Source organism: Oncorhynchus masou, chromosome 15 (assembly GCF_036934945.1).
Source record: "Oncorhynchus masou masou isolate Uvic2021 chromosome 15, UVic_Omas_1.1, whole genome shotgun sequence".
NCBI classification, from domain to species: domain Eukaryota; kingdom Metazoa; phylum Chordata; class Actinopteri; order Salmoniformes; family Salmonidae; genus Oncorhynchus; species Oncorhynchus masou.
Window position 1 is genome coordinate 30655491 of NC_088226.1, and position 72089 is coordinate 30727579.

At 41.8% G+C, this 72089-nt stretch overlaps 3 protein-coding genes across 4 annotated transcripts in view; all 3 read right to left on the reverse strand.

The window, feature by feature from the left end:
* Positions 1-27246: 27246 nt before the first annotated feature.
* On the reverse strand, positions 27247-37185 carry LOC135556140 (prohibitin-2-like). Its single transcript, XM_064989084.1, has 10 exons — positions 37057-37185; positions 34826-34958; positions 34644-34728; positions 34433-34512; positions 34070-34254; positions 30092-30221; positions 29837-29940; positions 29605-29682; positions 29173-29249; positions 27247-28162 (listed from the first exon to the last, which is right to left on the reverse strand). Exons 1-10 carry the CDS (start codon positions 37075-37077, stop codon positions 28141-28143), a joined length of 915 nt encoding a protein of 304 aa, XP_064845156.1. The 5' UTR covers positions 37078-37185; the 3' UTR covers positions 27247-28140.
* Positions 37186-39367: 2182 nt separating this feature from the next.
* On the reverse strand, positions 39368-46041 carry LOC135556141 (retinal rod rhodopsin-sensitive cGMP 3',5'-cyclic phosphodiesterase subunit delta-like). Its single transcript, XM_064989085.1, has 5 exons — positions 45775-46041; positions 41481-41569; positions 40409-40534; positions 40181-40286; positions 39368-39909 (listed from the first exon to the last, which is right to left on the reverse strand). The coding sequence occupies exons 1-5, from the start codon at positions 45840-45842 to the stop codon at positions 39828-39830; spliced, it is 471 nt and encodes a 156-aa protein (XP_064845157.1). The 5' UTR covers positions 45843-46041; the 3' UTR covers positions 39368-39827.
* Positions 46042-65269: 19228 nt separating this feature from the next.
* The window catches only part of LOC135556142 (nuclear receptor subfamily 2 group F member 6-like), an 8352-nt gene continuing 1532 nt past the window's right edge, over positions 65270-72089 (reverse strand). The window contains exons 2-4 of one of the 2 annotated variants that reach the window (XM_064989087.1): positions 71777-71871; positions 67928-68494; positions 65270-67249 (exon numbers count right to left, since the gene is read on the reverse strand). In XM_064989087.1, the coding sequence (XP_064845159.1) occupies positions 66975-67249; positions 67928-68494; positions 71777-71871 (937 nt within the window). In that variant the 3' untranslated portion in view covers positions 65270-66974. Of the gene's footprint in view, positions 67250-67927; positions 68498-71776; positions 71872-72089 lie in introns of both variants that reach the window. The other variant, XM_064989086.1, reaches the window with a different exon arrangement.

Consider the following 72089-nt stretch of genomic DNA (forward strand, 5'->3'; position numbering starts at 1 on the left):
TGTCTAAAGAGATATACCCTCCTTCTCCCTTAAACCCGCAAAGTACAGACAATTAATTCGTTTTACCTACATTTTCAGTCCTAGTTTAACCAAAAACCCATACATTTCATACCATAACATAATAGTATTAAAACTTCATGGTTCTAATAAAAATGTATACATAATTAATCATTTCAACTATAATTTCCTCCAACAGTAGCATTCTCTCAACCAGCTTCACCTGGAATGCTTTTCCAACAGTCTTAAAGGAGATCCCAAATATGCTGTGCACTTGTTGGCTGCTTTTCCTTCACTCTGCAGTCCAACTCATCCCAAACCATCTCAATTAGGTTGAGGTTGGGTGATTGTGGAGGCCAGGTCATCTGATGCAGCACTCCATCACTCTCCTTCTTGGTCAAATAGCCCTTACACAGTCTGGGGGTCTTTTGGGTCCTTGTCCTGTTGAAAAACAAATGATAGTCCCACTAAGAGGGAGACATAAGTCTCCAACTTCAGCCATTTTTGCAATTTGTTCCAGTCATTGGAAGCAGAGAACTGGAAGGAAAGGCGGGCAAATGAGGTGTTGGCTTTGGGGATGACCAGTGAGATATATCTGCTGGAGCACGAGCTACGCGTGGGTGTTGTTATGGTGACCAGTGAGCTGAGATAAGGCAGAGCGTTACCAAGCAAAGACTTATAGATGACCTGGAGCCAGTGGGTCTGGCGACAAATATGTAGCGAGGGTCAGCCGACGAGAGCACACAGGTCGCAGTGGTGGGTAGTATATGGGCTTTGGTGACAAAACAGATGGTACTGTGATAGACTGCATCCAGTTTGCTGAGTAGAGTGTTGGAGGCTATTTTGTAAATTACATTGCCGAAGTGGAGGATCGATAGGATAGTCAATTTTGGTCTAGAGTGTCACCCCCTTTGAAGAGGGGGATGACCGCGGCAGCTTTCCAATCTTTAGGGATCTCGGACAATACGAAAGAGAAGTTGAACAGATGGTAATAGAGGTTACAACAATAGCGGCAGACAATTTTAGAAAGAGAGGGTCCAGATTGTCTAGCCCAGCTGATTTGTAGGGGTCCAGTTTTTGCAGCTCTTTCAGAACATCTGCTATCTGGATTAGGGTGAAGGAGAAGCTGGGGAGGTTTGGGCAAGTAGCTGCGGGGGGTGCGGAGCTGCTGGCCGGTGTTGGGGTAGCCAGAAGGAAAGCATGGCCAGCTGTAGAGAAATGCTTATTGAAATTCTCAATTATCGTGGATTTATCGGTGGTGACAGTGTTTCCTAGCCTCAGTGCAGTGGGCAGCTGGGAGGCGGTGCTCTTATTCTCCAAGGACTTTACAGTGTCCCAAAACTTTTTAGGAGTTAGAGCTACAGGATGCAAATTTCTGTTTGAAAAAGCTAGCCTTTGCTTTCCTAACTGACTGCGTGTATTGGTTCCTGACTTCCCTGAAAAGTTGCATATCGCAGGGGCTATTCGATAGTGCAGTCTGCAACAAAATGTGTTTGTGCTGGTCGAGGGCAGTCAGGTCTGGAGTGAACCAAGGGCTATATCTGTTCTTAGTTCTACATTTTGAAATGCGCATGCATATTTAAGATGGTGAGGAAATTACTTTTAATGAACGACCAGGCATCCTCTACTGATGGGATGAGGTCAATATCCTTCCAGGATACCCAGTCCAGGTTGATTAGAAAGGCCTGCTCGCAGAAGTGTTTTAGGGAGCGTTTGACAGTGACGAGGGGTGGTCGTTTGACCGCGGACCCATAGCGGATGCAGGCAATGAAGCAGTGATCGCTGAGATCCTGAATGAAAACAGCAGAGGTGTATTTGGAGGGCAAGTTGGTCAGGATGATATCTATGAGGGTGCCCATGTTTACGGATTTAGGGTTGTACCTGGTGGGTTCCTTGATCATTTGTGTGAGATTGAGGGCATCTAGATTATATCCCAGTTTAGGTCACCTAAAAGAACAAACTCTGAAGATAGATGGTGGGCAATCAATTCACATATGGTGTCCAGGGCACAGCTGGGAGCTGAGGGGGGTCTATAACAGGCGGCAACAGTGAGAGACTTATTTCTGGAGAGATTCATTTTTTAAATGTTTTAAACTTTGCAGGCTATCTCTGCAGTAGATTGCAACTCCTCCCCCTTTGGCAGTTCTATCTTGATGGAAAATGTTGTTGTTGGGGATGGAAATCTCCGAATTTATGGTGGCCTTCCTAAGCCAGGATTCAAACACGGCAAGGACATCAGGGTTGGCGGAGCTGCTAAAGCAGTGAGTAAAACAAACTGAGGGGGGAGGCTTCTGATGTTAACATGCATTGTCTTTGACAATTTTTAGGGTCTTTCTCTGACACCGCCTGGTATAGAGGTCCTGGATTGCAGAAAGTTTGGCCTCAGTGTTATACTGAGCCATTCGAACTACCCTCTGTAGTGCCTTGCGGTCGGAGGTCGAGCAGTTGCCATACCAGACAGTGATGCAACCAGTCAGGATGCTGTCAATGGTGCAGCTGTAGAGCCTTTTGAGGATCTGAGTACCCATGCCAAATTTTTTCAGTCTCCTGAGGGGGAAGAGGTTTTGTCGTGTCCTCTTCACTACTGTCTTGGCGTGCTTGGACCATGTTAGTTTATTGGTGATGTGGACACCAAGGAACTTGAAGCTCCCAACGTGCTCCACTGCAGCCTCGTCGATGAGAATGGGGGCGTGCTCGGTCCTCTTTTTCCTGCCGTCCACAATCATCTCCTTTGTCTTGATCACGTTGAGGGAGAGGTTGTTGTCCTGGCACCACACGGTCACGTCTCTGACCTCCTCTCTATAGTCTCATTATTGTCGGTGATCAGGCCTACCATTGTTGTGTCATCGGCAAACTTAATGATGGTTTTGGAGTTGTGCCTGGCCATGCAGTCATGAGTGAACAGGGAGTACAGGAGGGGACTGAGCACGCACCCCTAAGGGGCCCCTGTGTTGAGGATCAGCGTGGCGGATATGTTGCTACCTACCCTCACCACCTGGGGGCAGCCCGTCAGGAAGTCCAGAATCCAGTTGCAGAAGGAGGTGTTTAGTCCCAGGGTAAGCTCAATCTCTCACAAGGACCCTGGGACATGCTTTATGAAGTATGCCCTTCCCAGGCTTATTAATAGTCCTGCTAAGTAAAACTATCAAGGTGCTACAGTTGTGTTAAAAATACTCTATGCACTGTCAGGGGTTGAAACCCCATCAGTAGTCATGACAAAGGTGACCTTTACATCTTTATCAACTCTACTGAACAAGAAGGGCAGCTGTTTCACTTGCACACTTACACACAGAATGTTACAGTTCAGCCTACAACCCCAGTACTGGGTAGAGAAAGAGAGACAGAGAGAGAAAGGGGGGGAGATGAAGAGAGAGAGAGAGGGGGACAGAGAGAGAGACAGAGAGAGTGTGTGAGTGACAGAAAGAGAGCGAGAGGGAGTGGGGTGGGAGTGAGAGGAATGTGTGCTGTAGTTTCACTCATGTCCAAACAAGTCTTGTTTTCCTGATAAGAGTAAAACCATGACACTGCTGATTTCCTGTGAAAATGAGCTTACTCTAACATAGAGCGAGGAGAAAAAAGGCTTTCTAAATGGAGAACCGTGACTTATCCACCCGGGGACCGGACGGGGCACAATGAAAGAAAGCATGTGTGTATGTGTGTGTGTGTGTGTGTAGGCCTACTGTATTGTTATGTGATGGAAGCCTTTTGTTTACTCACTTTAGTACAGTTGGTCAACAATAGTTTTATAGTAAGGTAACCCTATTCAAGTGAATGCATCCTACTGTACACACATGTATAGACATTGTTGTGATGTGACGTTAATCTCACGAGGACATATGTAGCTTGTCTATCTCTGTCTCTCATCTACTCCTTCATCTTTTGCCTTCCGCACTCCTCATTTGAGTAAATACTTGTTCTAAAGTTAATTTGGTCACAGGGGCCTACTCCGATACAGCTAGCCTTATTTTCCTCCCCTCCTCCTCCCATCCAGCCTGTATAAGTACTTGACCATACATGGGCCTTTTTGAGAGAGAGAGAGAGAGAGAGAGAGAGAGAGAGAGAGAGAGAGAGAGAGAGAGAGAGAGAGAGAGAGAGAGAGAGAGAGAGAGAGAGAGAGAGAGAGAGAGAGAGAGAGGGAAACTCAATGAGGAAGTGAGAATGGGAGAGAGAGAGAGAGAGCGAGAGAGAGAGAGAGAGAGAGAGAGAGAAGGAAACTCCACAAGGAAGTGAGAAGGAGAGAGAGAGAGAAAAGGAAGGAAGGAAAGAGATAGGAGAGAGGGAGGGATGGGAGACAGATAGGGCTTCTCAGGGTGAGGCCTGTAGGACTGTGTCAACAACACAGAAATTCACAGTTTGAACTTTTGCCACAGAGAGAGAAAGTGTCGGGAAAAGCTTTTTTGTGAGCAGTAAGGGAAGGGCTGCACAAACCCAAGACGGATTAATAACTCATTATTGCACTGTACTATAGCAATAAGAAGTCGACTTCCTGATAATGGCTCAGCTCAGCAATAAAGTGCCAATATCTACTAAATTACACTGTGGCAACACCTGTAGTGAAACAATGACAGATAACAACTGAGGAAAATTGGTGGGGAAAGGTTATTTGTGGGAGGGCTCTACAGCTACACCAATTTTCTAAATGTTCCAATGTGAAAGGTTGAACACTGAACAATAGATTGTGACAGCAACTGTTTGTTTCTAAAGACTCTCTAAATCTGTAAGTGGTTTAAGGTTTCGGGAAATCATACAGTGCATCTAGCCTCAACTTCCTTTTGTAAATAAAAGAAAAAGCCTTTGACCTATGCAGTCATTTTTCACACCCATCCTTCATTGTTTTCATCAATTGAATGGAGATAACACAAAACATCAACACTTGTTATTCCTTTGCAATATGACAGACATTGAGGCCATTTTTTATTTTGCTACCTGCATTGTGATAGACACACGCTAAAAGTTGATCCAGATTGACTGTTTGTAAAGCAAAACAACATAGTTGGGTAAAGGTGACATCAAAGGTTATTTTATTTTCCAACTATATTTTCTCAGGCAGCTGATTAGCTGATGAATCATGTTTGTTTCCTCCACCCTGTAAAGATAAAACCTCAGGAGTTAAACATAACTGACATTTACAAATGGGGTGTAGGGGAGAGTCGAGTACATTGAGCCAAAGGGGTAAGTTGAGCCAGCCTTGTTTCTAGGAAACCATACACATAATGTATGGTTGTAATATATATTTAATAAGAGTCTGTGAAGAAACCACATGGAAAAAGTGGTAAAAGTGGTAAGCAAGTCAGGTAAAGAAACAGATTTTCAAGTGAAATACATTTATTTTGTTAGAAGTTTCATGATTATTGTATTAAAACCAAAGTAGATCATTTTAAGATTGTTATATACATCAGTTGTGGTCTCTATACACTGTAAGCTTTTATTGAGGTCCTAAACCTAGCATGAAACTGCATCCTCGTAGCTGTATGGGCTAATATGGTCAAAATGTTTTTTGGGGAGTAAGTTGAGCTAATTGCCATGAGGTAAAGCTAGGTCAATGGTTGAGCCATTGACAAGAGCAAATTGAAGTGTTTTCTTCCCAGGCGTACTTGGATATGAGGTAAAAGTGATTGTGTTGAGTTGTGTTTGGGAAATAAAGATAAACATGGTTTGAAAAAAGTAGTGGTCATATTTCAGTCAGTACAGAAATTTGTAGGCTGCTTAACTTACCCTATCCCGCGGCTCAATTTATTAAGTTATGCCAAGAGACCACTTGTTTTTGGACAAGCTATCTTTTCAAAACTGTATTGTTTACATCAATTCCGATTATCTCCAGGGATACATAACATTCTGAAATATACAGTGTGTATCTTTGTTAGAAATAATATTATATTTCCCTTGACGGAGCGATGCTGAATGTAAAAATGGCTCAACTTACCCCATTCTCCTCTAAAATTAAAACATACAAAACAATTTTACAAGTAACAGTTTAAAATGTATATTACTTGATGCCCCAAATTGTTTTGTTTTTTGCCATTTAATGTCACTGAAATGGTAATGAAGGGAGTGAAGCTATTGGAGCAGCACACATAGGGCTGCACAGTACAATTAAAGAGGAATGTCAAGGTCTTTCAAAGCCCCCAACCTGAAAACTTCTAATAAAACTATCACTACTCTGGACAGGTCTGCCCTCAGTTCAGGCTCAAAACAAGCACTTGAGAAAGAAACCATGATGCAGTGAAAAGGATGGCATAAGGAGGAGAAAGAAATGCAGCCGAGAGGTTTTGTCAGCTCATCTAAAGCTCCTTTTAGCCTGTCTAATTGACCTGCATTGCCCTTGGCTATTCTGCCTGCGAGGAATATGGTACTGTAGCTATAGTAGCTATACTACTATATGGCAGCAACCAGGGAAAAGCATTGTAACCTTTACTGGAGGCTATTGTGATTGATGGTGCTTATAGCTTATTGGCTGGCTCTGTGATAAATTAATTTAGTACTGATATGAGGAATCACCTCTCGGAGACGCCTCTCTTCCTCCCCTTCTCTCTTTCTCCACCCCTCTCTTCTTTTTGTGTTTTTTTTCTCTTTTTCTTTCACATATGCATACATTACAGTATGTGCAGATTACATTGAATGTATATAAACCTACTGTACAGTACCAGCAATTAAATTCCAGCCTTATCAACATGATTTCTCTCTGTTATTCCTTCTGTATTAGTATGATGACCCACATCCACTCTCATTAATATGTGTCACACAGGGTGTAAATGTGTGTGAGAGAGAGAGAGAGAGAGAGAGAGAGAGAGAGAGAGAGAGAGAGAGAGAGAGAGAGAGAGAGAGAGAGAGAGAGAGAGAGAGAGAGAGAGAGAGAGAGAGAGAGAGAGAGAGAGAGAGAGGGCATGTATTATGCGTATTATGACAACGCAAAGTGTATATGGTTCAACCTGCCATCTCAAATTAGTGCTACAGTGAAATTGGACATTTTTACAAATAATTAAACAATGAAAAGCTGAAATGTCATGAGTCAATAAGTATTCAACCCCTTTGTTACAGCAAGCCTAAATAAATTCAGGAGTAAAACTTGGCTTAACATGTCACATAATAAGTAGCTTGGACTCACTGTGTGCAATAATAGTGTTTAACCAGATTTTTAATGGCTAACTCATCTCTGTAGCCCACACATACAATTATCTTTAAGGTCCCTCAGTTGATCAGTACATTTTAAACACCGATTCAATCACAAAGATTTGGGAGGTTTTCCAATGCCTTGCAAAGAAGGGCACCTATTGGTAGATCAGTAGAAGCAAAAGAAGACATTGAATATCCCTTTCAGCATGGTGTAGTTATTAATTACACTTTGAATGGTGTATCAATACACCCAGTCACCACAAAGGTACAGGTATCCTTCCTTACTCAGTTGCTGGAGAGGAAAGAAACCGCTCAGGGATTTTACCATGAGGCCAATGGTGACTTTAAAATAGTTACAGTGTATAATTGTGATAGGAGAAAACTCCACAATACTAACCTAATTGACAGAGTGAAAAGAAGGAAGCCTGTACAGACTGAAATTATTCCAAAACTTGCATCCTGTTTGCAACAAGGCACTAAAGTAATACTGAAAAAAATGTGGCAAAGCATTTCACTTTTTGTCCTGAATACAAAGTGTTATGTTTGGGGCAAATCCAATATAACACATTACTGAGTATCCCTCTCCATATTTTCAATTATAATGGTGGTTGTATCATGTCATGGGTATGCTTGTAATTGTTAAGGACTAGGTTTTCAGGATAAAAAAAAACAAATGGAATGGAGCCAAGCACAGGCAAAATCCTAGAGAAAAACCTGGTTCAGTCTGCTTTCCACAAGACACTGGGAAAGCAATTCATATTACAGTATGAATATAACCTAAAACAAGAAGCCAAATCTACACTGAAGTTGCTTACCAAGAAGACAGTGAATGCTCGAGTTACAGTTTTGACTTAAATCTATTTGAAAATCTATGGCAAAACCTGAAAATAGTTGTCTAGCAATTATCAACAAAAAATTGGACAGAGCTTGAAGAATTTGTTAAATAATAATGGGCAAATGTTGCACAATCCAGGTGTGGAAAGCTCTTCAAGACATACCCAGAAAGATTCGCTGCCAAAGGTGCTTCTACAAAGTAATGACTCAGGGGTTTGAATACATGCGTAAATTAGATGTTTCTTTATTTAATTTTCAATAAATTAGCAACAAAATATAAAAACATGTTTTCACTTTGTCATTGTGGGGTATCGTGTGTAGATTGGTGAGAGACAAAAACTTGTTAAGAAGGCCGGGGAAGTATGTTCCATGATTAACAACTCATTGTGTAACTGTAACAACATACAGGAACTCAAGTCCTTTTGTTCACCTGCCCTAGAATTCCTCACAATCAAATGCCGACCGTATTATCTCCCAAGAGAACGCTCCTCGGTTATCGTCATGGCCGTGTATATCCCCCCGCAAGCGGATACCAAGACAGCCCTCAAGGAACTTCACTGGACTTTATTCAAACTGGAAAACATATATCCTGCGGCTGCATTTACTGTTGCTGGGGATTTTAACAAAGCAAATTTGAGAACAAGGCTCCCTAAATTCTATCAGTATTTCAATTGCTGTACACGAGCGAGTAACAGACTCAATCATTGCTACTCTAACTTCTCCGATGCATACAAGGCCCTCCTCCGCCCTCCTTTTGGCAAATATGACCATGACTCCATCTTGTTGCTCCCCTCCTATGGGCAGAAACTTAAACAGTAGGTTCCCATGCTTAGATCTATCCAACGCTGGTCTGACCAATCAGATTACACGCTTCAAGATTGCTTCGATCACGTGGACTAGGATATGTTCCAGGTAGCCTCAGATAATAACATTGACGTATATGCTGACTCAGTGAGTGAGTTTATAAGGAAGTGTTTAGGAGATGTTGTACTCACTGTGACTATTAAAACCTTCCCTAACCAGAAACCATGGATTGATGGCAGCATTCGCGCAAAACTGAAAGCACGTTCCACCGCATTTAATCATGGCAAGGCGACTGGAAATATGGCCGAATACAAACCGTCTAGTTATTAAGGCAATCAAACAAGCAAAGTGTCAGTATTGAGGCAAAGTGGAGTCACAATTCAACGGCTCAAACACAAGGCGTATGTGGCAGGGTCTACAGACCATCACGGATTACAAAAAGAAAACCAGCCCCGTCGCAGATATCAACGTCTTGCTTCCAGACAAATTAAACAACTTCTTTGTGCTCTTTGAGGACAATACAGTGCCACCGAATACTAGTCACTTTAATAATGCCACTTTAAGAATGTTTATATATCTCGCATTACTCATCTCATATGTATATAATGTGTACTGTATCCTTCACTATTTATTATTTATTATCTATTGCATCTTAGCCGCTCTGTCACTGCTCATCCATATATTTTATACTTACATCTTCTTATCCCACTCCTTTACTAGATTCTGTGTATTAGGTTTTGTTCTGGAATTGTTAGATATTTCCTGTTAGATACTGCTGCACTGTCGGAAGCATAAGCATTTCAAGTCACTCACAATATCATCTGCTAACCATGTGTATGTGACCAATAACATATGATTTGATTAAACTCTGTTTTAAAGGCACCATTGGCCTAAAGGTGAATTACCTGAGTGGTTTCATTCCTTTCCGGCAACTTAGTTAGGAAGGACTGCAGTATCTTTCTAGTGACTGGGTGTATTGATACACCATCCAAAGTAATTAATTACTACACCATGCTTAAAGGGATATTCAATGTCTACTTTTAAAACATTTACCCATCTAGCAATAGGTGCCTTTCTTTGCGAGATATTGGATAGCCTTCCTGGTCTTTACGATTGATTCTGTGTTTGAAATTCATTGTTCGCCTGAGGGACCTTACAGATAATTGTATGTGTGGGGTAAAAAGATAAGGTAGTTATTCAAAAATCATGTTAAATGCTATTATTGCACGTACTGTAGAGTGACTCGTTTCCCAAGTGGAGTCCAACAGATTTGGTACACCAGTTTTCACCCATCAACATGGCCGGATTAAGAAATCATTGGCTTTCTTTTTGTTATAATAACTTATTATCTGACTTGTTCAGCACATTTTTCTCCTCAACTTATTTAGTCTTGCCATAACAAAGGGGTTGAATACTTGTTGACTCAAGACATTTCAGCTTTTCATTTTGAATTAATTTGTAAAAATGTAAATTGTTCAAAAAAAACCTCCAATTTTGACATTATGAGGTACTGTTTGCAGGCCAGTGAAAAGAAATCTACATAATCCATGTTAAATGCAGGCTAAAACACAACAAAATGTGGAAAAAGTCAAGGGGTGTGAATACTTACTGTTATTGTATGAATATAAAGTCACTGTATGCATATAAAGTATTGTTGAAACAATTGAGTTTCAGGACAAACTTAAAATGTATAATCAAGTAAAACAAAACAAAAGTTATTATATTTCATCAGTATAAAAATGTGTTCAATATGGGGGAAATACTACAGTTCCCATAATGTGTTCATTTAACAATGAAATTGACCCTGAGGGCTTAAAAAGAAGTCTAACAAATGAAACGGTTGGTGGAAATAAGATTGGCTTTTCTAAGCATTAACATTAAGGTTAAAAGAGTATATGAACATTGTTTCCAGAGAAAACATTTCAACTCAGTTTTTCACAATTCCTGAAATGTAATCCTTGTAAGAAATTCCAAGATGTTGCTACAATATATATACATAATTTTCCTTCCTCAAGAAGTCATCTAATTTGTGAAGTGCACCAGTCCCTCAACAGCAAAGCACCCCCACAGCATGATGCTGCCACTCCGTGGGATGGTTTTATTCAGCTTGCAAGCCTCCCCATTTTTCCTCAAAACATAACAATGGTAATTTTTGTTTCATCAGACCAGAGGACATTTCTCCAAAAAGTATGATCTTTGTCCCCATGTGCAATACCCATAATCTGGCATTTTTTATGGCGGTTCTGGAGCAGTGGCTTCTTCCTTGCTGAGCAGCCTTTCAGGTTATGTCGATATTGGACTCGTTTTACTGTGGATATAGATACGTTTGTACCTGTTTCCTCCAGCATCTTCACAAGGTCCTTTGCTGTTGTTCTGGGATTGATCGCGTCTCCTTCCTCAGCGGTATGACGACTGCGTGGTCCATTATGTTTATACTGGCGTACTATTCTTTGTACAGATAAACAAGGTACATTCAGGCGTTTGCTCCCAAGGATGAACCGGGCTTGCCTCCCGGATGGCGCAGTGGTCTAAGGCACTGCATTGCAGTGCAGACTTGTCTACAATTTTTTTCCGGAGGTCTTGGCTGATTTCTTATGATTTTCCCATGATGTCAAGCAAAGAGGCACTGAGTTTGAAGGTAGTCCTTAACATACATCCACAGGTAAACTTCCAATTGACTCAAATTATGTCAATTAGCCTATCAGAAGCGTTTTAAGCCATGACATCATTTACTTGACATTTCCAAGCTGTTTAAAGGCACAGTCAACTTAGTGTATGTAAACTTCTGACCCACTGGAATTGTGATACAGTGAATTATAAGTGAAATAATCTGTCTGTAAACAATTGTTGGAAAAAATACTAGTGTCATGCACAAAGTAGATGTTCTAACTGACTTGCCAAAAGTATAGTTTGTTTTTAACAAGAAATTTGTGGAGTGGTTGAAAAACGAGTTTTAATGACTCCAACCTAAGTGTATGTAAACTTCCGACTTCAACTGTACATATGAGTATGATGGGCAGAATTCTCTGGACTATATATATATATATATATATATATTCCACATTTTGCTATGTTACAGCCTTATTCTACAATGGATTAAATTGTTGTTGTTTTTCTCATCAATCTACACAATCTATACCCCATAATGACATTGCAAAATAAAACATTTGCTAAAATGTATATATATATAAATGCAATATCACATTTACATAGGTATTCAGACCCTTTATTCAGTACTTTTGTTGAAGCACCTTTGGCAGCAATTACAGCTTTGAGTCTTCTTGGGTATGACGCTGCAAGCTTGGAACACCTGTGTTTTGGGAGTATCTCCCATTCTCCTCTGCAGATCCTCTCAAGCTCTGTCAGGTTGGATGAGGAGTGTCGCTGAACAGCTATTTTCAGGTTTCTCCAGAGATCGATCGGGTTTAAGTCCGGACTCTTGCTGGGCCCCTCAATGACATTCAGATACTTGTCCCAAAGCCACTCCTGCGTTGTCATTGCTGAGTGCTTAGGGTCGTTGTCCTGTTGGAATGTGAACCTTCACGCCAGTCTGAGGTCCTGAGCGCTATTCTTGTTCTGAGAAATGAAGGCTATTCCATGCGAGAAATTTTTAAGAAACTGAAGATCTCGTACAACGATGTGTTCTACTCCCTTCACAGAACAGCACAAACTGGCCCTAACCAGAATAGTAGGTGGAGTTGGAGGCCCCGGTGCACAACTGAGCAAGAGTACAAGTACCTTAGAGTGTTTAGTTTGAGAAACAGACGACTCACAAGTCCTCAACTGGTAGTTTCATTAAATAGTACCCGCAAAGCACCAGTCTCAACATCAACAGTGAAGAGGTGACTTCGGGATGCTGGCCTTCTAGGCAGCATCCTGGAGGGAACTTGTTTCCATTCAGCCACAAGAGCGCTAGTAAGGTTGGGCACTGATGTTGGGCGATTAGGCCTGGGAGAGAGAGAGACCTGAAAGAATTCAGAGGAATGGAAATGGAATATGAAGCTCGAGAACATGATTGACAGAAAAGATGGAGAGAGGGAGTGTGCTATATTTACACGTTCAGCCTGAACGCAATGGAAGTGGGAGAAACCATTGTGGATGGAATAGTGGGGGCAGGAAGGCTTAGGAATGTGAACCCATTGACCTATAGGGATGACCTTAGAAGGCCTTCCATTGCAGAATAATATAACAGAGTGACCTCAAATTCAGATCTGGAACTTGAAGCCAGTTCCACTGCTTTTTAAAATTATTTCCCTCTTATCAGGGCCTGATTTAGACCTGGGACACCAAGTGGGTAAAATTCATTATCAGGTAGAACAAAAAACCAGCAGTGCCCCGGACCTCGTAGGGTAAGATTTGAATACCCCTGACATGGTGGTTCTCTATTGGCGTATCAGGATCCACTGGTTGGTTAGGGCCAGTCCCTCTTGGGTCACGGCTAAAGAAACATGGCTTAGTTTATCCAATGGTTAATTTAAGCTTGTTCAGCTTAAGTTGGGTCACTCACAATCCAAAAACTATAGGCAGCTGCCAATGATTTATCCAACATTAGCATAGATCCTTATTACTAAATATGTCCAGACACTCATTTCTTTATTCCTTCATGATCACTAGGTTGATATGCAATTAGGTCAGCTCTCTCACCCCATATCCTGCAGACATCATCTCTTTCAGGCTGACTGTTCTCTGTGACAGATCTTTTCTTTGTTAGGTACACTGAAGCTCTGTTGTGACTTACCAGGACAGAAACATATGGCTGCAGGTGATTCAATCACTCCAGGAATTCAGATTATATCATTCACAGTTAGCTCTGGATGGAGCAAGACCAATATGATACTGAGGTCATGTCTATATAGGATGCAAAGCCTTATAACCACTACAGAATGGACAGAGAAATGGGACCAGACCATTTTTAGTTGGATCTATACATATCAGCCAACATGATAGTAGTTGTGCTGTACATTTTTGTGCTGCAATTTTATTTTCAAATGGCCTGAGACATAATTAAGAATAATACTGTACAATAGAATATAGCATCCACAAAATGCCTGTTTTGTATCTGCTTGTTGTGACTGCAGTAGATAGCTATTCTATCCCTCTTATAGTTTCCAGTTAAATGATAGAACGAGGAACAATTGTACCCTACGGCCCTCTTCAGTTGAAACTGCATGCTACAACCTCACGACCAGGATATTCACTCCTGCTATGAGCGGTACACCAGCTAGCAGTTGCCCTTAGGCACAGAACTCGGATCAGCTTATCCTCTCCAAATCCCTAACCTTAACTATAAGGGTGAAAAAATAAACATTGACCTTAGATCAGTGTCTAGGGGTAACTTCACCATACAGGGAATATTATCCACGGCCTGTTAGCATTCCTAGTCAGGACCATAACAGTGTTTGTGGCGAACAAAGAGAGATTAAAAGGGTACAGCACATCAACAGCCATATTTCTCTCCACCAGCGGTTTGCCTCATCCTCCCTGCTGGATTTACTTCAGATTCGCATAGAACATCAAGAGTGACTTTCCGGGAAATAATCCCAGGGCACATTCTTCAGCAGTGATGGAAGAACAACAACAACAACGACAACAACAAAGTACCTTGAATGCAGCTCATAATTGAAGTCTGTATTAACAGACTCTTGGCAGACAGTTGGTTTGATGAGGTACACTGTGTGCCCATCGAACAGCGAGAACTCAAGCTAAAAACGGTGGTCTAAGCCCTTGAAATGGGGGGGAGGAACGAAAGCAGAGGCCACCGGGTTGTCCTCTACAAGCACAGACTGGTGAGGGGTAGACATTTAGGCCGGGATTCAATACGATCGCGGGTTATAGGCATTGTGGTTTTTAAATCAGCAATTTTCGATTGAGCCGGCATATGCAGTGTTTACCGTGAACGGGATCTCCACGAACATTGCCTTTAAAAGCTGCAATGCCTATAACCCACAATTGGATAGAATCCCGGCCCTAGTCTATCTATGCCCAGTCTGAAGTCAACCCCTGGACCCCACATCCAGCTTAAGATTGCTCTCCTACAGAGTTCTCTGCCCCTCACCGGGAGGGCATTACCTGAAGCACACTTCCTCTATCTCAGCACAGGATGTGGAGTTACATCAAAACAGGAAGAAAAGAACAGAGGCCAGAGAGGAGCTCTGAGGTGGGCTTCTCACACACAGAGCTCTAAACACGCAACTTTGAGAATGTTGCAAGATCATTTATATCAGAACTCAGGATAAGACCCAGATGCAGATAGAGTTGAAGTCGGAAGTTTACATACACTTAGCTTGGAGTCATTAAAACTCCACAAATGTCTTGTGTCAGTTATGACATCTACTTTGTGCATGACACAAGTCATTTTTCCAACAATTGTTTACAGAAAGATTGTTTAAGTTATAATTCACTGTATAACAATTCCAGTGGGTCAGAAGTTTACATACACTGAGTTGACTGTGCCTTTAAACAGCTTGGAAAATTCCAGAAAATTATGTGATAGCTTTAGAATCTTCTGATATACTAATTGACATAATTTGAGTCAATTGGAGGTGTACCTGTGGATTTATTTCAAGGCCTACCTTCAAACTCAGTGCCTCTTTGCTTGACATCATGGGGAAATCAAAAGAAATCAGCCAAGACCTCAGAAAAAAAGTGTCTATCCACAGTAAAAGGAGTCCTATATCGACATAACCTGAAAGGCCACTCAGCAAGGAAGAAGCCACTGCTCCAAAACCGCCATTAAAAAAAACAGACTACGGTTTTTGATGAAACAAAAATAGAACTGCTTGGCCATAATGACCATCGTTATGTTAGGAGGAAAAAGGGGGAGGCTTGCATGCCGAAGAACACCATCCGACGGGGGTGGCAGCATCATGTTGTGGGGGTGCTTTGCTGTAGGAGGGACTGGTGCACTTCACAAAATAAATGGCATCACGAGGAAGGCAAATTATGTGACTATATTGAAGCAACATCTCAAGACATCAGTCAGGAAGTTAAAGCTTGGTCGCAAATGGGTTTTCCAAATGGACAATGACCCCATGCATTCTTCCAAAGTTGTGGCAAAATGGCTTAAGGACAACAAAGGTATTGGAGAGGCCGTCACAAAACCCTGACCTCCTTCCTATAGAACATTTGTGGGCAGAACTGAAAAAGCATGTGCGAGCAAGGAGGCCTACAAACCTGACTCAGTTACACCAGCTCTGTCAGGAGGAATTTCACATTCTTAAAATAAAGTGGTGATCCTAACTGATCTAAGACAGGGAGTTTGTACTAGGATTAAATGTCAGGAATTGTGAAAAAACTGAGTTTAAATGTATTTGGCTAAGGTGTATGTCAACTTCCGACTTCAACTGTAGCTAGTCACAGATGTTTTTTGACCCAAACAGGGGGTAGGCAAAAGACAGGTCAAAGGCGGGCAGAGGTCTGTAATCCAGGGCAGAGTCAATAAGATACAGAACAGCAGGGAGGGTCAGGACAGGCAGAGGTTCGTAAACAGGTCAGAGTCAGGCAGGTACAGAACGCCAGGCAGGCTCGGGGTCAGGGCAGGCAGAATGGTCAGAACTGGGGAAACAGAACTTGAGAATGCAGGGAGACGGGAAACATGCAGGTAAGACCTGACAAGACAAGACTGGGGTTAATGAGGAAGATGTTCGACACCTGGAGGGAGGTGGAGACAAGCACAAAGACAGGTAAAACAGATCAGGGTGTGACAATTTACTGTCAATTGATCTAACTAAATCTACTCAAATCTATCACATACTAGACTAGAAGTTTGGCACCATATTCCAGAACAACCCTAATTGTCTTTCTCAGTTATCAGATCCATGAGGGAGAAGCAGGTTGAACCTGGATGCTGTGAAGTGAGGTGGGATGCTAGAACGGACCATGTGAGTGAGTAATAAACTGAACAAACCCACAAGTCAGCAAAGCAGGGCACCACCATACAGTACATAATGAAACCTAATTTACCATCCTAATGACCTGCACGCCCAGAAAGCAGGGTAATCTAGCCACAATACTCCCGACTGTCTGCCTGCCTGGGTTCTCCTCTCTCCTCTTAGTACACCATGCAGAAATACTACCCTGATTGCTCTATCTAACTGGAGGCTGGTAGAGAGAGAGAGAGAGAGAGAGAGAGAGAGAGAGAGAGAGAGAGAGAGAGAGAGAGAGAGAGAGAGAGAGAGAGAGAGAGAGATGAAGAACAGATGTGCAGCATGAGTGATGACAGTCAGAGAGGTTGTCTGCTCCTGAGGTGATTACTGTGCTCTGTGGAGACTGCAAAAACACACAAACAACAGTCGTGAACACAATACACCACACAAGTAAAGAACACATTTTTTGTACACACTCAGGAGAACACGCGCACACACACACACACACACACACACACACACACACACACACACACACACACACACACACACACACACACACACACACACACACACACACACACACACACATAATGCCATTAAAACAGGTCCATGGATACCCCCCACATGCTTTTTAATGAGCAATTTCTAAATGTAAGGCTTCTAATTATAGAAACACTCAGGATCAAATGGGCCACATGATAGGGAAGCCATGTCTTTAATGGCCCTACCTACAGTACCTGCTGTGGGTCTAGTAAATAAAACACAGATCTGTTCATCTAGAGGAACATAGTCTGCATTGTAAAACTGACCAGAGAGCAGCGGAGCTATGATGTGTCTGTTGAAGGGCAGTATGGAGACGGAAGCATGTGCGAGAGCTCGTACCATCTCTGGATAACCATCACAGAGCTGATTATCCTGCATATGTCCTTGCAGCCCTGTGCAGCTCCCATCTCAATGAAACTGCACACGGATGCAATGTGAGCACATTTTGATTTAGCCATAGATAACCAGATGCTAAGCCACACAAACAAACACACAAACAGCGCAAATGTACCCTCATTTGCTCTACCAGACACCCAGACGGTCTAGCAGCGACTGATGTAATGAGGATACAGTCCAGACAGTGATCATATAATCCCATTACATCTACATTACTGAGATCGTACGTAGTAAGTACTCTTATAAATGAGAGACAAGCCACCACAGTCATAACACAGCTCTTTGCCTGCATGTAGACAACTACGGCCTACTGAACATGAAGAGATGGAAAGAATGAGAACACAGAACACAATATGGCGTTGTGTAAAAACTGGAACATTGTAACTTTGGCTCAAAGCGGAGCACTGAAATAGCTGCTGCTGAGCCAGTAGGTGTGGTACCATGGCAACAAGAGGCTCAAGTTTGATGTCACAGCAGATCACCATGGCAACCGGCCCAGATCTTCTGTCACAGCGTGAGGTCAGTGTTGCTATGGAAACACACAGACTTATTTTTTTTTGCCTAGTGAGCAACTGAACAGTAAAGGGGAGGGGGAGAGATAATGAAAGAGGTATGAGGGGGAGGGAGAGAAAGAGAAGAAGGGGAGTGAAGAGATGGGGAGAGAGATAGGGAGGGAGTGAATATGGGGAGCAAGAGTAAAGAGTGAAATGGGGGAGTGTCAGTGAGAAAAATATGCATATTCAGAACTGCACCAAAGACCTGCCTGTAGTAGTACTTCTGCTTGCTTACAGGAACAGGCAACCAGCACACAGAAACAGGTGCTGCCTTTGGTTAAAAGAAACCAATTAAACAATGTTCAAAGATTATGCTGCTACTGAACCCCTTCTCCATGCAGTCATTCTACAAGCACAAACACAACCATCCAAGCAAACACACGCCACACACACACACACGCCACACACACACACACACACACACACACACACACACACACACACACACACACACACACACACACACACACACACACACACACACAACCTTCATTGCACACAGACTGCACACACCGTAATCATTCACAATACATGCTTTGCAGCAGCATGTCTGTGATTAATGAATAAGTTGCTAAAATGTTAAAACTTAAAAACGGGCATTGCATTCCTGCATTATTCAATTATAGCATAGGATTCCATAAAGTCAGAAAATTGTCACAGTGTTAGATTAGATAACCCCCTAGAATATAAGAGTTCCATAGTTATGCAAGGGGCGCCATCAGGTGGGGAAAGGATGGAACTACCTGGTCACATTGTAACTGCGCCAAGTAATTGAGTACCACAGTACCACAGTATCATTTAAGGTCTGTGTTTCGTGGAAGCTTACCCTGGCGTGATGTTTTGATAACCACGCAAATCTCTCTTGGGCAAGGTCACTTCTTTCAATATATTTGCCTGTAATTACCCCCCAATGCCAATAAGCCACAAACGTGGCCACATCCTGTCTCACACTTTGACATCATCTCTCTGTTTTTTTTTGTGAACTAGCTAATCTTAAATCTCTCGATCTGAAGCAAGGATGGTTCTGTGCTATGAACCGGATTGTAACCACCACTCCGATAAGAACTTGTGCATTTTATTTTTTTCCGACCTAAACAAGAGATGTTTTCTGATGTGAACAAGAGACATCGCTGGAGCTGTGTGATAAGATAAGCCCTGGTTTGCTAGCTGCTTTCAAGCTATTTTGATTAGTTCAAAGATCTGTGGTTAACTAGGTGATTGTAAAAAATTAGATAGCTAGATAATCACTGACTGTAGTTACATGTAGAACGCAGGTCAACTTCCTTACAAGTAAAAAAAAAACAGCATAATGATACTTATGGGGGGTGATTCAGGCCAGAATTAAGCCTCCTGAAGCTACTGACACCTCTCACCAAGTCACCTAATGTGCCATAAAATACCACCATGAATTAACATAAACTTGTCTCCATTGAGTCTTTTTCTAACACATCAAACTGCCGACGCATTCAGGTCACGTTCATGTCAGTTTGCTTGTAAGTTTATTATTAAAGATCTCACCATGAACGCCTTAAATGTCTAGATGTACATGATTTTGTAAAAATATTTTTCAGTGCCAGAGTAATCTAATCAATTTCATTTGTCGATTTAGCTAAAATAGGCATATCACCTCAATACAAAAATTATTAGGCTAGTTGATTTGCAGCCAGCCACAATTACTGTGTAGATATGCCTATTTCTCAAATCAAAACGGACACAAGGGATTCTTTGTTGGAGGTAGCCCTATTCAGAAATAGGTTGCCTAGTGGTCTCTAGTGGCGCATTCAAAATAACTCAGAACTCGGCAATCTCTGACTTCCGACTTCAGTGTCTTCAAAACAACTGGGAACTTGGGGGAAAAAACGAGCTAAGACTGGGAAAAGTAGTTTTGAACGGTCATCCAACTCGGAATTTAAATTAAGAAACTCAGGCATCTTTCTGTGACTTGAAAACCACTGATGTCATGATTTGACCTCGAGTTCCCAGTTTACCACAAGTGTACCATTGCGATTAATAGTATTTACTATCTTCTGCTTTTTATGAATAAACAGGCATCTGAAGGAAAAAAACGTTTAGATGCTCCCCCCCCGCACACACACACAATGTTACTTACCTTCCAGATAACAACATCAGCTAATTTCCACTCCATTTATATGCAAATACATTTTCATCATACACTGGCTTGTCTTGTTGGCATGTTATCATTTTAAGCTGGCCTTCCCTTATCTACCCTGAAATAATATTATTTCAGTAGTCCTCTTTATGATTAAAAAAAATCATAACTCATTAGTACACCCTTGTGGTTGAATATATATCTGTTGTAGGTTCTAGGATATAACAATGACTAATATTGACCTTACAAATACCATCAAGGAATATTTTACAATTTACAATTTACAATAATGAACACCTTATGAAACAGCTCTGAAAACCAACCTGGCAATATTTAAGATTTAAATATATAAACGTTTATCTTTTTTGGTACATTGCCTAGAGTTTTCAGCTATACTTTTTGTGGCTGTTTATTTACCACCACAGACAGATGCTGGCACTAAGACCGCACTCAGTCAACTGTATAAGGAAATAAGCAAACAGGAAACCACTCACCCAGAGGCGGTGCTCCTAGTGGCCGGAGACTTTAATACAGGGAAACTTAAATTAGTTCTACCAAATTTCTACTTGCAACCAGAGATAAATATTTCTAGATCACCTGTACTCCACACACAGAGAAGCGTACGCCCTCCATTTGGTAAATCCGACCACAACTCTATCCTTCTGATTCCTGCTTATAAGCAAAAATGAAAGCAGGAAGCACCAGTGACTCGGTCTATAAAAAAGTGGTCAGATGAAGCAGATGCTAAACTACAGGACTGTTTTGCTATCAGAGACTGGAACATGTTCCAGGATTCTTCCGATGGCATTGAGGAGTACACCACATTAGTCACTGGCTTTATCAATGAGTGCATCGAGGACGTTGTCCCCACAGTGACTGTACGTACATACCCCAACCAGAAGCCATGGATTACAGGCAACATACGCACTGAGCTAAAGGGTAGAGCTGCCACTTTCAAGGTGCGGGACTCTAACCCAGAAGCTTACAAGAAATGCTGCTATGCCCTGCGACGAACCATCAAACAGGCAAAGCGTCAATACAGTGCTAAGATTGAATCATACTACACAAAGCTGTCATCAAGGCAAAGGCTGGCTACTTTGAAGAATCTCAAATATAAAATATATTTTGATTTGTTTAACACTTTTTTGGTTACTACTTGATTCCATATGTGTTATTTCATAGTTGTGATGTCTTCACTATTATTCTACAATGTAGAAAATAGTAAAATAAAGAAAAACCCTTGAATGAGTAGTTTTGACCGGTAGTGTATGTGTTATGGCTTTTACACCCCCTGCTATTTTGTGGATAAAGAGTTGCCTGTCTAACAGAACATAGAGGGTGTTCTTTAATGGAAGCTCTCCAACAAAATACAGATAGAATCAGGAATTCCCCAGGGCAGCTGTCTAGGCCCCTTACTGATTTCAATCTTTACTAAAATCATGCCACTGGCCTTGAGTAAAGCGGATGACTCAATACTATACACGTCAGCTACCGCAGCGACTGAAATGACAGCAACACTTAACAAAGAGCTGCAGTTAGTTTCAGAATGGGTGGCAAGGAATAATTTAGTCCTAAATATTTCTAAAACTAAAAGCATTGTATTTTGGACAAATCATTCACTAAACCCTAAACCTCTTGTAATGAATAATGTGGAAATTGAACAAGTTGAGGAGACTAAACTGCTTGGAGTAACCCTGTATTGTAAACAGTTTTGGTCAAAACAAATTGATACAACAGTATCTAGGATGGGGAGAAGTCTGTCTATAATAAAGCGCTGCTCTGCATTCTTAACAGCACTCTCAACAGGTCAGGTCTTACAGGCCCTAGTTTTGTTGAGTTGTGTGGTCAGGTGCCACAAAGAGGGACTTGGATGTACATATAGAGCTAGAATTACTGATATGCATGTCAATCTCTTTTGGCTCAAAGTGGAGGAGAGATTGACTTCATCACTACTTGTATTTTAGAGAGGTATTGACATGTTGAATGCACCAAGCTGTCTGTTTGAACTACTGGTACACAGTCATGCATACCCCACAAGACATGCCACCAAAGGTCTCTTCACAGTTCCCAAGTCCAGAACACACTATGGGAGGCGCACAGTACTACATAGAGGCATGACTACATGGAACTCTATTCCACATCAAGTACCTCATGCCAGTAGTAAAATTAGATTTAAAAACAGACGAAAATACACCTTAAGGAACAGCGGGACTGTGAAGCAACACAAACATAGACACATGCATACAAACACACGCACTATACACAAATGTACACATGGATTTTGTATTATAGATAAGTGGTAGTAGAGTAGAGGCCTAAGGGCACACACGTAATATGTTGTGAAATCTATTATAAATATATTTTAATGTTTTTAAAATGCGCAACTCCCTTAATTTTGCTGGACCCCAGGATGAGTAGCTGCTGCCTTAGCAGCAAGCTCGTCTCTCATTTTTTTTTATGTGTCAATTATTTGCCCCTTGGTAACCAGCGCACTTCTGTTTGTAAAAGGGTTACATGGCCACTGCCCATATCATTGCATAATGCAGAAAATACAAGAGAGTTCAGGGGCCTTGCCTTAACAAAGTTAACAATTTTCACTGTAGTTTCCAAAATGTATTTCAAGCTGTCAGGCATTCCCTTGGCAGCAAGAGCCTCTCGGTGGATGCTACAGTGTACCCAAGTGGTGATGGGAGTAACTGCTTGCACGCACGTTACCGCTCCACTATGTCTCCCTAACATGGCTTTTGCGCCATCAGTAAAGATACCAACACATCTTGACCACCAAAGTCCATTTTATGTCACAAAGTTGTCCAGTTCTTTAAAAATATCCACTCATGTTGTCCTGGTTTCCAGTGGTTTGCAGAAGAGGATTCCTTAATTGACCCCATATAAACGCAACGGACATATACCAGGAGCTGTGCCAGGCCTGCCACGTCTATTGACTCATCCAGCTGCAACGCATATAATTCACTGGCTTGTTTGCAAAGCAGTAATTCTTTCAAAACATCCTGTCATGTCACTGATGCGTTGTGAAACAGTGTTGTTTGATGGAGACATTGTCTGTATAGTTTTTTGGGCCTTTTCCCCCAGCATTGTCCCAGCCATATCCACGGCAGCAGGAAGAATTAAGTCCTCCACAATAGTATGGGGCTTGCCTGTCCTAGCCACTCGGTAGCTCACCATATAAGACGCTTCTAGCCCTTTCTTATTAATAGTTTCTGTTGTTTTTATGCATGTCTTACTACACAAAAGTTGTCTTTATTCTCGCTCAGAAAACTCCTGTGTCTTATTTTTCAAATTGTAATGTTTTGTTTCTAAATGTCTGCGCAAGAGTGAAGGTTTCCCACGAGTGAGTAACGGTTAATTTATTTGGATGTTAATTATTTGACAAGGCTACCTGTATTTGACATTGTGTTGTTATTTCACTGAACACTAGATGGTTAAAAAAAATGGGGCAGTTTTCCGTTATATAAATGTAGGGCCTCCCAGGTGGCGCAGTGTTCTAAGACACTGCATCGCAGCGCTAGCTGTGCCACCAGAGACCCTTGAGTTTGAGCCCAGACCCTGTCTTTCGCGACTGGGAGATCCATGGGGCAGCCCACAATTGGCCTAGCGTCGTCCGGGTTAGGGAGGGTTTGGCCAGGAGGGATGTCCTTGTCTTATCGCGCACCAGCGACTCCTGTGGCGGGCCGGGCGCGCTAACCAAGGTTGCACAGTGTTTCCTCCAACACATTGGTGCCGCTGGCTTCCGGGTTGCATGAGCGCTGTGTTAAGAAGCTGTGCGGCTTGGTTGGGTTGTGTTTCGGAGGACGCATGACTTTCGACCTTCGTCTCTCCCGAGCCCGTACGGGAGTTGTATCGATGAGACAAGATAGTAACTACTAATAATTCGGGAGAAATGGGGGGGTTAAAAATTTAAAAAAATAATATATATATATATATATAAATGTAATGTTTGAAAATGTGAATCACATTTTGTACCCCCGACGGCATTGTGCGTACCCATGGGAATACCTGCTCTATAGCAAGGGAGTCAAACTAACTTTGCCCCAGGGGCTGCATTCGGTCTTCAATGCGGTCTGGAGGGCCGCACTGAAAATGTGTTATATTTCCTCGCCTTCAAAATTTGCAAAAAATATTCCTCTATCAATCGTTTTTGGAAATTTGATGGTCCCTGATTTTCTAGCTTTCATTTCGGTGATTATTAGCGAGCTGGACACAGTCAGCATTATTCTTTCAACAAAGTTTCTATTTGGTTTTAGTAATTTTAAAGTATATTGAGTTCGTTCCCCCTCCCCAAAAAATCATGACCATTTGAATTTCTTACTCAAACCATCCGTGGGCCCCCTCGCGAGTCATAAGTTTGACACCCCCTTTCTACAGTGTTCAGTTGAGCTAAAGCAGACACCCCTCCAAACAATACCAGGAGCTCATTGGTGGCCTTCAAATAATGTAAATACAAAGGAACCAATGGGAGACTTGTACATGATTCTGTCTCACTGAAGGAGTAGAAAGGTTGCGCCGAAAAGTTAAATATCATAAAAGAGTAACACCGCACGCACGCAAGCACACACACACAGAGAGATATAGTCAGTTCTGCATTTTCCCCTCGGGATTAGGGGAGGCCGGGTTAAAATGAACCTATACTGAACAAAAATATAAACGCAACATGCAACTATTACATGTTCATATAAGGAAATCAGTAAATTTAGATAAATTCATTCGGCCCTAATCTATGGATTTAACATGATTTCCTTGTTTAGTCCCAGTAACAGCCAATCAGAATTAGTTTTTCCCCACAAAATGACTTTATTACAGACAGAAATACTCCTGTTTCATCAGATGTCTGGGAGGCTGGTCTCAGACGATCCCACAGGTGAAGAAGCCGGATGTGGAAATCCTAGACTGGCTAAAACTACATTGGAGGCGTATTATGGTAAATAAATTAACATTACATTCTCTGGCAACAGCTCTGGTGGATATTCCTGCAGTCAGCATGCCAATTGCACACTCCCTCAAAACTTGAGACATCTGTGGCAAAATTGCACATTTTTAGTGGGCTTTTACTGTCCCCAGCACAAGGTGCACCTGTGTAATGACCATGCTGTTTAATAAGCTTCTTGCTATGCCACACCTGGCAGGTGGATGGATTATTTTGGCAAAAGAGAGATGCTCAGTAATAGTGATGTAAACAAATTTGTGAGAAATAAGCTTTTTGTGCATATGAAACATTTCTGGGAAGTTTATTTTCAGCTCATGAAACATGGAATCAACACTTTACATGTCGCAATTATATAGTCTTTTTCAGTATAGTTCTGTGCCTAAGGGCAACTTCTTCAGTGGTGGAAAAATACTCAATTCTCATACTTGAGTAAAAGTAAAGGCACCTTTATAGAAAATGAGTGAAGTAAAAGTGAAAGTCACCCAGTAAAATGCTACTTGAGTAAAAGTCTACAAGGATTTGGTTTTAAATATTCTTAAGTATCAAAAGTAAATGTAGTTGCTAAATTATACTTAAGTATCAAAAGTATGAATAATTTAAAATTCCGTATATTAAGCAAACCAGACAGCACAATTTTAATTTATTTATGGATAGCCAGGGTCACACTCCAACACTCAGACATCATATAAAAACAAAGCATTTGTGTTTAGTGAGTCCGCCAGATCAGATGCAGTAGGGATGACCAGGGATGTTCTCTTGATAAATGTGCGAATTGGACCATTTTCCTGTCCTGTCCTGATAAGCATTCAAAATGTAACGAGTACTTTTGGGTGTCAGGGAAAATGCATGGAGTAAAAAGTACATAACTTTCTTTGGGAATGTAGTGAAGTAAAAGTTGTCAAAAGTATAAATAGTAAAGTACAGATAACCAAAACACTACTTAAGTAGTACTTCAAAGTATGTTTTACTTAAGCACCTCACACCACTCATCATCTTACTGGAACATAAAAGCTTCAGGAGGACTTTCAGTCCAACAAAATTAATATAGAGTTCTCTCCCTGTGGGGGCACATAACCACAACCAGATGCTAGAGGCTGATGCTATGCAGCCCAGGGAAGGGGAGCAGTGGGGTCCAGATTCAGAAGCAGAAAGAAAATGTTTAAGTCAAAGAAAAATAGTCTACATGTACAGTGCATTCAGAAAGTATTCAGACCCCTGGACCTTTTCCACATTTTGTTATATCACAACTTGATTCTAGAATGGATTAAATAATCCCCTCCTCCCCCTCAATCGACATACAATACTCCACAATGACAAAGCAAAACAGGTTTTATACATTTTTGCAAATATATAAAAAAACAGAAATATCACATTTACACAAGTATTCAGACCCTTTACTCAGTACTTTGTTGAAGCACCTTTGGCAGCTATTACAGCCTTCAGTCTTCTTGGGTATGACGCGACAATGTTGGCACACCTATATATTTGGAGTTGTTCTTCTCTGTAGATCCTCTCAAGCTCGGTCAGGTTGGATGGGGAGCGTTGCTGCACAGCTTTTTTCGGGTCTTTCCAGAGACGTTCGATCGGGTTCAAGTCCGGGCCATTCAAGGACATTGATACTTGTCCCGAAGCCACTCCTGCGTTGTCTTAGCTGTGTGCTTAGGGTTGTTTTCCTGTTGGAAGGTGAACCTTTGCCCCAGTCTGAGGCCGTGAGTGCTCTGGAGCAGGTTTTCATCAAGGATCTCTACTTTGCTCCGTTCATCTTTCCCTCGATCCTGACTAGTCTCCCAATCCCTGCTGCTGAAAAACATCCCTACAGCAATTAAAATTTCTAGTCTCATGGCAAAGGGTCTGAATACTTATTTATATATTGCATTTGTTTTTTAAAACCTGTTTTCACTTTGTCATTATGGGGTATTGTGTATAGATTGAGGGGGAAAACAAATTGAATCAATTTTAGAATAAGGCTGTAATGTAACAAAATGTGGAGAAAGGGGTCTGAATACTTTCCGAATGCACTCTGTTCGAGTCCCATCTCATAGTTCACCAGGGAAGCATATGGCAGTAACACATTCAATCCAGATAAGCAGTCATGTAGAGACTTTAATGTCATTGTAAATGTAGCTAAAGATCCCTAGTACAATAACAGGCTGTACTGTTGTCTAAGATGTCTGATTAAGTCATGGAAACATTTCATTTCTCAGAAACTTGAGAGAGAAAAAGACATTTTGTAAGAGTACTTTCCTTATATAGGCCTAATGTGTTTTTCAACAACAAATGTACCTGCATACACACACACACATTAGGTCATGTGAAAAGGCATTATGAAATAAAATCAAGACATTTGTGCTGCCCTTTATTTTCAGTCATGTCTCAATCTGCTGCCTTCCTTTCCACTTCAAACTAGTAGTAAGCCGTAAACAGTGCATTTGCATGAAAAAAACAAGACTAAGTAATCATTTCACCTTCATTTTACAAGCACATCTTCAAAAATTATTTATTTTTTGAATACACCATTCCAGTACAGCATTTTTCCAATCAAACTGATAAATTTGATTCCCCAAGAGTCCTTGCTGTCCTCAAAACCCATGTACACATCTAGGGCCAGACATAATAAGTGGAGTTCCTTATCTATATCATTACAGCATCATCTGCACAACTTATTAATAACAAAGCAGCTGATTATGTCTTATAGGCTAGTGCTATTTGGTTTGAATCCACAAACATTGTTTTCAGATCGTTTCTGGAGTTGACCATGAAGATATTATATCACTGCAGGTTCCGCCTGGCCCTAGCCATGTCATGCATACAGCACGAGCCCCATAGGTCAACTTTACAGAGCAATCCGATGCTTTAGAGTCTTCTTCAGTGAGTTGGTAAGCCACTTGGTTATACAATCAGAGATATAGGCAGTTGGACAGACAGAGACAAACTGGTCTTAGCTGTGGATGGAGCCTCAGACAGGTGGAATGCTAGAGCCTACTTCTTTCCCAGTGATAGACTGAAACACAAGCAAAAGGGGGTTGTAAGTGTTAATGATACTGTAAAAAAATAAATGTATATAATATTCAAAGTGCTCTAAAAAGTACAGGGATGACAACGAGAGATGATAGCATCAGAGGAAAAAATGAGTATGATTTTTAACGGTTTTTACAAGGCTCTGACAAGACTGATTTCAGTCAAAAGTGCATCAATATGCACAGGGTGGATTGGTTGCTTTGCTGAACATATGGTACTCCCTGGTTTTTTTCTGTCTTATTCTCAACTGTATAATATAACATGTATGAGGAATGAATGACAGGCATTTGGCACCAGGTCCTGTCTCAGTTTCTGTGAACAGTTATATATGGACATTGAAGATCCTTGGCAGCATTAAGATAAGCCAGGAACTATTTCAGTGTGATACAGTCTGACTAGTCATATCCACTCCAGTGACCAGGCAAAAGCAGTGAGATGGAGAACAAAAACCAGGGTCGTGTTTATTAGTGCCCGCGTAAAAAAATGTTTAAAAATGTTTTAAGAACAAGTAGCATTTACTACTTGTGGCTCTGTTTATGGTCTTCCATTTGGTGTTTAATGAACACCCCTGGTGGCCATAGGCATTGCTGTGAAAATGACAGCATGCACACTGGAGGCAATGTGAGAAGAGCAGTCATTAGACATGTTTTTGCTAAAACAAAAAAAATCATGTTCTCTTCAAGCTACCATTAATGCCAGTATGGAGCTGCTTCAAAAAACTTAGGTCATCTTTAGGGATTTTGGTGGAATTTCTACTTTTCCATGGGAAATGTGATAATGCATTCCTGCACTTTTTCAATAATGCCATTGATTTGTCCCAGCACCTGTACTGCACTACACAGTGTTCAAAACTGTGGATGTGAACATTCAACATTTCTAACCTTGCTTGAGGCAACTGAAACAAACCATCTGGGCGGTGTTGAGCCATGCAAGAGAGGACAGAGCCAGACTAGGGTATGATGATATGAGAAAGTGAAGCTAAGAGAAACATACTTGTTAAAAGAGTCATCCTGAAGGTTAAGGACCAGGTTGTCTGCGGAAAGGTACACTTTGTTCTGGGACGTTGCCACCTGAAAGACAATACACAGAGACACAAAACACACAGTTGAAAACAAAGCGTCACAGAACTAGTCTTGTAGCAGCTCGTAGCATAAGGGAAATAGCCATCCTTCAGCCCAAATGATACTGATATAACCAGCTAACTGCACTGTGGGTTACCATTGCAATGAGAACCAAACAGCCAAAACAAACACAGGCTGCTAAAATGACTGACCCCATTCTTACTGAAACAATGTCTGATTAGGACAATAACATCACAGAGTCTCTGGGGATGAGTAACTATCCCCTCAATACATAATTAATAAAGTATTTCTGTACAATTATCATGACAGTCATTGATATCCAGTTCCTTTATAAAGAACTCACCGTCTTAGCAATGGCCTGGGCTGCTCTAATTCGTCGAAGCTTCAGGTATCCAGGATTCTTAGTCACTGCTTGTCCCAACTACAACAAACACAGTCAGATTCATATAACATGCTAAAGTAAATAAAAAACAATTGTTGACTAGAATAATCAGCCTGGTGTTTGAGTTTATGCACGGTCATGTGAAGACGAGGGGACAGGTCGTCCAAAGGTTATGGTCAGGTTAATGTTTTACCATCTTGGCAGCCTCTGCCTCTCCCTCCGCCTGGATAATCTTATGTCTCTGGTCTTGTTTGGCTTTCTCCACATAGAACTGGGCTCTCTGTGCCTCCTGCTGGGCTGCGGAGACACACAAGCTTTGTTTAAACTCCACGCGTGCACACACAATCTACTAACACACATTAGTGCATTGACTAACCCACACACAGAAAAAAATATAAAAACAGGCAAGTATGCATCCAGAGACAACCGTATACACCCCAACACATACCAACTTGTTTGGCCTCTACGGCAGCTGTGTACTCTCTGCTGAAGCTCAGCTCTGTGATGGCTACGTCATCCAGGATAATGTTGAAGTCTTTGGCTCTCTCAAACAGCTCTCGGCGAATCAACAATGACACCTATACATACGGTTACAGACAAGAAAAGGGCAAAAAAAAGCGTTGGTTCACATTTCAGTCCATTTTAAAGGGGTCTGAACTTCCTGATTTGGCCTCGTTTTTCCAGCTGTGTCATTATGAAATGCAGCATCCATGACTGAAACCAAACAACAGTTGTTTTGGGGATAATGTGGGTGTTCCTTCTAGACAACTTGAAACAGTCGAAACAGGTCATGTCAAAGTCCCCTAGGCAAGCTAGCTTGCGCTAACCAACTTCTTTCGCCAATTAGCTTCAGCTGGCTGGTGTGCGACAATGGCAAAGTTGGTTTGACATTTTATAGCCCATCTCTGGGGATTGTTAGGGACTGTCAATAAATTACACAATGTAAAATATTTTCATATTGCACATCTTTTACAGGGATGCAAACTGTAGAGTAGAGGTCGACCGATTATGATTTTTCGATACGGATCCAGAATATTGGAGGACCAAAAAAAGCCAATACCGATTTATAAATAATATGACAATTACACTTATTTTAACTTAATATAATACATCAAATCAATTTAGCCTCAAATAAATAATGAAGCATGCTCAATTGTTTAAATAATTCAAAAACAAAAGCGTTGGAGAAGTAAAAGTGCAAGGTGCTATGTGCCATGTAGAAAAGATAACGTTTAAGTTCCTTATATGAAAGTTGGTGGTTCCTTTTAACATGAGACTTCAATATTCCAAGGTAAGAAGTTATAGGTTGAGGTTATTATAGGACTTTCTCTATACCATTTGTATTTCATATACCTTTGACTATTGGATGTTCTTATAGGCACTTTAGTATTGCCAGTGTAACAGTATAGATTCCATCCCTCTCCTCGCCCCGAACCAGAAACACATCAACCACAGCCACCCTCGAAGCATCGTTACCCATTGCTCCACAAAAGCAATGGCCTTTGTAGAGCAAGAGGAACAACTACAAGTCTCAGAATGAGTGATGTTTGAAACGCTATTAGCGCACACCCCGCTAACTAGGAATTAGCGCCATTTCACATCGGTTACACCAGCCTAATCTTGGGAGTTGATAGGCTTGAAGTCCTAAACAACGAAGAGCTGCTGGCAAACGCACGAAAGTGCTGTTTGAATGAATGCTTACGAACCTGCTGCTGCCTACCGTTGCCCAGTCAGACTGCTTTATAAAATCATAGACTTAATTATACCATAATAACACACAGAAATACAAGCCTTAGGTCATTAATATGGTCAAATCCGGAAACTATCATTTCGAAAATAAAACGTTTATTCTTTCAGTGAAATACGGAACCGTTCCGTATTTTATCTAACGGGTGGCATCCATAAGTCTACATATTCCTGTTACATTGCACAACCTTCAATGTTATGTCATAATTACGTAAAATTCTGGCATATTAGTTCGCAACGAGCCAGGCGGCCCAAACGGTTGCATATACCCTGACTCTGTGTGGCAATGAACGCAAGAGAAGTGACAATTTCCCTAGTTTAACATTGCATGCTAACATGAATTTCTTCAAACTGAATATGCAGGTTTAAAAATATATACTTCTGTGTTGATTTTAAGAAAGGCGTTGATGTTTATGGTTAGGTACATTCGTGCAACGATTATGCTTTTTTCGCAAATGCGCTTTTGTTAAATCATCCCCCGTTTGGTGAAGTTGGCCATCTTTGTTAGGAAGAAATAGTCTTCACAGTTCGCAACGAGTCAGGCGGCCTAAACTGCTGCATATACCCTGACTCCGTTGGACAGAACTCAAGAGAAGAAGTGACAATTTTCCTAGTTAAAAGAAATTCATGTTCGCAGGCAATATTAACTAAATATGCAGGTTTAAAAATATATACTTCTGTATTGATTTAAAAAATATCTTAAGTAGAAATAGAATAAAACAGGAATTCTATTTTTGCTCTATTATAGTGGCCACTATCATAGACATAGATAAAGAGCACAAGGCTACATGTGTGAAAAAATAACATTCACTAAGTAAAAAAAAAAAAAAAAAAAGTATAATCCCCCTCACTCACAAGTGTTACTGTCAAATTCAACACAACAAAAACAATATCTTTAGACTACACATTCTGCCTGTTGACATCTGTTCTACAATGTGCCAGCAGCGTATGATACCCTTTGCTGGCATAATTGATCTCTTTCAGGCAGAGAGCCTGGCATACCCCTTTTAATCCACTGTATTGAAAAAGTGAGAAATCGGGAAAGTGTGTGGTGTTCCTTTCACCTCTATAGTGGCATCCAGCTTAAGCCAGGCCCAGCTCCAGCTACACTTCATCCATGAATCCACTTGTTTAACAAGCAACGTCTCATTTTTCACCTAATTCTCTCATTCTGGAAATGAACCACATACTGTAGAGGGAAAACATCAGTTCACAGATAGTTTGTTAGCTAGTTAACATTTCACACAGATTGCCAGGGTCCAATAAGCAACTAAGGCTTTATAACTTGAGGAACGGCAAAGTCGTATACCAGTTAATACTTTAGTGAATTGGTTAGGTTACTAACGTTAGCGCCTCTGACTTTATTAGCCATCTAATTTTCACACCATAAACTCAATTATTCGATCAGTTAAGTTGACTAATGTTGCTCAACATTTCTCTGGCTAGCTAACGGAGAATTCGATCCAGCAAGCAAGATAATTAACAATGCTAACAATACTTGTTCCACCACCTCAAACTTTCCAAATGCCAATGTTTTTTTGGTTACAGCTCATGAAGTACGCTTCATCACCCTCTTGCCCTCGTCAGGCTTCTCACCTACCTCTTTGTTATCGTTCAGGGGACGCGCTGTCAGTTACAACAAACTGCCTTTCCACACTACCCCGCTGTATTTCCAGAGTGCGCGCTGATCTGGAAACTAGCAAATGGGTTGTCTCTTCTCTCTTCAGTCGCATGCTGCATTCTGTTATGTAAACGATTGGCTGAGCCTTAGATACAGCCTGTATTGCTCTAAACACCCATCACTCGTTTTCTTACAGCCAGTAGTGATCCAAAGTTTGTATGTGAAAATTACTCCTAAAAACGCACACATTGTTGTTCTGAACTCACTTCACTCGTGCTAAAGAGGGAGGCTCGCTCGGCTGGTGCCAACACATGCGCAGATCAAATACATCCCGCTGGAACGCAGATAAAAGGTGTTTACATGTCCCAATAATTCAAAAGACTGCTCAGAAAATAAGGTGTTTTAATCAGCGTATGCTTACTTCGATTTTGACCTCACACTGATGAAGTTAAGCAGAGCAAGGTGTTTACATGAATATCGCATAATCTGCCTACTTCCATAATCAGTTTAATATCAAATTATTAGTAAACCTACTCATTGAAATTTAGAGCTATTGACATTTGAAAATATTGTCCCATGTACATTGTGTAATTCACTGATGGTACCTAACCTCACCCCATAGGGATATCAAATGTCAAATCAAATTGCCCATGGGCATTACGATCAGGTTATGTGCAGATGCGCTCTGAATTGATGATTACTTGGGTGCTGCCAGCTGTCGGTAGGATTGAAATAAACACAACCCAAGAAATACTGTTACAGTACCCTTCAATCCATGACATACAAGTTTTCCTATCTCCCAAATCTCAGTTTTGGACAAGACTGAATTTATGACCAAAATTATCCTACTTTAACCATGTCGTCAATTTTGACACTAGAAAAAAAACAATCTGACTCAAATCGACGCCACATAGGCCATTTTGTTGCTTTTGAGGGACTTTTAAAGCAGAGACTTGTTTAGTACACAACCTTGGTACCATATAATCCTGAGACTGTGGCAGTACCGGTACTCTCTGAATGATGAGATTTAGGCTACCTGTGCGAGTCACTCTGCCATACCTGTGCTCTCTGAGTGATGAGCTGCGAGGCATTGAACTTGGCCACCACGCTCTTCAGCACCTCGTTGACGATGGAGGGTAGTACTCTCTCGTCATAGTCCTTCCCCAGCTGCTGGTACATGGCAGGCAGGTTGGCGGCCACAGGACGGGACAGCACACGCAGTCCAATGTTAATCATCTGCAGATCTACAGAGGTAAGAGAGACAAGGAGAAAGAAGTCAGGGCTGTATCTTCCTTTACTTCATCTTCCATCTTTACTGATCTGAAAGATTTACATCTTTACTGATCTGCTGGACATAATGTATTGGTCTACATGTATCCATACTGGATTCAAATTAATCCCCCTATTTCAGCAATCACGTACCTTTGCTTCCAGTTAGTGAAGCAATCTTTCTGGGCCTGGCTCTGATGTCATAGATTATGGGGTACTGGATCCATGGTATCCTGAAGAACAACAAAAACAGTTCAGTTAAATATAGTCATGTGAATTTAGCTTTGCATTGCGTCGAGCCAACTGATCATGACAACCCTGGCTTCATTATAAACCCCTGGACAGAGTCAAAGTGTAGGCCTACCTGAAGTGCAGTCCTTCAGCCAGCACTGTGTCCATCTGCATGCCCCCGATTCTGTTGAAGATGATTGCTCTCTGACCTCCATCCACTGGGAACAAACCATTCCACACAACGTTAAAGGGGTGCACTCATTATCGTGATAATAGTGTTACCCATTTCACTACCAGACGCTAGGTTAGGCCTACCTGTGAATGTAGCTTCTTTGACCCCATAGGCCAGAGCTCCAGCCCCAATGAGCAGCTTGAGGCCTATTCCTGCTCCCTTGCCCCCCGCGCCAGACATACGACTGGCCAGGTCCCTCAGGTTTGTCAGGAACCGCTGGGAAGACGGAAAAAAGTGTTGTTGTTTTTGGACGGAGCTTATGTATTCACAAAATATTACAAGGCTTCTTTTACCACTGTTTATTTATCATCGGGTCAGTACACTGCACATTAAGTGTTTTGGAGGGCTTGTTGTGATGTCCAGCTAATTTATCACCATTATCCCATCTAGTGGTCTTAAGGGGTACTGTGGCCTAGACCTGTCAGTGTCATTGTCTCCATCTCGAATATTCTTGACCATTTATAGTTAGTGATGCACCGATATGATATTTTTGGCCGATACAATATCCAATATTTTTCTTGCCCTCCCCCACAAAACAATACCGATATTTATAATTTTAGTGGCCTTTTAAGCATTCTAGTACAGTTATAGTTAACACACACATGGATGCAGTGGTCTAAGGTACAGCATCTCTGTGCAAGAGGCGTCACTACAGTCCCTGGTTCGAATCCAGGCTGTTTCACATCCGGGCGTGATTGGGAGTCCCATACGGTGGCACACAATTGGCCCGGATCACGCTGGACTGTCACTGTAAATAAGAATTTGTTCTCAATTCGCCTTTTTTGTTGTCTCACTGAAATTCTTACTCTTTCAAATGCTCGACTTGTCGACTGCTCGATCCACACAGCATACATTGTGGGCTCGGTTAGGAATGCTGTGTTGCACGTGTAGCGCAAAATTTTACGTGGCGTCTTTACATCATGTACCTACGTTATAAAAGGTATGCACGGTAGCTTAGACATCGGTTTTCAACGTCGGTGTTAAACTAGACATCGGGCCGATACCGATGTTGGCATTTTTAGCGAATATTGTCCGATATGTTCACCGATATATTGTGCATGCCTATTTATAGTATTATGAAACTGGATTGTGCAGGTCTTTGAGTAATGAATGAGCACGTAAACTAATCAAGTTTAAGCAGCACTTAAACCAATGTTTTCCACATGAACTGATATGCAAGTAACTTGCATGTTAGCTGACGAACACGCAACCCCATTTTCTTATATGGAGGCGGAGTTGAGCTTTCTCAGCTACCTGCATGTTTTATGATAACAGGGTTATTATGGCCAAATTGGGCTACTTCGAAAACGATGTCACGGGTCAGAATGTATTGGTCGTGGGTTTTTGGTCAACTTCTAAAGTTGCACCGCGGCCGCAATGGCATTCTTTAAAAAGTGTATATATTAATATAATCAGTACCAGTCAAAAGTTTGGACACAACTACTCCAACGTTTCTTTGACTATTTTATACATTTTTGAATAATAGTGAAGACATCAAAACTATGAAATAACACATATAGAATCATGTTACCAAAAAAAAGTGTTAAACAAATCAAAATATATTTTATATTTGATATGCTTCAAAGTAGCCACCCTTTGCCTTGACAGCTTTGCACACACTTGGCATTCTCTCAACCAGTTTCATCTGGAATGCTTCTCCAACGTTCTTGACGGAGGTGAAACTGGTTGAGAAAATTCCAAGTGTGCAAAGCTGTCGTCAAGGTAAAGGGTGGCTACCTTGATCAATCGCAAATATATTTTGATTTGTTTAACACTTTTTTTGGTAACATGATTCTATATGTGTTATTTCAAAGTGTTGACGTCTTCACTATTATTCTACAATTTAGAAAATAAAGACAAGTCAGGGCTGAAAAACACATTATTCCAAACGACAATATTTAACCATAATTCATCAAGAAAATAGTTAGCTAAAAATTCGACTAGTTATTAGCAGTCATCCAAGCTTGCAACATGAGAACTGGCCTTTTTCTAGTTGGTTAGGGAGCGGTTTATCTAAATTGCCATTGGCAAACCTTCACTTCCATATGAAATCAAAAAAAGACCTAGCTATAGTTTGAAAGCTGGCATAGTTAAGCGTTGCTGAGTGAGGATAGGCAAGTCAGAATAACGACCTGCGTAGCTAACGTCGTTAGCTTGTTAGCTAAGCTAGCTACCTCGATCTCCTCTTAAAATCATAGTCTAACGTTATAAGGCAATAACACACGTTTGTGTAGAATACAAAACTCATTTCACAATAATAAGGTATGGCTTGACTTTGTCTTTAGTAAGTGTGGTTGCTATTTGAAATACTCACGTTGGGCTCTTTATTTGCCATGCTTGCAGTAGATATCCAAGGTCGTGACCAATGAACGCGTCATCACCATAGAGAATGATAGAGCCTTCTAGTGGCCAAAAGGCCTTTTTAGCATTGGCAATGCCAGTGAGGGCTTACACAATTTTAATGTAGTCAACGAGACGGGACTTCCAACTCCATTGGCTGATCCCTCCTGGTGTCCCTGTCGGAGTCATGTCCAACCGGGTCATGAGGGATCAGCCAATGAGAACATCGACTACTTCAAAATGCAGATAGACTCAACGGCGCTGCCCATGCTGTCACAGACGCTATAATGACACGGCTACAAAGAGCCCACTCTCTCTCTATGGTCATCAGAGACAACTTTCTCTTTGCGCATTCAGGTGAAAGGCTTTCAGGGATTTGGAGTTCAATGCAGCTGGAAATTATATAGCTGCCCTCTTGTGGGTATTTTATGAAACTGGCTTGTGTTCAATGGAGTACATTCAAAGTTAAAGGAGACTCAAGTGATATGACGTTTTAACACTGCTGCTACTCACTGTTAATCTATGCAGTCACTTTACCCCAACCTATAGGTACAAATTACCTCACGAACCTGTACCCCGCACATTGACTCGGTACCCGCGTATTTTGCCTCATTTTGTTACAATTTAGTAAATATTTTCTTTTCTTGAACTGCATTGTTGGCTAAGGGCTTGTAAGTATGCATTTCACTGTAAGGTCTACTACCAGTTGTGTTCGGCGCATGCAAGTTTAATTTGATATTACTGAACAAAACTATAAACGCAAATTGTTGGTCACATTTCATGAGCTGAAATATTCCAGAAATGTTCCATATGTACTAAGTGTTTATTTATTTTGTGTGCACAAATTTGTTTTACATCCCTGTTAGTCAGCGTTTTTATTTTCGCAAGATAATCCATCTACCTGACAGGTGTGGCATATCAAGAAACAGCATGATGATGACACAGGTGCACCTTGTGCTGGGGACAAAGGCCACTAAAATGTGAAGTTGTCACGCAACACAATGTCACAGATGTTTGAGGTTGAGGGACTGTGCAATTGGCATGCCGACTGCCCATGTCCTCTTACAGATATTGATCTGCAGTGTTGCTGAGACAACCTTCAACAGCCCACAGGTTTATCAGTGTTGAGTGGCTGTAGTTAAAATATGAACATATTATGTTTTCACACAGGTACCTTGTGCCTCACTTGGCAAGTATGTACTCCCAGGAGACAAAATATCTTATGAAGTTCATGCAACTCTTAGAACTACCTCTCCCGGATCCGGGAGAATTGTCATCAACTGACACTAATTAGCATAACGCAACGGACAAAAAATATTACTAGAAAATATTCATATACATGAAATGACAAGTGAAATATAGTGAAACACAGCTTAGCCTTTTGTTAATCACCCTGTCATCTCAGATTTTTAAATGATGCTTTACAGCCAAAGCAAGACAAGCATTTGTGTAAGTTTATCGATAGCCTAGCATAGCATTATGTACAACTAGCAGCAGACAACTTGGTCACGAAAATCAGAAAAATCAAATTAAATCATTTACCTTTGATGGGCTTCGGATGTTTTCACTCATGAAACTCCCAGTTAGACAGCAAATGTTTTGTTCCATAAAGATTATTTTTTATAGCCGAAATACCTCCGGTTGTTCTTCACGTTTGGTTGAGAAATCCACCAGAAACTGCAGTCACGACACCGAAAAATATTCCAAATTAGATCCATAAGACAGAAACATGGCAAACGTTTTTTAAATTTTTTATAATCAATCCTCAAGGTGTTTTTCAAATATCTATTGATAGTATATCAACCGGGACAATTGGCTTTTCACTAGGAGCAGAGGAAAAATTACTACCTCTGTCTTTTATGCAAGAATCACTCTGAAACCCCTCAGCTGGCCACTTACGCAATGTAATCGTTTACGCTCATTCTTCAACATAAAGGCGTGAAACAACGTCAAAATTCCTTAGGGAATACGTAGAAAAAGGAATCTAGTTGATATCCCTTTCTATGGCCAATAGGGGTGCATAGGAACACCACAACGGTTTCAAAATAAGAGGCACTTCCTGATTGGATTTTCCTCAGGGTTTCACCTGCAATATCAGTTCTGTTATCCTCAGACAATATTTTGACAGTTTTGGAAACTTGAGTGTTTTCTATCCTAAGTTGTCAATTATATGCATATTCTAGCATCTTGTCCTGACAAAATAGCCAGTTTACTTTGGGAACGTTATTTTTCCAAAAATGAAAATAGTGCCCCCTAGTTTCAACTACAAAAAAAAAAGCTATGGCTTTGTCTTTCTGACATCTTTTAATCCATAATTCATGTAGTAAACAGTCTATATTACATAGTTACATCAAAAAAAAAAAAATCCAAACAATGAGAACATCAGCAACCACATCAACAGAGACAAAATTACAAATGCAAGGTGACGAGCAGTGTACATCTTAGGGTTACATTTCTGGAATGACAAGGGGAAAAAAAATGTACAAATAAAATAATTTACATGGTTGTCTGTCATGAGCATTGTCATTGCCCATATATATATAGATATTTACATACAAAAAGTCTTATCCGACAAGAAGCCAGTGTGACCTTGGTTGGATTTTGATTTCTTTGTGCTGCTGTCCCTGTAGATTGCAAATGCACTCCTTCAAACATGGCCTCCTGTGACCACTGAAAAACAACAATCAGCAGTGTATGCCTAGTCCTCCCCACTTCAAGGGTTGTAAAAATATATAGTGTTCCTCTTCAGACGTAGAAAAGTCGTACCCGGGAGGTGCTGACGTGAAGGTCGTCATCAAAGAACTTGGTCTCTATAACAACATTCCCACTGCAAGGGAGAGAAAAATAAATGTTACAAATCAGCAAACACTGACCATGAGCTACAAAGTATAAGGCAAAGCAGTCCCATAAAGGAAATTACAGTTTCCTGCAAGTTTAGCATAGGTTAGGGTTAAGGAATATTTCAGTGTAGCCTAATTACTTACTCAATCTGTAGCCTAGTGCATGCATATTGTATACTACTGACAAACAATTGCACAACCAAACTGTAGGAGAATGACCAAAAAGCCCATCATTTATTATTTGTTGCTTATCCTTACGTTAAAACATTTGCGGGCATCATCTGAGACTCTGGCGCTGCCTCTATCAAAGACTGCCATGTGTTTGTGGAGTTGGGAATCACAAAGCCAAACTCAAAGAACCATTCTGCAGGTAGAGGAGAGACACACAAAATACATGTAATGAGTGCATTCACTATGCACAGACATTGCATTCTTATTGAGTATATTTATAATAACAAGATTGAAACGGATAAAATAGACTAGTACCTTCTAAGCATTGGCCTTTGAAGAAAACCTTCTGCTCAAGATGGAACTTTTCCAGTTTTTCTGACGAAGAGAAATTTAGCTCTCTGGACACAGCTTTGCACTTGAGGATTTTCTTGGGGACTCGAGCTGCAAGGAAATGAATGGGACAGTCAAACTACTAATTAGGAGAGAATAGATGCACTCAACACAACAGCCTGATGTTTACCAAGACCTAGGGTACTTTCTCACATAAGTATAAAAATATACTTTCTCATTACTGCCATTTTCTATAGACTCTTATATACACAACATTGATAACTATGTGGAAAGGTAAATTAATAATAATTTTGACTAGGGTTGGGTGGTATACAGATTCATACATAGAGTACAGAAATTGTACTACCAAATGTGCAAACAAGGGGTACAATTTCTATTTTAAAAACAATATGCACAAAACAATTTAGGCAACAGGGATCAGGATCCGGGGGGGGGGGGGGAATTGAATGTATTCTGTAACCAAGACGCTTGATCTTGACATCAAGCCACTCAGCGAAGAAAATGCATAGCTGGAACCCTGAGCTGGATATAACACATTTGACATCTTATGTTATATTCAACTTATAGTTAGTTATACGCGGAGTAGCACAAACTGCTTTTTTCCCCCTACGGTATTGAAAAATCATTCTGTTGGTATTTCGAAATATACTGTATACCGGGGTATCACACAAGCCTAATTTTGACATTGGTTAGGGTTCAAGTTCTTGAGGACAAACTGGCAGACTGCTGAGATGGTTAGAATTGCGTGGTCAACAAAGCAGGACTGACACCATGGACAGTCATTAATGAAGTGGTCAGTTGCTGTGAATGCCTTGCTTCTTTAAAATTAAGATTTATTTTGTCTACAATCTGTTCACATTTCCAATTTGATGTCTGTAAAGCCTATTGTATGTATCAATCCCAGTATTTATTCATGTCTAATAAAATAAATAAAATACAGAGGTCATCTTGGTAGTGGTAGGAAGATATGGCCTAATAATAATACATTTTCTACACGAGGAGGAAAGCAGACAGTAACCTCAGGAGGATCCAGTACCTTCATGTTCAACCCCAGGAAGAGACAGGTCCTCTGTTCCCTGCCACAGCACCTTCCCAGTCTCAGCATCACGCAGGTTCATCCAGTTTCTGGGAGACCAGGAGTCAAGGAATAATACACAATCATAGGTTTGACAGCAGTAACCTTGTCCAAGTTACTGTTTTTAGTCATTTAAGTTTACTGAGTATTCTTTGGGGTACAGGGGAACTGGCATGTGTTAAAGCCAAAATTGGAAGCCAGGTATACCCATTTGCATTCTTCCAAAAATCTTCAAGAGCCGCTGCCGTGTGTGGCCCTAGTCATTTACACCAGCTCTCACGCCATGTTCTTTTATTGGAGTGGCCTATTTTAGTGCCTTAAAGCCACCCATTATTTAGCTACTACTAGATAACCTATTCTAATAGGTCATGTGGTACAAGCCAAGGCAAAAGTGGGTAACAGTACTCCAGCTGGTGCAAGTGCTAACAGACAGAACAAAGAATTTCTAACTCAGCTCTGGGAATAAAAAGCCAACTGGAAGACATAGCTGTTGTGTGTCAACTAGAGGGTACTATGTCAGAAGCACCTGAACCCTCCCCCCATCGTCTCAAAACCATATGTGCTGCTGTTCATCCTCCCACCCAACACACGCGGCGCAAAAGGGTGTCAAGCACAAGTGTCAGTCAAGTCATTCCCCACATGGGATAAATTCTTTCAAACTAATAGGGGCCTTAACTGAATGATGGTCAAATGTTAAAACAGCAGGTGGAGAGGTGGAGGGGGGGGTTGCCATGCAAACATGACGCAAACAACCTCAGCACTGAGTTTGGCTAGCAAGCTACTGTAGAGTAGGGCCGTCTTAGTGAGATGAAACTTGTGGCGCTTTGAATCACTTAAGCCTTTCAAATCTGACTGCAGCCCAGTGGGCCCACCAACAGCTCAGTTGCCTCCCTCCAAGCAGCTTCCACATCCTTCTAGAATGATCATCAGAGTCCACAGTATGCAGCTTTCTCATCTTAATAGAAACTTCCTTAGAAAACATAGGCCTGGAAAGGCACCCTCTTTCAAACTAAATGACGAGGCTGCTTTGTGTGAAGTGGCTGTTGGCCGTTACCCAGACAAATTAATTGAACAGTTGTCAGCCCTGCTGGACAATGACTGTCTGGGGGACAAAGCAGTGTCTACCCAGCATACCGTTTATGAATGAACTGTAATACAAGCTGCTGCTGCTACTTTCTCAATGTGAATTATAAAAGTGGCCTCAGTGTTAAGCGCATTAACTGGCTGCAAAAAAACAATGAAGCCAAATGTTTCCATTACATTCCAAGGTCAGACTAGGGCCTAGACAATTCATAATAGGCCTGGCTAGGGTAGTCAAGTTTAAATGTATTCTGCAGCCAGCTACAATTAGGCCCCGGTGGCAGAAAAGGTGACATGTCTCCTGGATCACACATACAGACATCCCTGGTGCTAAGCAGGGGAGACCTGCAGGGGGGTGGGGGCAAGGCCCTGGTCACACAACACTCACAGGCTTCTTAATTAGCCCTTATGGGCATGCTAGCCTCCCTAAAGCCCCATCCATTTTTAAAGAGTAGCTCCTTGATGCAAAACACATGTGAATGCATGACCAATACACATGCAATAGACACGAGAAATTAAAATGAATAGGCTAGATCTCACCAAGTAAGCAGTGTAGCTAAAATGGTTTAACATGGTTTATTCAACTCAGTGAAAAACTTCTAAAGTAGCAAATAGCAGAGCCCAGCGTCAACTCAGACTACCACTGTTTGGTTAGCTAGTCCTTGTGTTCATAGTTCTATGGATCAGTTTGTTCCAGGGACAGATTACATGCAAGTCATGTCCACTCAGGGGAAGCAGAAGGTGGCTGCAGCACACACTGCATTCTCCTCAGAGGCCAGCCTCTGCCTGTCTTAGGTATATAACAGAGGCCATGTTGAAGCACTGTGTTCCTGTACAGGCCTGGAAGCCCAATGTAGCATCATACCAAGAAATGGAACGCAACGGAGTCATGTATGGACTTTGTTAGATGCATGTCTAATTAACCTAGCTACTTGTGTTCATGTGCAGTTTTTTTGATCTCCATACAATTACCTACTGTAGGGCAATGAAGGGACTCTACTGATGTTATCCTATAAAATACATTAGTGTACTATGGAAGCAAGGCGGTTCCCAGGAATCAAAGTTTTGAATCTGATTAAGCGGCAGTGTAGCCTAGTGGTTAGAGCATTGGACTAGTAACCAAAAGGTTGCAAGTTCAAATCCCCGAGCTGACAAGGTACAAAATCTGTCGTTCTGCCCCTGAACAGGCAGTTAACCCACTGTTCCTAGGCCGTCAATGAAAATAAGAATTTGTTCTTAACTGACTTGCCTAGTAAAATAAAGGTTAAAAAAAAAGCACACTTTCAGGTTATACTTATAAAGAACGTGACTATTATGCTAGCCTTAGAACCTGTGCTAAATGAAAGCAACTTTGATACCCTTATCAGTAGCAAATTGGTGCTGAAGCTGAGTTGAAGCAAGTCCTGTGCTTTCTTTGAATACTCCCCGCTGTGAAGCAACTTCTTGAACTTTCTATAATTATCTTTATTGCATAAGACCTACAAGTTAAAAAGCCAATCATGCCAGGGAAGAGTTCCTGAAACCTCAACCAAATAGTCACTATATGGCACACAGTGATTGACAACTTTGTTCAGCCCACCACTGATCAACACAGTTCAAATAAATACACAACTTCTAGATTAATTTGCTGAAAAACCTTAGAAACAGCAGCATCCACAGATTTCCTTCGTGACGTTATAGTCACAATTAACCCGATGCTGGTTACCCAACTATAGTTTTTGTTTTTAGTTCAAAGACTGACAATTCCTCAGAATACAATTGATTGCTTTGTCTCAGGAGGATCAACTTAAACACAACAGCTTGACCGCCCTCTACAACCCACAACATGTGTTTTTTTTTATTTAACCAGGCAAGTCAGTTAAGAACAAATTGTTATTTACAATGATGGCCTAGGAACAGTGGATTAACTGCCTTGTACAGGGGCAGAACATATTTTTAGTTATTGGCCCAACGATCAAACCACTAGGCTACCCGCCACCCATAACTACATAGGCCTAACTTCTTCACAAAGGTCCTGAAATGAGTATGTGTATGCAGCCAGGGCTCCAAGCAGAGGTAACACGCTAAACTCAGTCACCAGACCTGTTAGGAGGAGGACTATAAGGCAGCAAATCCCCATCCTTGCAAATCAAGGATTTAAGAATTACCAGCCTAGAAAATGAAGCCTGCCCAAGGAAGGTCACACAGATCTACAGCCTGTCACAACAGTCAGGATTCTTACCTATTCAACTGAATATATGTACTACCAAAAAATGTGTAAAGTACGGAGCAGAATTAAATAATGGGCCTTCAGTCCATGTTAAGCCGGTGGAAGCAACGCAGGTGTGATTATTCTAGTCCGCATTACTGTGCCTATTTTGGGACCAGTGGCTTGTGTTATGTAAACCAGAGGGCTTCCAACCGAGCTAGGAGATGAAAATAAATTACACAGAAGGTACTTCAAACAAGCTCCACTATGGTATGATTAAAAATGCATGTTGAGCTAAGATGGTGATTGCAGGAGGTAAACTGTCAGATTTCCCACTCTGCCCTGCCAACAGCTCCAGTTATGTCCAACAGGTTCAGTATAGATCACCCTTCCAGTCAGACACTTATTTTCAATAATATTTTTTTTTAATTTTAGCCACTGTACAGGCTGTTTAAATATATTAAAGCATATTCATGTACAAGTAATAGGCAAAGTAAGACAATTAGCAATACTGTTCTGTATGCATGGAACGATATAGGGAGCATCAGCAAACGGCTACCCAAGTTAAATTCAAGTCAGAACCAGCCAGCTAACTAGCAAAGGCACCCATTTAGCTAACACCTAACCTGTGTGCATGTTCCACTACCTTCTTGTCCAATTTGACTAACTAGCGAAGTTAGTCAATTTATCCAAAGTTATGTACCACATAACGTTACAGCTGCAGTGTCTAGCTAGTTAGGCCGGTTATCTAGCTAGGTAACTTGCCAGCAAACCAGCTAACGTTAGAAGCAGGATGGCCCAGAAAGACACTAGCAACCTCGCTAACGTCAAACTGTCAGACTGACAATATTAGTTAGCTAGGTTCACTAACTAGTTTAACGTGTGACAAGCAGCAAGAGCCAGCAAGCAACACCACCTGGCTAGCTAGCTACGGCAGCTAACTTAGATAGGTGAGCAACCAGGCAAACCATTAATTGAAAAGGATACAGTTTAAAACCCTTCAAAATCTCCTTGGCTCGGTCTTCAGTTGAAGACATTATGTCGGAGTCGGACATCTTCAGTTTCTTGAGTGGCTTGTTAGCGTTAACTGATAAACTAGCTAGCTACCAAACTAACGTAAATGCACCTAAAAATGGCATGAAGTCCGAGGACTCTGGCGATATCGCATTAATTTGCCGTAGATCCCAGTTTAATCTCACTGGTAACTCCTACTGATCCCTTAATCAACCTACCATGCGTGGAGTTTGGTCGGAGATTGACAGCAAATTCGTCCGAACACTTTACGCGGTAGCAGAGCACCACACAAAACAACAAATGAAATGAGGCTTCTAGGGAGGGAGTTGGCTGAGGGGACACGCCTCAACTCTCCTCCACCAGTAACCTCACAGATAGAACAATGAGACAGATCTTTCACCGTACGTATAAATCTGACAGCCTCCGGTTAGCAATTTCACTCACCACCAAATATGGTTATGAAAGGAAGCCCAGTGGCAAGGCAGTGGGAGGAGATAGAGGAAGACGGATTTTGGCCGACATTCTGCTAATTTTCGATTCGATTAAACATTTGATCTCAATAATTGTTTATGTTCCCATTTCTAGAATATGTTAAGAACAGAGTGGACTGTTTTGTAGACTTTACCCTTTGCCAAAGTAAAAAAAAAATGCGTTGTTTAGGAGTGGAAGGGGCGAATGTAGTTATGCAAATACATTCTACAACGTGCCAATAGGATTTCGCTAGCTCGTGCTTGGCTCTGCCCAACCCCGTGTATGTTCTGCCCACTTTGAGGCTGTGGTCTATCTTGGATTAGATATATAAACATCTTTGGTAACCTTCTTCTTCTGTGGATTTTATATGGCGTCTGGCAACCAACTTTAAGGTGCCTTACAGCCACCAACTGGACTGGAGTATGAGCCAGAGAAGGTCCCTTGGAGATCGACAATTCAATCGCGATCAATGGGTTGCTGACCACTGCATTAGACCATTTTCCTTGTATGACTGGTGGAGGAGAGTCAGGCATGTTCTACTGATGCTGAAAGACAAATTCCAGATGCAAATATTTTAGCATTTGTAGTTGAGGCTTACTCAGACACTCTTCTCTAAATTGATGGGTGTAGTGAAAGAGAGGCTATAAACACCCCCCAGCCACATCTAGCTAAGTGGATGGGTCTCTATTGTCTAGACCTATTCACATGTTCAAGAAATACAGTATTCAGAGTTTATATATTACATGTTGAGTTTATATTGAATGTTATTGTTGTGCTTCAGGTATTTGGAGCATCTGATAAGCCTTCCCTCACACCAGCCCTCCCAGGGGGACAGTTTCAGCCCCTCTGAGGAGGCAGGGGGGGGTAAATAATCCTTCAGCCAACAGCGGGAAGAGGCGCCGGACAAGCTGGACAAGTCACAGTTGAGCTGGACAAGTCACAGTATGAGACAGAGTATACCACGGGAGGGGAGACTGGCAATGAACTGGACTCGGAGCAGTGTGAGAGGTGACACACATGCAGGAAGGAAGTCAGGCAGGCACACACACACATGCACGCGGGCACACATTCACACCAGGGTTTCCTATAGCTGGCAGTTGCCATTTGAAAAGATTATAAATAAAACTGTTGACGCCAAAATGAACGGGAGAGAAAAACATCCCATTGCAAAATAATGCTAATTGATGGAAATACCAGTGGATGTAAATACATTTGACCATCATGCTTAACGATCTATAAATTTGTTTGAATACACTACCATTCAAAAGTTTGGGTTACTTAGAAATGTCCTTGTTTTTGAAAGAAAAGCACATTTTTTTGTCCATTAAAATAACATCAAATTGGTCAGAAATACAGTGTAGACATGGTTAATATTGTAAATGACTATTATAGCTGGAAACGGCTGATTTTTTTATCTACAGAGGCCCATTATCAGCAATCATCCCTCCTGTGTTCCAATGAAACGCTGTGTTAGCTAATCCAAGTTTATCATTTTAAAAGGCTAATTGATCATTGGAAAACCCTTTTGTCCTTCTTTAGACTAGCTGAGTATCTGAAGCATCATCATTTGTGGGTTCGATTACAGGCTCAAAATGGGCAGAAACAAAGTACATTCTTCTCAAAAGTGTCAGTCTATTCTTGTTCTGAGAAATGAAGGCTATTCCACGTGAGAAATTGACAAGAAACTGAAGATCTCGTACAACGCTGTGTACTACTCCCTTCACAGAACAGTGCAAACTGGCTCTAAGCAGAATAGAAAGAGTGGGAGACCCTGGTGCACAACTGAGCAAGAGGACAAGTACATTAGAGTGTCTAGTTTGAGAAACAGGCACTTCACAAGTCCTCAACTGGCAGCTTCATTTAATAGTACCCGCAAAACACCAGTCTCAATGTCAACAGTGAAGAGGCGACTCCGGGATGCTGGCCTTCTAGGCAGAGTTCCTCTGTCCAGTGTCTGTGTTCTGTTTCCCATCTTAAACTTTTCCTCTATTGGCCAGTCTGAGATATGTATTTTTCTTTGCAACTCTGCCTAGAAGGCCAGCATCCTGGAGTCGCCTTTTCACTGTTGACGTTAAGACTGGTGTTTTGCATGTACTATTTAATGAAGATGCCATATTTGTGAAAAAAATTAGATGTAATTTTTGCCTCCTAAATAAGAGAATTGTTTCATAGTAAAACGTATGCCGACTCAGTGGCCACACCCAAGTGAACAGACATTGGTTGAGAACTATGAAATACGCCCTTCTCTCCCCCAGTACAAAAACCAGTTGACGGAAGTCAAATTCAGTTCCCAACGACGTGAGTTCTGGTGTCCATACGTTTATAAGGGTGAATTTCAATGTGGAGGTGACGATCACCTGGCTGGAATGGTGAATATCAACTAGACCAGACAATACAGTACGAGCTTGCAACTTGGTATGAACTTTGAACGATTATTCACTAAAGAAGTGATACATCCTAGACATTGAGTTATCAGCTGCAGCTGTAAATGTACGTGGCCTAGGAAAGAACAGAATCTCTGAAGAACAACATGGTACTTTTATCCGCTCTACAACACTATGACCAGAAAGTTTCTTCAAAGGACATTTAACATCATTTAAGTCATTTGGCAGACGCTCTTATCCAGAGCGACATACAAATTGGTGAATTCACCTTATGACATCCAGTGGAACAGCCACTTTACAATAGTGCATCTAAATCATTTAAGGGGGGGGTGAGAAGGATTACTTTATCCTATCCTAGGTATTCCTTAAAGAGGTGGGGTTTCAGGTGTCTCCGGAAGGTGGTGATTGACTCCGCTGTCCTGGCGTCGTGAGGGAGTTTGTTCCACCATTGGGGGCCAGAGCAGCGAACAGTTTTGACTGGGCTGAGCGGGAACTGTACTTCCTCAGTGGTAGGGAGGCGAGCAGGCCAGAGGTGGATGAACGCAGTGCCCTTGTTTGGGTGTAGGGCCTGATCAGAGCCTGGAGGTACTGCGGTGCCGTTCCCCTCACAGCTCCGTAGGCAAGCACCATGGTCTTGTAGCGGATGCGAGCTTCAACTGGAAGCCAGTGGAGAGAGCGGAGGAGCAGGGTGACGTGAGAGAACTTGGGAAGGTTGAACACCAGACGGGCTGCGGCGTTCTGGATGAGTTGTAGGGGTTTAATGGCACAGGCAGGGAGCCCAGCCAACAGCGAGTTGCAGTAATCCAGACGGGAGATGACAAGTGCCTGGATTAGGACCTGCGCCGCTTCCTGTGTGAGGCAGGGTCGTACTCTGCGGATGTTGTAGAGCATGAACCTACAGGAACGGGCCACCGCCTTGATGTTAGTTGAGAACGACAGGGTGTTGTCCAGGATCACGCCAAGGTTCTAGCGCTCTGGGAGGAGGACACTATGGAGTTGTCAACCGTGATGGCGAGATCATGGAACGGGCAGTCCTTCCCCGGGAGGAAGAGCAGCTCCGTCTTGCCGAGGTTCAGCTTGAGGTGGTGATCCGTCATCCACACTGATATGTCTGCCAGACATGCAGAGATGCGATTCGCCACCTGGTCATCAGAAGGGGGAAAGGAGAAGATTAATTGTGTGTCGTCTGCATAGCAATGATAGGAGAGACCATGTGAGGTTATGACAGAGCCAAGTGACTTGGTGTATAGCGAGAATAGGAGAGGGCCTAGAACAGAGCCCTGGGGGACACCAGTGGTGAGAGCGCGTGGCGAGGAGACAGATTCTCGCCACGCCACCTGGTAGGAGCGACCTGTCAGGTAGGACGCAATCCAAGCGTGGGTACGGAGATGCCCAACTCGGAGAGTGTGGAGAGGAGGATCTGATGGTTCACAGTATCGAAGGCAGCCGATAGGTCTAGAAGGATGAGAGCAGAGGAGAGAGAGTTAGCTTTAGCAGTGCGGAGCGCCTCCGTGATACAGAGAAGAGCAGTCTCAGTTGAATGACTAGTCTTGAAACCTGACTGATTTGGATCAAGAAGGTCATTCTGAGATAGATAGCGGGAGAGCTGGCCAAGGACGGCACGTTCAAGAGTTTTGGAGAGAAAAGAAAGAAGGGATACTGGTCTGTAGTTGTTGACATCGGAGGGATCGAGTGTAGGTTTTTTCAGAAGGGGTGCAACTCTCGCTCTCTTGAAGACGGAAGGGACGTAGCCAGCGGTCAGGGATGAGTTGATGAGCGAGGTGAGGTAAGGGAGAAGGTCTCCGGAAATGGTCTGGAGAAGAGAAGAGGGGATAGGGTCAAGCGGGCAGGTTGTTGGGCGGCCGGCCGTCACAAGAAGCGAGATTTCATCTGGAGAGAGAGGGGAGAAAGAGGTCAGAGCACAGGGTAGGGCAGTGTGAGCAGAACCAGCGGTGTCGTTTGACTTAGCAAACGAGGATCGGATGTCGTCGACCTTCTTTTCAAAATGGTTGACGAAGTCATCTGCAGAGAGGGAGGAGGGGGGAGGGGGAGGAGGATTCAGGAGGGAGGAGAAGGTGGCAAAGAGCTTCCTAGGGTTAGAGGCAGATGCTTGGAATTTAGAGTGGTAGAAAGTGGCTTTAGCAGCAGAGACAGAGGAGGAAAATGTAGAGAGGAGGGAGTGAAAGGATGCCAGGTCCGCAGGAGGCGAGTTTTCCTCCATTTCCGCTCGGCTGCCCGGAGCCCTTTTCTGTGAGCTCGCAATGAGTCGTCGAGCCACGGAGCGGGAGGGGAGGACCGAGCCGGCCTGGAGGATAGGGGACATAGAGAGTCAAAGGATGCAGAAAGGGAAGAGAGGATGGTTGAGGAGGCAGAATCAGGAGATAGGTTGGAGAAGGTTTGAGCAGAGGGAAGAGATGATAGGATGGAAGAGGAGAGAGTAGCGGGGGAGAGAGAGCGAAGGTTGGGACGGCGCGATACCAACCGAGTAGGGGCAGTGTGGGAAGTGTTGGATGAGAGCGAGAGGGAAAAGGATACAAGGTAGTGGTCGGAGACTTGGAGGGGAGTTGCAATGAGGTTAGTGGAAGAACAGCATCTAGTAAAGATGAGGTCGAGCGTATTGCCTGCCTTGTGAGTAGGGGGAAGGTGAGAGGGTGAGGTCAAAAGAGGAGAGGAGTGGAAAGAAGGAGGCAGAGAGGAATGAGTCAAAGGTAGACGTGGGGAGGTTAAAGTCGCCCAGGACTGTGAGAGGTGAGCCGTCCTCAGGAAAGGAGCTTATCAAGGCATCAAGCTCATTGATGAACTCTCTGAGGGAACCTGGAGGGCGATAAATGATAAGGATGTTAAGCTTGAAAGGGCTGGTAACTGTGACAGCATGGAATTCAAAGGAGGCGATAGACAGATGGGTAAGGGGAGAAAGAGAGAATGACCACTTGGGAGAGATGAGGATCCCGGTGCCACCACCCCGCTGACCAGAAGCTCTCGGGGCGTGCGAGAACACGTGGGCGGACGAAGAGAGAGCAGTAGGAGTAGTAGTGTTATCTGTGGTGATCCATGTTTCCGTCAGTGCCAAGAAGTCGAGGGACTGGAGGGAGGCATAGGCTGAGATGAACTCTGCCTTGTTGGCCGCAGATCGGCAGTTCCAGAGGCTACCGGAGACCTGGAACTCCACGTGGGTCGTGCGCGCTGGGACCACCAGATTAGGGTCCCCACGCGGTGTGGAGCGTTTGTATGGTCTGTGCAGAGAGGAGAGAACAGGGATAGATAGACACATAGTTGACAGGCTACAGAAGAGGCTACGCTAATGCAAAGGAGATTGGAATGACAAGTGGACTACACGTCTCGAATGTTCAGAAAGTTAAGCTTACGTAGCAAGAATCTTATTGACTAAAATGATTGAAATGATACAGTACTGCTGGAGTAGGCTAGCTGGCAGTGGCTGCGTTGTTGACTTTGTAGGCTAGCTGGCAGTGGCTGCATTGTTGACACTACACTAATCAAGTCGTTCCGTTGAGTGTAATAGTTTCTACAGTGCTGCTATTCGGGGGCTAGCTGGCTAGCTAGCAGTGTTGATTACGTTACGTTACGTTAAAAGAACGACAATAGCTGGCTAGCTAACCTAGAAAATCGCTCTAGACTACACAATTGTCTTTGATACAAAGACGGCTATGTAGCTAGCTAGCTACGATCAAACAAATCAAACCGTTGTACTGTAATGAAGTGAAATGTGATACTACCTGTGGAGCGAAGCGGAATGTTGACCGGGTCGTTGACGTTCTATTCGGTAGACGTTGGCTAGCTGTTGGCTAGCTAGCTAGCAGTATCTCCTACGTTAAGGACGACAAATAGCTGGCTAGCTAACCTCGGTAAATTAAGATAATCACTCTAAGTCTACACACTAAACTACACAATTATCTTGGATACGAAGACAGCAAAGACAACTATGTAGCTAGCTAACACTACACTAATCAAGTCATTCAGTTGAGTGTAATAGTTACTACAGTGCTGGTATTCGGTAGACGGTGGACGATCTCTGGTGGGTAAACCAGTCTTCCATCTTCGACCCATCTATCGAAGTGCAGCTAAGAGTAAATATATATATCTTGCATTTTCCTTTTACAAATGTGCGGTTATTGGAATGCATAAGAATGCATAAGATTCTGTATTTACGGTTGCATAGCTTCTCAAGGTCCGATAGACCCATTCCCTTTATCTCTTAGTCTTCCCGCTCTTTCATTCAAACACAACCCCCTTCCTTTGCGTAACCAGGGGTCATACCGGGTTAGCCCATTAAGGGCTTTTCATGACATGATTAGTAATCAATGTGTGATCTATCCTGTGTGTGTGTGTATATATATATAATTCTGTGTGATCGTTTAGGTATTTAGTAAATAGGGGTGACAGGGTAGCCTAGTGGTTAGAACCGGAAGGTTCAAACCCCCGAGCTGAAAAGGTACAAATCTGTCGTTCTGCCGCTGAACAGGCAGTTAACCCACTGTTCCTAGGCCGTCATTGAAAATAAGAATTTGTTCTTAACTGACTTGCCTAGTTAAATAAAGGTTTAAAAAATTAAGTCAATTTGTGTATTGCTGATTGAACTTATTAGCTAGGGTTCGTGCAGAAACCAAGTACTTACAACAATCAGAATGAGACCGATCTATTGATATAAAAGATCTTTAAGAGAGTGGATTCGGGAGATAATTATATAAATTAATTATTCTGTGGTGCCCCAGGTTATTAATGGTTTAATTGTTGCATGGTTTAATTCAATCACGTAATCAATTAAATGTTCAATTTGCTAAAATAGCATGTCATATAATTTAATCACAGTTCGAGACACGACACAGGAGTGATGGTTGCTGATAATGGGCCTCTGTACGCCCATGTAGACGTTCCATTAAAAATCTGCCGTTTCCAGCTACAATAGCAATTTACAACATTAACAATGTCTACCTACACTGTATTTCTGATCAATTCAATGTTATTTTAATGGACAAAAAATGTGCTTTTCTTTCAAAAACAAGGAGATTTCTAAGTGACCCCAAACTGAATTGTAGTGTACTTCTACTGGTTTACTGTCAAACCCTGGTGTTTTTCCCAGACTGAAAATATTTTACTTCCTCAAAGTTCCTCTTCTGTAAGTTGGCCTTCACACAGGTCTTTCTGTAATTGTGTTAATTTTACAGTGTTATTATTCTTATTATTAGGAAATAAATCTTTACAGTTAACATCATTCAGTGGAAATGGAGGAGACTGAAAAGAAAACATATGCCTAAAATATTTTGCCTCCTCTTTCAAAATATAATTTGATGAATCATTTGTAATGAGTTTCTCTAAAGTCTTTTTGGTATGATTTCTATGTTGAAGATTCAAGAAAAATGTGTATTTTTCACAATTTTCCATCCAATTACTTTTAGTTTCCTGTAAACAATAGATATTATATTCTTTCACTTTTAGCCATGTAAAAATATATCTTATTTTTGTATGATCTGCTAAAGCCATTACAATTATAACTGGCTATACTTACTTCCCCAGTTAGCATAATGATACCCAAGTTTCAATTATACTTACCACAACCAATGTTTGTAAACTTACCATTAAAAAGCACCATGATGATTAAGTGTCCATATAGCTGTACCATAATATTTGCACTGTTAAGCATACTGTAGCTGCAACTTTGTAAACCTCCAATTGTCCTAATATTCCACCCACTAAAACCTCCCCCCATATCTAGGTCTATTGTCACTAAGACCATCAGACCATCTCCCCGACTCATGACGCACCTTTGCGTCCTAAGGCAAACCCTTGGCCGCCAATTGGCATAGGCCATAGGCCAGAGGGAAATATGGGCAGTCCCATGATAACATAAATATCTGTGAGGGTGCTTTTTAAGAGAACTAACCAAACAACATGGAAAACAGTCAGAAAAAAATTAATAGTAACAATAGATAATATTAATAGAAAAAATAACAGGACAATATTATAAATGCATGCTCATATTTAGAAAGTCCTAGCAAGTCTATAAGCATGTCAAACCCAGCCTGCTCAGTAAATTGGATTGAATTGTTCTCGATCATTTGATAAAATGAAGAGAAAACAACCTAAATATGTCCATTACATGCAAGACCTATTTCATATAGTTCTCATTATATCCTGTTGTATTCCGACAAAAAAAGGAAGGAAAAAGGAACATAGATTCGAACGGCCGCTAATGACTGCAAGTAAAAATTTCTTAGGCATCACACTGCCCAAAAAGGAATACCCAAGATTAACTTACAATCGACTCTGACACAGCCATGGCACGATAGCCAAGAATACATGCAGTACTGACAATCCAGAGCGAGTAAACCTATAAAACCAACCCTCTCTCCACCCACACACATATAGATTTTTATTCCAGGGTCGTTGCTCTATCACCTCAGCTGTTTTACACCTAGGCCTATATCATTGGGATCAAGAAAATAAAAGGTAGCATGAATAGCTTATATAGAAATATATAATATACCTCTTCTCGCTTAGAGAAGTGCTTCCATAAGCCAGTTATTGTGTTAGTTCTACCGTTAACTTTAATCTGTTTATCCCAGTGTTAACCAGCCCGCCACACACTAAGAGAGACCGGGAGGTCCTTGGGGCGACGCACAATTAGCGTCGTCCGGCCCAGGCGCACAGTGTTTCCTCTGACACATTGGTGCGGCTGGCTTCCGGGTTGGATGCGTGCTGTGTTAGAAGCAGTGCGGCTTGGTTGGGTTGTGTTTCGGAGGATGCATGGCTTTCGACCTTCATTTCTCCCGAGCCCATACGGGAGTTGTAGCGATGAGACGAGATAGTAATTACTAATAATAGGATACCATGAAATTGGTGAGAAAAGGTGGTTAAAAAAAGACACCAAAATAGTCCAACAAATAAACAAACGCAACCATCCACACACAGAACAGAAAATAAGCCCGCACAAAAGCAGGCGGGCATAAACGGCTTAAATAGCCCTGAACAAAACTCCAAACGAGAAACAGGTGAAACCAATAAAGACATAACCAACAGAAAAGGAAAAGGGAATGGGTGGCAGACCGGTGACGACGACCGCTGAACGCCACCCGAACAGGAAGAGGAGCCACCTTCAGTGGATGTCGTGACAGATAGTCTATTCATTTTAAGTGTAAAGTTTATAGGATTATTTCAAGATCCAACCATTATAAACAGAAAATCATTTACTCATAGTATGAGATTTCTGTGTTATGCACTATAGCCCGTTACCATATATGTGATTGAATATTATCTGCTGTTGGCTTGTGTGGATGTATGTATGTGTTATGCAACATAGCTGACTTGAAACATTGTTAACAGTTTCAGGGCCATGGGCCTTTCTCATGATGGAAAAATACAGAATAACATGAAGACAGGGACTGTGCAATGAGTTGGTGGGGGGCACATTCAGAACGTAGTGTTGTGAGAACAAACGGCCTTTTGTTAGATAACAGGAGCCAGGTGCGAGATAACGGTATCGAGCATGAGCGCATAGATATTCTTCACAGCAACAGTTACATCTATCAACTGAAGCGCTTAGGGGGCTGGGACCAGCCTCTGCGCCAACAATCAACGATAGGCTGGGTGAGTTTAAACCACGCCCAGTCTCTACTCTGACAGGCCGGCTCGGAAGCAGGAACTACTACTGTCATCAGGGTATATTATAATATCTTTGTCAGGAACAAGTCAGTTCTCTGTTTGCCCTGCGAGGTGGGACAGAGAGCCCGTATATACGAAAATTGCATTTACCATTTATTGCTTAGCTAATAAAAAATACATAGTATACAATCGGTGACTCATTGTCATATTTAAGGCTTTTATTGTCTAAAAAGGGGTCCTCCCCTTTCCCGTCTTCTTATGGTTGTTCACTCTGGACGATGCTCCTAGGCTTCTTCAGGCTAGGGTCTATTTTTCTCCACTTCCTGTCTGACTGACGTGCCTAAAGTAAACTGCCTGTTACTCAGGCCCAGAAGCCAGGATATGCATTTAATTGGTACCAATGGTCTTTAAAATACTTTGAAGTTTGCAGAAATGTAAAAAAATGGTATGAGAAAATCCCCACAAAATTGTTTTGAGGCCATGCTCTTACAATGGAAACTATTGCGACATATCCAAATCCAGCTCCCAGATTGCAATTCCTATGGCTTCCACTAGATGTCATCAGTCATTGTTCAAGGTTTCAGGCTTGTTTCTTCCCAAACAAGGAAGAATTTTGAGTTTTCGTACTGGGACTCAAAGTTGGAAATCAGTCGAAGAGGACGCGTACCTGCTAATATCGTTTTCCAAACATAGTTTGATTTGTTTTAACAAAGTTTAGCTGTCGCTTTTTAAATTCCTTTCTCTGCATGTTGAACAAGTGGATTACTCAAATCGATGGTGCCAACTAAACAGACTTTTTGGGATATAAAGAAGGATTTTATCTCACAAAACGACACTACATGTTATAGCTGGGACCCTTTGGATTGCAAATCAGAGGAAGATTTTCAAAAAGTAAGTGAATATATATTTGTGATTTTATGAAGCCTGTGCCTGTGGAAAAATATGTTGATGTGGGGCGCCATCCTGAAACAATCACATGGCATGCTTTCGCTGTAAAGCCTATTGTAAATAGGATACTGCAGTTAGATTAACAAGAATTTAAGCTTTTAACCGATATAAGACACTTGTATGTACCTAAATGTTTATTATCCATAATTTTTATGATTATTTATTTGAATTGTGGGCCCTCCAATTTCACCGGAAGTTGTCGACAGGTGTCACACTACCGATGACGTTTTAATGGTTAGCCAACCGTGTCAACGGTTGCCATCGGCGATGAGAGTAGGAGTATACAGTAATTTGAGACTCGTAATAGGATGGGATGGTTTGAAGAGTAGTAGGATGGTCTCACTTAGAATCACCTTTCTCAATATCTAACTTAAGACCGCTAATCAACTGTACCAGTGATTGCCTGGGAGATGAGCTTCTCGCCTACACCTCGTGTTGATATCAGGGTTCAGGATTCAGACCACTTCACACGCACAGCTTCAACCTGTCCAATGTTCTGGTCTCCTATGTTACTTCTTAAACAGTCCTTTTATGCACTCTGGTCGAAAGGACGGTTCCATCAGGCTGACATGCTCTCTGACCTCGCTCGGGGCGTGGCTACTTACTGTGCAAAGGATAAGATTGCAAGATCTCTTATGACTCCTAAAATCACATTCCTCTCTTAGCAAAAATTAATTCATCATTTTTAATATTATATGCACAATGTTGTCGTGACTTTACTTTCATTCATCTGATGACTGTTATTTATTTAATCCACTAACTATGCTTAATTGTTACCCAATTAAATGAATCATGTAGCAATTAACTCATTAGGATTTGAGGCACAATGGAAGAAGTTGTTTAGAGAGTTACCATCTCCAAATTAAACTCTACAAGGTCTTTACCTATTTCATCATAAACAGTAATCTTATTAATCATTACCTCTTATAAAAATCATCATTTCGACTAGTCATAACCTTCTTGGATCTGCAAACCCCCAGCATTGCTCATTATTCAGTACTACACAAATTTGTTAAATTATTTATTTATCAGCTGACTAAAAATTACACAGAATACACACACCTACACACACACTTACATGAGACAAAGGTCCCTAGTGGACTGACAATTTCGCTGCTGACACTCAACCAATGAAGAGAGGGATAGAGAAAAATGACACTTATTCTGGACACATTCTATAACTATTCTCCCATGAATCATATACTTTTCACATGAACCCGCCGCATGTTTGCAGTAAGAAATCATGAATGTATTTATGTGTGAAATGCTTTCGTTCGTTGTTTATCTCTGTCGGAACCAAGAATTCATGGAAAAGGTTTTGGTGAGGTCTCCTGTGGGTGTACGGCTCTGATTGTCCACAAGAGGTCACAATGTCCTTCTTCTTAGTTGTCTGGTCTCTATGGGTGTTCATTCCTCAGAACAGCTACTTAGCTGTACCAGTGATTGTCTGAGGTGAGCTTCTAGCCTCTTCCTCCTCGTGTCGACATTCAGGATTCAGACCACAATGGATATGAGCTGCAGCTCTTCGTCTCTCTGGTCCAAAGGAAGGTGAGTTAATTTCCTCGTGTTGAGGTTCAAAGCATCAACCATTCTGAATGTGCACCGTTCCGCTTCACGTTTCCTGGTCTAATGTTAATTTCACCAGCAATGTTTTTTATGCACTCTGGCCAAAGGGGATGACTGTCCGTCTGACACGCTCTCTGACCTTACTCGGGGCTTCACTACTTACTTATGCTGTCACGTCCTGACCTCAGTTCCTTTTTTATGTCTCTATTTTAGTTTGGTCAGGGCGTAAGTTGGGGTGGGCATTCTATGTTTTTGTTCTATGTTTTGTATTTCTGTGTTTGGCCTGGTATGGTTCCCAATCAGAGGCAGCTGTCCATCGTTGTCTCTGATTGAGAACCATACTTACTTAGGCAGCCTGTTTTCCCACTATGGGTTGTGGGTAGTTATTTCCTGTTTAGTGTTTTTGTTGCACCTTACAGAACTGTTTCGTTTTTTGGTTTGTAGTTTTTGTTCCAGCATTCATCTTTATTAAAAGTATTATGAATAAGTACCACACTGCACTTTGGTCCTCCTCTCCTTCTCTTGATGACAATCGTTACATATGCACAATTTCTAGGAAATTGATTGTCTTATACCTCCTAAAATCACATTCATGTCTTTACAAAAATACTTTCATACGAAACACCAAACCAATACTCTTCAGAAGGACGGCAAGTTCTGACAGAGATAAATGGCGAATGGCACTCACACGTAAGTACATTCATGATTTTTTTCTTCAAACGGGCGGCGGTTCATGTACAAAGTATATGATTAATGTGAGAATAGTTCTAAACTGTATCAACGATAAGTGTCCTTTTTACTTTCTCCCCCACCCCTCTTCATTTTCTGTGTATCAAGCCGCCGTATTTTTAAACAGTCCGCTAGGAACCATTTTCTCATGTATTTCGTGTGTATGTTATCCTGTTTTCTCAGTTAGCTAGTAAATAAATAGTTAAATCAATTTGTGTAGCACTGAATCATGAGTAAGGCTGTTGTTTTTTTCAGATGCATGAGGTTACGATTGTTCAGAATGATGATATGATAAGAGGTTATGATTAATATGCTGACTGTTTTATGGATGTTATAGGTAAATACCTTTAGAGATTCATTCGAGAGGTAACTCTTTAAACAACCACTCTTGTGGTGCCACAAATCCTAATGAGTTAATTGTTACATGATTCATTTAATCGGGTAACAATTAAACAGTTTGTTGATTCGTTAACAGTCATCAGATTAACGAAAGTAAAGTCACCACAGCAGATAATTCAGTCAACGTTCTACTGATCCTAGACTATGACGACGTCATCTATATTTAAAGCCTTTACATGCAGTTTACCATAGTACATCATTATCACAGACGACCACTTTAGCACTCATCACTGCATTCTCTATCAGAAAGTAGGCTGGTCCTCTTTGATGATATGTAGGTCAAAGCATTGCATTCCGTTCATTTATGGAGAGAGAGAAAAAACTCCTGCATTAACACAACATTGTTAAAAAGTTTATTAGGGAGTCATATTGAGACCCAGGTATCTTTTACAAATGAGCCCTGCAGAATACAAAAAGACACACATCAAATACGAAATGCAATCAATAAATAGTAAATCCAGTGCCTTCAGAAAGTATTCAGACCCCTTGACTTTTTCTACATTTTGTTAAGTTACAGCATTCTAAAGTGTATTAAATGTTTTTTTTCCTCATCAACACAATACCCCATAATACCCCATAATGACAAAGTGAAAACTGTTTTTTAGAAATGTTTTACATTGGCATAAGTATTCGGACCCTTTACTCAGTACTTTGTTGAAGCACCTTTGGCAGCGATTACAGCCTCAAGTCTTCTTGTGCATGACACTACAAGCTTGGCACACCTGTATTTGGGGAGTTTCTCCAATTATTCTCTGCAGATCCTCTCAAACTCTGTCAGGTTGGAGGGGGAGTGTTGCTGCACAACTATTTTCAGGTCTCTTAACAGATGTTCGATCAGGTTCAAGTCCGGGCCCTGGCTGGGCCACCCAAGTACATTCAGAAACATGTCCCGAAGCCACTACTGCGTTGTCTTGGCTGTGTGCTTAGGGTCGTTGTTCTTTTGGTGAACCTTCACCCCAGTCTGTGGCCCTGAGGGCTCTGGAGCAGGTTTTCATCAAGGATCTCTCTGTACTTTCCTCCATTCATCTTTGCCTCGATAGTGACTCGTCTCACAGTCCCTGATGCTGAAAAACATCTCCACAGCATGATGTTACCACCACCATGCTTCACCGTAGGGATGGTGCCAGGGTTCTTCCAAATGTGATGCTTGGCATTCAGACCAAAGAGTTGAATCTTGGTTTCATCAGACCAGAGAATCTTGTTACTCATGGTCTGGGAGTCCTTTAGGTGCCATTTGGCAAACTCCAAGTGGGCTGTCATCTGCCTTTTACTGAAGAGTGGCTTCCGTCCGGCCGCTCTACCATAATGGCCTGATTGGTGGAGTTCTGCAGAGATGGTAGTCCTTCTGGAAGGTTCTCTCATTTCCACAGAGGAACTCTAGAGCTCTGTCAGAGTGACCATCGAGCTCTTGGTCACCAAGGGCCTTTTCCCGCGATTGCTCAGTTTGGCCGGGCGGCAAGCTCTAGGAGGGGTCTTGGTGGTTCGATTGATTTAAAAATGATGGAGGCCATTCTGTTCTTGGGGACATTCAATGTTTTTTTACCCTTCCCCAGATCTGTGCCTCAACACAATCCTGTCTCGGAGCCATACGGACAATTCCTTTGACCTCATGGCTTGTTTTTTTTCTTTGACATGCACTGTCAACTGTGGGACTTTATATAGACAGTTGTGTGGCTTTCTAAATCATGTCCAATCAATTGAATTTACCACAGGTGGACCAATCAAGTTTTTAGAAACATCTCAAGGATGATCAATGGAAACAGGATGCACCTGAGCAAAATAAAAAACAACCACATTCCTCAGTTCAAAGGTCCTTATCCAACATTCTGATTTGCCCGAAAGGCACTAATGCATGCAACTGTAGGGTATTCTGAAGATTGTTCCATAATTGAGATGTGAATTAACTTAAAGCCATTTTACGTAAATCTGTAATGACAGAAGGAATTTCAAGTTAGCCATCCTTGTGACTGGGTATGGTGTCTCATACTACTTTCTATAGGTTATATATATATATATATATATATATATATATATATATATACATACAGTGCCTTGCGAAAGTATTCGGCCCCCTTGAACTTTGCGAACTTTTGCCACATTTCAGGCTTCAAACATAAAGATATAAAACTGTATTTTTTTGTGAAGAATCAACAACAAGTGGGACACAATCATGAAGTGGAACGACATTTATTGAATATTTCAAACTTTTTTAACAAATCAAAAACTGAAAAATTGGGCGTGCAAAATTATTCAGCCCCCTTAAGTTAATACTTTGTAGCGCCACCTTTTGCTGCGATTACAGCTGTAAGTCGCTTGGAGTATGTCTCTATCAGTTTTGCACATCGAGAGACTGAAATTTTTTCCCATTCCTCCTTGCAAAACAGCTCGAGCTCAGTGAGGTTGGATGGAGAGCTTTTGTGAACAGCAGTTTTCAGTTCTTTCCACAGATTCTCGATTGGATTCAGGTCTGGACTTTGACTTGGCCATTCTAACACCTGGATATGTTTATTTTTGAACCATTCCATTGTAGATTTTGCTTTATGTTTTGGATCATTGTCTTGTTGGAAGACAAATCTCCGTCCCAGTCTCAGGTCTTTTGCAGACTCCATCAGGTTTTCTTCCAGAATGGTCCTGTATTTGGCTCCATCCATCTTCCCATCAATTTCAACCATCTTCCCTGTCCCTGCTGAAGAAAAGCAGGCCCAAACCATGATGCTGCCACCACCATGTTTGACAGTGAGGATGGTGTGGTCAGGGTGATAAGCTGTGTTGCTTTTACGCCAAACATAACGTTTTGCATTGTTGCCAAAAAGTTCAATTTTGGTTTCATCTGACCAGAGCACCTTCTTCCACATGTTTGGTGTGTCTCCCAGGTGGCTTGTGGCAAACTTTAAACAACATTTTTTATGGATATCTTTAAGAAATGGCTTTCTTCTTGCCACTCTTCCATAAAGGCCAGATTTGTGCAATATACAACTGATTGTTGTCCTATGGACAGAGTCTCCCACCTCAGCTGTAGATCTCTGCAGTTCATCCAGAGTGATCATGGGCCTCTTGGCTGCATCTCTGATCAGTCTTCTCCTTGGATGAGCTGAAAGTTTAGAGGGACGGCCAGGTCTTGGTAGATTTGCAGTGGTCTGATACTCCTTCCATTTCAATATTATCGCTTGCACAGTGCTCCTTGGGATGTTTAAAGTTTGGGAAATCTTTTTGTATCCAAATCCGGCTTTAAACCTCTTCACAACAGTATCTCGGACCTGCCTGGTGTGTTCCTTGTTCTTCATGATGCTCTCTGCGCTTTTAACGGACCTCTGAGACTATCACAGTGCAGGTGCATTTATACGGAGACTTGATTACACACAGGTGGATTGTATTTATCATCATTAGTCATTTAGGTCAACATTGGATCATTCAGAGATTCTCACTGAACTTCTGGAGAGAGTTTGCTGCACTGAAAGTAAAGGGGCTGAATAATTTTGCACGCCCAATTTTTCAGTTATTGATTTGTTAAAAAAGTTTGAAATATCCAATAAATGTCGTTCCACTTCATGGTTGTATCCCACTTGTTGTTGATTCTTCACAAAAAAATACAGTTTTATATCTTTATGTTTGAAGCCTGAAATGTGGCAAAAGGTCGCAAAGTTCAAGGGGACCGAATACTTTCGCAAGGCACTGTATTTTTAAATGCATTCAATCATCATTTATATCATACACATTTATTAAAGATAGAGAAATAAACTGAAATCCATCCCCCTGTATCAATACTTGGTGGAAGTACCTTTGACAGACATTGTGAAACAAAAAAAAAGAAAGAAAGTCTCAACCAACTTTGTAGACCTGAGGAATCATGTATACTGTACATTCTTCTTGGCTCATGCTCTGTAAAGTTGGTTGGGCATTGTTGAACCTTCATATATTTACATGAGGATTTAATCAGAACTGAGTCTAGGGCACTTGGGGGCATTCACCTTCATATTGGTGAGCCACACCAGTGTAGATTTGACCTTGTGCTTATTGTTCTGCTGAAAGGTGTTTTTTTTCTCTCTCCCAGTGTCAGATCTCAAGCAGAGGCTAAAACAATTGTCCAGAAACAGAAGGGGTTCAAACTGTAAAACCCAGTTCCTACATGTGAATATAAAAATGTATTTTATCAAACAAAACTATGCTACATTTTATCTCTGGGACCCTCAGGATGACCAATCAGAGCAAGATTACTGAAGGTAAGTACATTATTTACCTCAGAGGTAAATGTATCAAACCAGTTGCCATGATAAATGTTTTTGTTGTTGTTGTGCACTCTCCTCAAACCATTAGCATGGTATTTTTTTCACTGTAAAAGCTACTGTAAATTGGACAGTGTGGTTAGATTAACAAGAATGTAAGCTTTAAGCTTTCTGCACATAAGACATGTATGTCTATGTCCTGGAAAGTTGGCTGTTTCTTACAGCGTCATTCTAGTCAAATTAGCGCAAGTTAGCATAAACATCCCGGTATAGGGACACCAATCCATTAGAGGTTTTAATGCATATAAGGAGCAAAATTGATCAAAATTGGATCCTGCTTTGAATTCCAGGTCGAATAAAACTAATGGGCTTCATATAACCTTTATTATTGAAGACACGGGTAATGCTAATGTTATGTTGTTATTTCAGACATGTATGCAACAACTCAAGTCATCTGGCTATTCAAACACTAAAACAGGTCACCAACTTTCATTTAGAAACTCAAATATATTCAAATGCTACTGAGAGCAATGTTACAACCTAGTGCTCTCAATGTTAAAACAATAGCAAAAGTTACGCAACTATTAACACAACCATTCCACTTGGCACACCCTGGTTGAACCAACAATGTTTCCACAAGGGCACAACTTTCACTGGGGACGCAAGGACCCCCCCACATTCTGAAATTGCACCCCCCAAAAAGGCCAGTTGTATTGCTTCTTAATCAGAACAGCAGTGTTCAGCTGTGCTAACATAATTGCAAAAGGATTTTCTAATGATCAATTAGCCTTTTAAAATTATAAACTTGGATTAGCTAACACTACGTGCTTGGGACACAGGAGTGATGGTTGCTGATAATGTGCCTCTGTACGCCTATGTAGATATTAGGCAAGGTAGCCTAGTGGTTAGAGCGTTGGACAATTAACTGGAAGGATGCAAGTTCAAACCCCTGAGCTGACAAGGTGCAAGTCTGTCATTCTGCCCCTGAACAGGCAGTTAACCCACTGTTCCTAGGCCATCATTGAAAACAAAGAATTTGTTCTTAACTGACTTGCCTAGTTAAATAAATACTCCAATAAAATCAGCTGTTTCCAGCTACAATGGTAATTTACAACATTAACAATGTCTACATTGTATTTCTGATCATTTTAATGGACAAAAATGTTGCTTTTCTTTCAAAAACAAGGACATTTCTAAGTGGCCCCAAACTTTTGAACGGTAGTGGACATTCACCTCTGCCAGCTTCTGCCAGTTTTCGGCACCATAGCATGTATTGTAGCATTTATGCTATCGCTAAATATACTATGGAGATGTCCAGAGTCCTTCATTTGCATAACATTCAAAGATTTACATTACCACATATGCATAATGTATCATTACATTCCCAACTATAAGCTCAACATTCATGTAAATCAATACCCAAAGATTTACATAAATAGAGGGCTCAGGAGACAACAGCATACAAGGAAAGTATGTGCCATGGCTGTAGCATCACAAACCCTTACAGCTGAATCTCAAATGGCACCCTATTCCCCATACAGTGCACTACTTTTGTCCAGAGCCCTATACACTGTAGCTATGGGACATAGGGTCCCATTTGAGACCCAGGGGACCTAACACAGCAGCCAGAGTGTCACACAAAGCCTGGGGTCAGACAGTCACGTTGGGGGTCATGGGGATGGAGGTAGTAGTGGCACACGGGCTTCAGTTACAGTTTGCGTTTCAGAGCCCTGTTCTGGGGCCAGAATGAGGTAGAGAAGGACTAAAATGAGGTCATAATACAGATCAAGAAGTATACACCAAGTCAAATGTATGATTTCCTTGGAATATACACAGAACACCTAAATTGTTCCAATGGTTTCATTCCAGTTCCATTCATTGGTATTTCCATGTGGCTCTCTCTGAGTGAGTAGCAATACAGTATTCGTCTACTACGTCCTTTAATGCCCAGTGTGGTCAAAAATGTGATTTTCCTGTGTTTTATATATATTTCCATACTATGAGGTTGGAGTGATACTGTGAAATTGAAACAAATTATGATAATGCCATTTTAGTGTAAGAGCTGTTTTAAAAGATTGGCTGAAATTTCAGCCTGTTTTGTTGGGATGGAGTTTTTGCCTGCCTGGTGTCAACACCCGGTGGTAAATTAGTCAATAGACAAATGAGACAGACTTCCAATCCTCTCTGCCAATAACAGCTTGTTTTCAGTTTTTCCCTCCCCACTCAGACCACTCCCAGACAGTCCTAGCAAATTCTTTCTTGACAATTGGCTATGAAGATATTTTTGTTTTTTTTTAACTATTTTAATTGAAAACAATCACAGTAAGGTACTTAATTGTTACCCAAATATGATTTGATATTGAGATAAAAATGGCTTTATTAGACCTTAAAGCTGCAATATGTAACTTTTTGGGTGACCAGATTCACATGGAAATGTTAGTTATAGATCTGTCATTCTCATTGAAAGCAAGTCTAAGAAGCATTCGATTTATGTTATATTTCTTTGCTTCCAATTCTTAAGTTTCGTTTTTGCATCTTTTACTTTCGGTGTTGTATACCAGCTTCAAACAGCTGAAAATAACAAAAAACATGTTATTGAAAATATTTTTCATACTGGTTTAGATGATAAAATGATTCTCCACACTGCTTTCTTTGTCACATAAACTGAAATTAGGCAAACTATTAGAATTTTAGCAACCAGGAAATGGCAGAGCGATTTCTGCATATTGCACGTTTAAGAATTATGACATCACTGGCTAATAATCCCTCTCCATCTTGTTCTAGGTTCCAGACAGGATCCTCTTCCAGGATCCTGTGTGTCCAAGGCTTCTGTTCCTCACTGCCCAGGGACATATGGCCAGCTGATGGAGCTCCCAGACAGCTGCATGTCCCTGATGAGGGTCTCGATGGGCATCTTGCCCACCAGGCGCATGAAGAACAGCTGGGAGATGAGATTAGCGGGCACGGCCCTGAGAGCAGGCAGGCGGAGGAGAAGACGTCCGAAGCGCTGTGGCTGACCCGGGTACTGCATCCTCTCGTACTCCATCAGAGCCACCTGGGCCTTCTCCTGCAGAGACTCCACATGGACGGGGTCTGTCAAACCACACGCATCTGAAGAGGACAAACCAGGACACACAGACAGACTTAAGCATGGACTTAAGGTCAATCAGAAGTGCAGAAATGGTCAGCACTATAGTGCAGAACACAGGCAGGAGCAACAGTAATGGAAGAGAATATGACTTCTCAAACAACTTGAGATCAATGAGACATGCTGATTGAAAGGTCAGTTGTGCTTCTGCAGAGGTGTAGGTCAATATTTATCATATGGACAGAGATGTAAACACTTTAAAAAGCTTTTCATATGAGAAATGTTGACCTATAGACTGAACTTCAGCATGACTAATGTTGTCTAATGCTAATACTAATGATGGGTTTTCTGGGAGTTAACGGAACACTCATTCTAAAGCTATGAACCTGGGCCTATATCCCACTTTCTCTCATATTCTCGCTTTCTAATCTGAGCGCAAGCAAGAGTTATAATTCTTGCTAGGAATCAATTCAGCAATAGTATTCCTAGGGATTGTGTGTATAGTGAGGCACTGCAGTATATCAGTATTTCTAGTAAGTTGGGGGACATTTTGAAAACGGAGCCAAAAGAACCCGGCCAGAGTGACTCACTATGAACATTAAAACCAGCAGAGTAGCAGCCTGTTAGGACTAGGTGTTGTATTTCTCAGGTGTAAGGGTTTTGGTTTGGACCAGAGAGTGACGACCGACCAGTACACTGACCTGGAGAGAAGAGGGCGATGGCCTTGAGGCAGCTGTACTCTACTGAGTCCACTTGGAGCCGGGTCAGCTTGTCCACCTGGTCCTGGAACAATCTCACCTGGTCCATGAAGGACACCACCCTCTCCGCCGACATGGGCTGTGAGTGGAAGCCGGCCGCAGCCAGCAAAGGAGCCATGTGTAGCGGCAGGGCGGACTGGGCTGCATTCAGGGTGAACAGCTCGCTCCAGCTCAGCCTCAACAGAGCCACCTGATCAGTGACAGGCAGCTCAGGGAAGAAGGGGATGTTCCTGGCCCACTCGATGGTGCTGAAGAGGAGGCGTGCCGCCAGCTCGCAGATGTTGTCGATGCCGATGGAGCCTCCTCCAGCACCATGCATCTGCTGCTGGCCGTACTGGGGTCCGTAGCGGATGCTGGGGTAGGGCTCGGCATGGAGCAGCTGGGAGATGAGCTCTGACATGGGCTGGCCGTTGAAGAATTCACCCCCTACTGGCCCGGTACCGCCACCTCCACCGACCAGAGAAGTGGGACTGATGCCTGGGTGGGATGGAGGGATACGTCCACGCTGGACTGCTGGAGGGAAGAGAGAGAGGGAGGAGAGGGGAAGAGGGGGAGAGAAAGGGCTTTGTAGAGGTTGTAGAGGCTAATGCAAAACACGCTGGCAAGCTAACGTTCAGCATTGAACATAACAGGTGTTTGTTGATGGGAAAGTATGCTGACTCTAGCCCTTTAACGCCAAATGTTACATACACGTAACAGTGTATTTATACACCTGGTAACGTGTCTGTACGCAATCAAAACATCAAATAACACCACTCTCTTCTAGATTAAATCCTAATAGATACGTTTGACACTATCTGGTGGCCGATCATTGTAATTACCAAACCGGAAATCGTCACTCTAAATGGCACGCCTCTGCATCTTGTCAACACGGCAGTTCTGCTCCCCCGAAACGGTCTCGTAAAAGGTGAGTTTCTGAAATTCAATGCATGCAAAATGCTCATTAGATGTCCAGAGATGCTTGAGTAAACTTTCTAAGAACAATATTCAATTTCGGTATAGAACACTCGAAAAAGTCACTTTGCATATATGTAACATTGGGCGTTAAGTGCTGCAAACCACTCATTTTAGCAGTGGTATATTGGCCATATATCACAATCCCCAGAGGTGCCTTATTGCTATTATAAACTGGTTACCAACATAATTAGAGCAGTAAAAATACTGCTTTGTCATACACGTAGTATACGGTCTGATATACCACGGCTGTCAGCCAATCAGCATTCAGGGCTCGAACGACCCAGTTCATAATGTTTTATATACAATGGCATTGTTTGTACATCACATAAAATAATGAAACCTTACATCCAGAGTCTGGATATCTTTGTTAAACATATGTTTGAGTGATAACTGCCTAGAGGCCCAATTTGCATGTTCAAAAAAGTGAGCCAACTGCCCATCTCCACATTAATATATATAATAGACACCAATTAGAGTCGGGAGCTTTGAATACTGGAGCTAGCGTTCGCATGATATGCAATGCATTTTCAAACTGGTTGAACTATGACCATTTACTCAAAAGATTTGGTTGTGTGTTAATATTTGCATGGAGTGAACAGTATGTGTATACTCTGGCTGGCGGTATTTCATCCATGAAACGCATGGACTTTTTGCAATGCAGAAATAATGACACACTGAAGATAAGCAACTTGTGCAATATACTGTATTTGATGCTGCTTTTATTACTTGTGTTACAGAAATAATGAGTTAGATTTCATGATGAATGTTTACATTTACTGCAAGCTGTTCACAATGCAGAAATACATATAGTTGAGATTGTGGAATTTGCACCCCTTTCTGCCTAATGTTACGTATACTCTATATATACAAAAGTATGCGGACACCCCTTCAAAGTAGTTGATTCGGCTATTTCAGCCACACTCGTTGCTGACAGGTGTATAAAATAGAGCACACGGCCATGCAATCTCCATAGGAAAACATTGTCAGTAGGATGGCCTGTACTGAAGAGCTCAGTGACTTTCAACGTGGCACCGTCATTGGATGACACCTTTCCAACAAGTCAGTTCGTCAAATTTCTGCCCTGCTCGAGCTGCCCCGGTCAGTGCTGTTATTGTGAAGTGGAAATGTCTAGGAGCAACAAACGGCTCAGCCACGAAGTGGTAGGACACACACGCTCACAGAACGGGATTGCTGAAGCATGTTGCGTGTAAAAATCGTCTGTCTTCTGTTGCAACACTCACTACCAGGTTCCAAACTGCCTCTGGAAGCAACGTCAGCACAAGAAAACTGTTTGTCGCAGGCTTCATGAAATTAGTTCCCATGGCCGAGCAGCCGCACACAAGCCTAAGATCACCATGCGCAATACCAAGTGTCGGCTGAAGTGGTGTAAGCTTGCCGCCATTGGACTCTGGAGCAGTGGAAACGCGTTCTCTGGAGTGATGAATCACGCTTCAGCATCTGGCAGTCCAATGGACGAATCTGGATTTGGCAGATGCCAGGAGAAAGCTACCTGCCCTGATGCATAGTACCAACTGTAAAGTTTGGTGGTGAAGGAATAATGGTCTGTGGCTGTTTTTCACGGTTTGGGTAAGGCCCCTTAGTTCCAGTGAAGGAAAATCTTAATGCTACAGCAAACAATGACATTCTAGACAATTCTGTGCATCCAACTTTGTGGCAACATTTTGGGGAAGTCCCATACAGAAATGGTTTGCTGAGATCGGTGTGGAGGAACTTGACTGGCCTGCACAGAGCCCTGGCCTCAACCCCATCGAACACCTAACTTCTAATCGGCCAACATCAGTGCACAACCTCACTAATGCTCTTGTTGCTGAATGGAAGCAAGTCTCGTTCAATACAGGGTCTGTCAAACTACCAAGGCTGTGGTTAGCTGTGTCTGACTTGCCATTGAAGTATTATTGACTACAAACAGTCTGGAAGTGAAGTAGACCACTATCCCTGGGTGAACAGTGACCTGTTACCCGGCGAAGGTGATCCAAGCGTTTCCAGGTCATGAGGAAACACTGTGGCCAGGCTGTGTCAGTGCTGTCATTAGGTCAGACCCCTGCATGACTATCCTTGCTGAATATAGCTCTGGGCTGTTGCCAGCTCAATGCAGAATAAATATGACACCTATGAGTGGCTGGCTGGCTGCCTGGGTTATTCAACCTATGTACTGCCTGGGAAATGCGTCTGACACAACGGGCAGAATGATACGTACTACGTAGCAGGGGTACTTAGTGTAGGGGTCAGAGAGAGGGAAAATAAGGATAGAGTTCAACTGGATTTACAAATACTATAGCTACATGAATGAAACATGTTTAAATTCAAAATAATAATTAGGTGGGTGCTTATATTTGTCCTATTTCACACAAGTATGTATTATACACTTAAGAATTGGAAATGACCATGACCCCACTCACCCTCAGTGAGTTGGGCCAGAATCTGCCATTATCAACAGAAACCCTGTGCCTTACTCAAGGGCACATTGACATATTTTTCAACTTGTCAACTCTGGGATTCAAACTTGCCCAATGATATAATGCTCTAACCGCTAAACTACCTGACAAACCGATATTTAAAACTCTTTTCCTCACCCCTAAACACCTTTTAAAAGCTTGCTGTAGTTTACAGCGTAAATATGTAAATAATTTGGCCAACTGACAGAATTGTGAAATGTCAGCTCGGTTTATCATGGCGGGCATGTTTTTGTAGAACAAACTTGTGCTGCTGTTCGTTATGGTATATGGAACATTGGATTGGCAGTATCTCTGCCTCTGATTTAGGCATCGTCTGAGTGGCAGAGATGTTGTGCAACAGATAAGATAGGATAGTTACCTTCTTTGCGCATGCCAACACTTAAGCATTTCTTCAGCCGGCAGTATTGGCACTGGTTGCGGTGATGCTGGTCTATCTGGCATTCTCGATTTGACCTGCACAACAGAACATTAGACAGAATGTATTGTCCTGATCTCTCTTTCTCTTTCATGAATTAATAGTCTTAGAGTGGCTGCTCTGGCTGTGTGAAAGGAGCCATAGGCTGGAACATAAATAAATGGTTTTGTGGAGTGCAGAATACAAATGCTTCTCTGAATAGGTATGTATAGCTGTATAGATCTGTAAAGCTTTGAAACATATCTTCCTGTCCTGT

Bases quoted from the DNA above. Each gene is read 5' to 3' on its own strand.
- LOC135556140 (XM_064989084.1), bottom strand. From the start codon at position 37,077: ATGGCAAATAAAGAGCCCAAC. The intron at 34,729-34,825 runs GTAGGCCTAACC...GTTTGTTCCCAG, and splicing joins CAAAGAAGCTACATTCACAG to TGGATGGAGGTCAGAGAGCA. The intron at 29,683-29,836 runs GTAAAACATTAA...TGTTTGTTGTAG, and splicing joins AGGCAGAGGCTGCCAAGATG to TTGGGACAAGCAGTGACTAA.
- LOC135556141 (XM_064989085.1), bottom strand. From the start codon at position 45,842: ATGTCCGACTCCGACATAATGTCTTCAACTGAAGACCGAGCCAAGGAG. The intron at 41,570-45,774 runs GTATCCTTTTCA...CTGGTCTCCCAG, and splicing joins ATTTTGAAGGGTTTTAAACT to AAACTGGATGAACCTGCGTG. The intron at 40,287-40,408 runs GTACTAGTCTAT...CTCTACCTGCAG, and splicing joins CAAAGGCCAATGCTTAGAAG to AATGGTTCTTTGAGTTTGGC.